General features: G+C 44.8%; 2 protein-coding genes across 7 annotated transcripts; both read right to left on the bottom strand.

Moving 5' to 3' along the window:
- Positions 1-456: 456 nt before the first annotated feature.
- ZBTB34 (zinc finger and BTB domain containing 34) lies at positions 457-20418 on the bottom strand. Of its 4 annotated transcripts, XM_087822922.1 has the most exons (3): positions 20361-20378; positions 2561-2628; positions 457-2454 (listed from the first exon to the last, which is right to left on the bottom strand). In XM_087822922.1, exon 3 carries the CDS (start codon positions 2442-2444, stop codon positions 930-932), a length of 1515 nt encoding a protein of 504 aa, XP_087679048.1. In that variant the 5' UTR covers positions 2445-2454; positions 2561-2628; positions 20361-20378; the 3' UTR covers positions 457-929. The 4 variants fall into 4 exon arrangements, with proteins under 4 accessions (XP_087679048.1, XP_087679047.1, XP_087679049.1 ...); XM_087822921.1 differs by having other exon boundaries at positions 457-2628; positions 20361-20418; XM_087822923.1 differs by lacking the exon at positions 2561-2628 and having other exon boundaries at positions 20361-20405.
- A 17462-nt stretch (positions 20419-37880) lies between these two features.
- ZBTB43 (zinc finger and BTB domain containing 43) lies at positions 37881-56459 on the bottom strand. 3 transcript variants are annotated; one of them, XM_087822919.1, is made up of 3 exons: positions 56392-56434; positions 52866-52989; positions 37881-43225 (listed from the first exon to the last, which is right to left on the bottom strand). In XM_087822919.1, exon 3 carries the CDS (start codon positions 43200-43202, stop codon positions 41799-41801), a length of 1404 nt encoding a protein of 467 aa, XP_087679045.1. In that variant the 5' UTR covers positions 43203-43225; positions 52866-52989; positions 56392-56434; the 3' UTR covers positions 37881-41798. The 3 variants fall into 3 exon arrangements, with proteins under 3 accessions (XP_087679045.1, XP_087679046.1, XP_016066469.1); XM_087822920.1 differs by lacking the exon at positions 52866-52989 and having other exon boundaries at positions 56392-56459; XM_016210983.2 differs by lacking the exons at positions 52866-52989; positions 56392-56434 and adding an exon at positions 56069-56156.
- Positions 56460-66419: the final 9960 nt, after the last annotated feature.

Here is a 66419-nt window from a genome sequence, read left to right as displayed (position 1 = left end):
TTTCTACAGTACGGAATGAAGGTAGATTCGGAGGCCAGTAAAAACACTGAAAACCACTGCTCCTTTGGGGTTGGCTAATAAAACACTACAATATGTAAAAAGGTCAGCACCACGGGTCATCCAGCTTACACACTGGACAACTAACAAAAATTCCAAATGGTTTCCAACTAGAGTTGAATACATCTTATGGCATTTGGTTTATGTATTTGTTATGAAGCAGAGCTATGAACACTGTGATTTGCTTTGCTTGCTTTTGGACACAATGATTAATATATATGAAAACCTATTAACATTCTTTTGTAAGGGAAATAAAGGGGAAAAACCATAACATATTAGGTAGGGACGAGACAGAGTCAAAAGCCCTGTTCACATTGTATTAAATTATATATTCCTCTTACATTCACCTCAACCAGAATAAAACCAAATTTGAGAATGTATATATACTATATATATAATAATCACTTTATTATATATATATATAAATTGTCTAACTACTCCGTAAAAGTAATTTTAAATTAGAAAAGGTTACCCATTTGTATCAGCTGACGGCACCCCCGTCTCTTTCCACAGAGATGCACTGGGACCAGTGCAGGACAGCCCAGCAAGAGCACGTCCTTGGCAGAGAATACAGGGTCAACTAGTTGGCATAGCTAAATCGCTGGCAGATTCTGGACTAAGAATTCAGCCAAAGAGGAATACTGTCAGCCTGTATTTTCCCTGGATATGATGCCCTTCATGCTTTGAGCTCCTGGGGGAAGGGAGGTCGGGGAAAGGATAAACATAATGAAGCGTTCCTTCCAGAAACCTTAGAAAAACTGCCAAGAGACCAAGAGGTTTCCAGATGGTTAGGAAAACTAAAGATTACAACAAAGCAAATCACAAATATGCATTGATTAATGTGCTTTGTTTGGGTGCACTCCTTTACCATCTTAATCAGGAGCATCAGACACTGTGTGCATTTCCATCCGGGAATCTAGGGCCATCTCGGAGGCCGATGCGTCATTTTCTAGTTTCTGTTCCATGTACACATCTGTTCTCTCAGGGGACTCAATGCGACTCCTGACTTCAGCTACACCCGGGTGGTTTTTCCGCAGGTGCTGGTTGAGGGTACCTTGGAATGGAAAGCACTTCCCGCAGATCTCACAGCGGAATGGTTTGTCATCAGTGTGGCCCCTGATGTGGTACTCCAGTTGGTCCTTCCGTGTGTACTTCTTCCCGCAGAACTTGCACACAAAGGGGGTGATTCCCATGTGGAGTCGCATATGCCTGTCAAGGCTTCCTTTCTGGTTGAAGGACTTTCCACAGTAAATACAGATCAGCCTCTCGTTATACGGGTACCAGTGACCTCTTGTGCTCCTCTCGCGGGGGCTGCTCTCATACCCAGGGTTATTCATCACAGCTTCACTGTCTGAACCCTGCACCAAGCTCTGCAGATCACTGTGCAGATGGACAGACAAACCCCGCTTTTGGCGGGCACGCCCTCCTCGGAAACAGCTCAGCATGGACCTGGATGGGCTGGAGTTACTCAAACTTCCAAAAGCTTCTGACACGCTGGTTGGCTGTGAGGCTGCCTGGGAATAGGAATACGCGTGCTGGAGCACAGAGCCATAGGAACCCACACTCACCGCCATGACTTGCTCCCCGTCAACCATCTCAGTGTGGTAGCCATCGTCTCCCAGGGAGGAGCTGTCCGAGCAGCTGGGCCGGTCGGACTTCTCCATCTTCACCTTCACCTCAGCGATCTGGCTCTCCCTCACCAGCAGGTCCCCTTGATCATGGTCCCCCTCTATCTGAATCTCATACTCAGAAACGCTCCCGCTGCTCCCTCGGTCCGAGTGGCCCTCTTCCTGTAGGCGGCTGCGCAAAGCTTTGCTGGGCGTCGTTTCCATTCGAAGATCACTGCTTGTGGTGGGCTGCCGTACCTGAGAGCAATACGGGGGAGAGATCTCAACAGGGTTGGCAAAGAAGCTGCCGTCTTTAACTCCATTCCGACTCTCTGGAGTCTCTTCAGCACCAACGGTAACAGAGTCAACATCTCCAACACTGATTTTTGAATGGATGCTCTCTAGGATCTGTGTGCACTTGTCGATGACACACTGCATCTGAAGAAAGCTAGCTGCCGTCAGAAAACTGACAACATCCTTCAGCTGCAAGGACATTCTTCCAGTGTAACAAAATGAAAGCAACTGTTCAAACACATTGGGATTTTTAATCACTGATATTGACAAGCCACTCATGGTACTTAATGCTGAATGGTCCCGGAAATATGGGGAGCTGGCAGCAAGGACTGCTTTGTGGGCTCGAAATGGCTGACCCTGAATGTGGACAATGATGTCACATAGTTTCCCTTGTAGGCGGAGTTCATTTAGCTGGCTCAGAACGGTGCTGCTGTACTCGGGCACATCAAACTGAATAAAACTGCTGCTGTCCATTTCTACTGACATGAGGCGTAATCTGCAGAAAAAGAGAGTTTCATAATTCACCAATGACCCCTCACCAAGTACAAGCAGCAGAAGCACAAGCTGGCAAAATACCACCACCACCACTGTAGCTACTGTACCTTCTAGGGTCTGCCGGAGCATTCCTCCTCTTACTTATTTTCAGTCTTTCATGTCTTGGTTAATTCACCTAAAGTCAAATAACCAAATGATCAATTAGCCTAGTGTCCTAAATGCCTAACTTTCATCTTGATCAAAATTAAAACACGTTATACATAGTAAGGCCATTTCAGCTCTGATTGAGAATTTGGTATTATTTTAGGAAAAATATTTCCCTGTCTCACCTAGTTTTGAGGATCTTTACTTTGTAACAATAAGGAAATTCATCTAAAGAATGTTCTACCTAATTTGTGTATTTTCAATTGGTATTTTTCAATATACAGCATTACTGCATACTATGAATAGAGCTGAACCCTTTTTAGTTTAGAATCTGAGATGCTGTCTTGATGTGCATTTCCCTTCAGCTCTGCACACCTTTATATCTTTTGGAGTTGCTCACCCATGCAGCAATACTCAGTCCCCTTCAGTGACGAGTTTTTAAGATTAGCGGACATTTGGTCCTAACACATCCATGGAGACATTTGGTCCTTGACCATTTGGCACGGACTAAATATACTCATGGACATTTTTAAAGCAAAATGAGCGCCAGACCTCACAAGTGTATGGTCCTCCACGGGTGCTCACAGCACTGGCACACCTAGCACAGCCTGGCGCCCCTTGCCTAGAATCCGCAGCAGCGAATCATCCACACCACGGAAGGGGATACAGCCCAGGCTACATTCTCTGGCCAAATACAACAAAATTAGACCTAACTATTTTAGTTTTTAAAACCCAACCAATAGAAATATAAACACCTCCTGGACAAGTACTGAATCAAAAACAGAATAAAAAATGAATAAAACTATTTAGAAAATTTAAAATATCACATCAAATCTGTAGTAAGAAGGGCTTATGAGACTGACACACTGCCTGCTGAGCTAAGGAGGCAACTTCAGGAGTGAAGTTTACTATGTCTTCAACTTACTTGAGAACGCATCCAGAAAAAGAGATGACTAGATAAGTGATAAAGCAAACAGAGTGAAATGTTAACAAGCCTACACTTGTCTAGGTGGTGGATATATAGGTGTTTACTATAAAATCCAACTTTTCTGTATGTTTGAAATTTTTCATAATGAAGTGTTGAGGGTCTTGAAACAACAACAAAATTTAACAGGGAGAGTCAGTGCCTTAAAATGTTTTATCATTAAACAATAAAGTGCCACTAAATCTAAGACTCTTGCAGAGAAGGATCAATTGGTTAGTGTGACTAGATCACATCAGAATTGTTTTTATCATGTCAGAATTTGAGTTGAAACATTTCAGTTAATACTGCGTCCTTATTTATTTTAGATTTATGATTGAAATCAATGTGAAATCTGTACGAATGAACATATTTTTAGAATAAATAGGCAAAATTAAATACAAAGGAAACAGAAGTACCAAAGCACAAACAATCTTCAGGCCATTCACACTCTTCTAGATGCATGTTAAAACATTTAAAGTGTTTCGATTCATATGGCATGAATCTGATACTACAAGACGGCAAACAGCACAAAGAAGAAAACTGTTGACTTTACTAAGTAAGCAGATTTGAAAGTCCTAAAGGAAATACTAGCAAATATAACCCATTAAAAGAATTACATAGTACGACCAAATGTAAAGATGGTTGTATGTTAGGAAATATACCAATATGATTTGCAGCATCAGTAAATCAAAGGAGAAAAACCATATGGCCAAATCAATACAATGCCAAAATGCATTTCAGAAAGCTAAATGCCCTTTTAAATACGGACGAAATACTCAATAAGCTAGGAATAGAACGATATTTTCTTAATATATTAACAGTATCTACTGCAAACTAATAGCAACATCATCCTTAAAAAGGAACATATCTGCACTTCCCACAGTGCATTTAGTAGAGCACGTCCATGAGTTAGCCTCAGTATCCCTACCTCCCAGGGCTTAAAAACATATTAGCAGAATAACCCATCTGAAAAGTCCTGGAGACAAGAATTCCATTTAACTCAGTAGTCTGCAAATGCATTTAAGCGTGAAACTCTTCTCTCAAGGTACAGATATTAATATTCCAAAGAATTAGTGTTCCCTGGTGTACACTCTGGTAAACACTTTTGCGAAGGCATTCCCATTAGTGCCAGGGAGGATACAAGGCTGTCTGCCCATCACTTCCCGTACTTAATACTGCTCTGGAAGTTCCAGCCAAAGCAACAAGACAAAGAGAAAATTAAGGCATATAGCCATTAAAAAAGAGGAAGCAAAATTACTATTCAAGGCAGATATTATTTATATAGAAAACATAAGATGATCAACTTGAAAAATCTGTTAGAATCAAGATCTAATAAGTAAAGGGTTTCAAAAAGGTACATAAAAAGCCAGTTAGGTAAGATAATGACAAGTTACAACCAACAATAGTATCAGAAATTATACAACACCTAGGGGAAAAACAAAAAATAGTCGGGATCTCCAACAAGAAAACTGTAAGACGTTGATAAGAACTAAAACATGTTTAAATGAAGACACATATGCTCCTGGAAAGAAAATTCAACACTATAAAGATGGATACTTTCCCTAAAAAATTAATCTATAAATATAATGCAGTGCAATGGAATATTTTCTTAGAAACTTGACAAAATGATTTGAAAATTATTCTCAAACACTGCTGTCCAATAAATATGTGTAATTACACATATGCAAGCTATACATGTAATGTGTTCTAGCAGTTACAATGTTCAAAATATAAAAATTTAATACATTTTATTTTACCCAATACAGTATATCTAAAATATTATCATTTCAACATGTAATCAATATTAGGAAGTTATTTACATGTTTGAACAACCACATTTCAAATGCTCAAGAGCCACATGTGGCTAGTGGCTACCATACTAGACAGTGTAGATCTAGGAGAATAAATACCAAAGATGTGTGTTCGTTTTTAAATCCTCACCCAAGGACATATTTTTATTGATTTTTAGGGGGGAAGGGAGAGAGACACAGAGAGAGAGAGGACAGGGAGGGAGAAGGAGAAGAAGAGGGAGGGAGAGAGAAAGAAAAACACATCATAATGAGAGAGAGAAACATCGATTAGTTGCTTCTTGTACATGCCCCAACCAGGGATTGAACCCACACAACCTGGTATGTGCCCTGACCATGGATCAAACCTGCAACCTTTTGGTGCACGGGAAGACGCTCCGACCAACTGAGCCACCTGGCTAGGGCAATACCAAAGACATTTTACTATTTATTTATTTATTTATTTTTAAATATATCTTTATTGATTTCAGAGAGAGGAAGGGAGAGGGAGAGAGAGAGACAGAAATATCAATGATGAGAGAGTCATTGATGGCTGCAGCCCACAACCCGGGCATGTGCCCTGACCGGGAATCGAACCCCGATCTCCTGGATCCTAGGTCAACACTCAACTGCTGAGCCATGCCCGGCTGGGCCCAAAGACATTTTAGAAAAAGAAAAACAGTCCTGGCCTGGTAGCTCAGTGGGTTACAGCGTTATTTGGAAAGGTCAAGGTTGCAGGTTCAATGTGTGGTCAAGGCACATACAAGAAGCAATCAATGAATACATGAGTTAGTGGAACAACAAACCAATGTTTCTCTCTCTCTCTCTCTCTCATCAATAAATTTAAAAAAGAAAAGAAAAAGAAAATACAGCCAAATATAGATGTCAAAATATACAAGTAGGCTATAATTTATTTGGTAAGTATGTACTGAGTGTCTTCGATGTGCCAGGGCAGCTACAACTCTCGTTATAAACTGTGAGGAAAGCTATGAGATCTTTCATAATGGGGAGTGGTCAGAGAAGGCCACTCAAATACATGATATTTCATCTGAGACCTATCTAAAGGGGGAAGGGATGCTGCTGGGAAACATTCAGTTTTCCAGACAGAAGGAATCGCACGTACAGAGATGAAAGCCTGAGCAGCGAAAGGAGGAAATGTCATCGCACAGCTGGGACGAGGAACATGGGGGAGAGCGAGGCCACATGGGAATCAGACAAGAATGGGCCTCGTGGGTCATTTCCAACTGTGAAAAAGGAAGAATTCTTGCCCTGGCCAGTACTGCTCAGTGGTTAGTGTCAGCCCACACAATGAAGGGTTGTAGGTTCAATTCCTGGTCAAAGGCACATACCTGGGCTGTGGGAGAGGCAGCCAATCGACGTGTCTCTCACATCGATGTCTCTCCCCCCCCCCCTCTGTCTCTCTCACCCCCTTCCACTCTCTCTAAAAATCAATGGAAAAAATACCCTCGGGTGAGGAAGAATTCTTAAAATAGATGCTGTTTGAATAAACAAATAAATAATAATAAAATCAGATCCCTTCACCACATATCCAAAAATAACTTCTAGAGAAAGTATTTTTAAGCACACGAAGACAGATACCAGAAGAAGAAACAGAGATTTAACTATGAGTAAAAACTTAGAAATAAAAATTACCGAGGGAGACAATTGTTCTTTCTCAACTTGGCAAGACTTAAAAACACAACCCAGCTGGTGCTCTCATACACTTCTGGGAGGCAAATATAACAGAAACCTTAAAATGGGCATTTCTCTCTTTAAAACAATTCTTTTTTAAAATTTTTCAATTACAGTTGACATACAATATTATATTAGTTTCAGGTGTACAACATAGTGATTAGGCATTTATAGAAAAATGGGCATTTCTCTTGACATAGCCCTTGGTACCATAAAAAAATCATGGATATAGGCACAAGAATTTATCCATAAGTATATTCAATTACAAAGCAAAACAACTGAAACAACCTAACTGCCCAACAATAGGGAATTATTAAAGTATAGTGCACCTGCACCTGTATGCCGAATACTATTATTAAAACGATTTTTAAAGAAGAATATAAAGTTAGCTCCACAAAATGTAAGCCCCACGAGGACAGGGATTTTTATCTGTTTTATTAGTTATCTGCCAGCTTATTGCCTGGCATATAGTAGACACTCACTAAATACTTGCTGAATAAATACTTAATACAGCAAAATATCAGGTAACAGATCAACTGCAAATGAGCATGAGGGATCTTATTGGGTAAAGGATATGGTCTAAAACCAGATTATGGTGACAGTTGTACAACTTTATAAATTATTAAAAATCACTGAATTATACACATAAAACGGGTAAATTTTATTATGTGTAAATTATATTCCAATAAAGCTGTTAAAAAATCAGGTAGTAATAAAAGTAGGATATTTCTAAAAGTATGTATGCATATACAGACATTAAATATACATAGAAATAATACTGAAAGAATGTAAAATGGTACAAATACTTTGGAGGACAATTTTAGTAATATCCACCAAATTACAAATGCACATCCCCTATGGCTGGGCAATTTCATAGGAATTTGCTACAGCACTGTTCATAACAACAAAAGAATCAAAACAAACTAAATGCCTAGCGAGAGGAGCCCAGTTAATAAATTATGGTATATCCATACTAAAGACAATTATACAGCCACAAAAAATAAATGAGGAAGCTCTTTAGTGCTGACATGCAACAATCACCATAATATATCACTGAATGAAAAGGGTGAGGTGCAGAATAGTATAGTATATATGCTATTTGTACAAAGCGATATGAAAATATACACACCACTGTGTCAATATATACGTAGTATATGGACATGCTCAGAATATTTCAGGAGTGATGTAATAAAACCTTAACTGCCTCTTATAAGGGGAACAGGGTAGATGGAAGGTCTATTAGCTTTCAGTGAATCCTGTTAGATTCTTAAAATTTCTAAACTATGTGAATGTATCACTTATTAAAAATAAGAAACATTAAAAAATTTTTAAAACATCTCATCCAGTTTTTAAAAGATAGAAAAATATCATAATAAAACCATTAGGAACATAAATTTGGAGTCAGATCTGTGTTCAAATGATACCTGCTTTCCACTTGTAAAACCTTGGGCAAGGTACTTTATAACCTTTCTGAGTCTCAGTTTTCTTATCTGTAAAACAGGAATACTAGTCCTTATCTCATGGGTTGTTATGAGGCCTTTATGTAGGAAGCTGGAAGCTTTAGCACAATGGCTGCTTGGCACATGGTAATCTAGGTTAGCTATTATAGACTCTTTAGGGAGACAGGGTGGTGTAATAAAGAAAATGCTCTGAAGTTAGACTTGGATGTGAATCCTGGCTCTACCACTTCCTGATAAAAATAACAACAATGAAAATTTAAATAGCTATGTGGCCTTGGAGAAGTCAGTTAACTGATTTCCTTATCTAAAAAGGTCTTGGAAGAACTACTTCCCAACACGACTGCTTCATAATTAAATGAGGGAAATTCATGCAATGAATGCGCATAATAGTTGACATATAATGAGTCCTTACCTTGCGCTAAACAGCTTTTCTATATATTAATTGATTTGATCCTCCTATGAACTCTGTGACGGAAATACTACAATTATTCCCATTTTATAGATGAAGAAAAAGGACAAGCAGTTAAGACAATTGCCAAAGGTCCCATTGCTAATAGATGAACTCAGTCTGGCTCCAGAGGTTGTGCTCATGTCTATACCAGACTGCCTTCTAGAAACACAGATGCGGCCTGGCACTTACCAAGTGTCCAAACACAAGGGTGTGTCAACAGTGACTTTGGGAATTAAAGGTCAAAAAGAAGGTGAGTTTATTTTAAAGGTACAGAGTCTTGGGGGAAAACCAGCAGAAAAAGGAAAGTAATGGAGTATTTACAAGTCTGTAAAACTGCAAACAGTTTTACTGGGAGGCTTCCACCTCCTCTGTGTGGCTTTTACCTTCTCGGAAGAAAAGCAGAGAGCTACACCTGGAAAAAGAAAACCACTGCAGAGAAAAACGAAAGACCATGATTAACACCTAGGGGGGGGATTCCACTTTCCTGCAAGGGGAGAAAGGAAGTGCTTCCCTCTCCTCTCCTTCACATTAACGCGTCCTTGGCAGTGACACCGAGATTCCAGCTCCTGCTAGAGCTGTTAACAAGCATCGCTCTAGAGTAAGAGGCTGGCACCCGGGGAATTTGCAGGGAATTTAAGTCCTAGGTACATTACCAGACTAAAGGGAGAAAAAGACATTAAAAATTACAAGTTTTACACCCAATGACCTGATTTATGGAGTTCAGCCTCTTACAGAGACATCAAGTTCGAATACAATCCTCCACTGCTTTGTACCAGCAATTTCCAAGCATAGACTACTCACTGGTTTCTTACAGGTCTTGTTATCTCCTCTGCATGGAATGCCAGCAGGCCTACACCTAAGGTACATCAATGTCTAATTACTTTACCTTTAAAATAAAATACATGCATATGGCCAAACTTCAAGTTCCAGTAGAGGGAAATAGAAAATGAGCAGCAGAGCTCTTCCCTGTCCCTCTTCCCAAAGATAACCACTGTTAAGAGTTGTGGGTGTTCTTTCAGAGAAAACTGTAAACATCTTATCTACATAACTGTTCTATTCTCTGCTTTTAAAATGTATTTAATACACCTTAAAAGCCTTCCACAGCGACACAAACTTGAGTACCTACTTTTATCCTTTCCAGCTTCAAAGGATCCCATGAGTGGCTGTGTGACCATGTACTTCAGCAGTCCCCAATGGATACCAAGGCAGGGAACAGTTTAAACAGTCATAGCAGTTCCTCCTAGTTTTTTTAAAAAAATATGTCTTTATTGATTTCAGAGAGAGGAAGGGAGAGGGAGAGAGATAGAAACATCAATGATGAGAGAGTCACTGATGGGCTGTCTCCTGCACGGCCCCCACTGGGGAACCAGCCCGCAACCCAGGTTTGTGCCCTGATCAGGAATCGAACCATGATCTCCTGGATCACGGGTTGATGCTCAACCGCTGAGCCACGTGGGCAGGGCAAGTTTTTCATTTTGATCAATAATGCCAAATCACCTCTCAAAAGGGCAGCAACTATCCTTTTACCAATGGGCACATGGAAGTGTGCCTATTCCCCCCATAACTGCCAATAATGGGTATTAAACGTTTCACTTTGCCAAACTGATAGGTTAAAAACAGTGTCATTGTTTTGATGTATATTTGCTTATAAATGAAGTTGATCACCTTTTCTCATGTTTAATGGCAATTTGTCTAAGTCTGTCTTTAATTGCCTATTCATATCCTTAGCTCATATTTTTTATTGAATTGTCAAAACTCTTTGCAAATTAAGGAAATTAGCCTTGTGTCATATGTGCTGCAAGTACGTATTAGATTTAATTGCAATCACTAAATGGCATACTGACTGGGAATTTAAATTATTTTTCTACATTTATAAGAAATATTCACTCCGTTTCAATCTTCTGCCTGCACAAAACCAAAGGGGATTCAAAGATGAGAAAGAGTCCCTGTCTTGCAGTTTGGTACACGCTTCATGCAGCTGCCTCCCAACTCAGACATACGGGAATGGGGTGAACTTCCGATGATGCAGAGAAATGATTTATATTAGTTTTTCATTTAGACTAAGTTTGCAGCTGCTTCAGAAAACAATAATGAACCTGATTATTCCACCCACGAACTACATCAGAATCAGGAGTTTTTAATTCAGCAGATTAATCACTGGTCGCCTTTCTGTCACATTACATTAAGCAAAAAACTGCCCCAAACTAGACATTTACATTGCTATATTTTAATTTTAAAAAATAAGCATATATAAGCTATTTTCTTCAATACCATTAGTACTTAGACACACACTTCCTGCTCTTCCAATTTCTTTAATTGAGAATGCTTTTGCACACCAGGAAGCAGCTTTCAACACACACAGCTTTTGCCATGGTCTGACTCTGCGGCCACTGGTCTCAACAGTGTGGATCCTGGGAAGGGCCACCTCTAATATGGGCACTTCAAACATCTGTCCACTTCCACATGTCCAGCCACCACCACACTAGCCTCAGCAATTGTAAACGGGGATCACTGCCACCTCCTACCACACTCCTTAGCCTTCTCCCCTGACTTGGGATAGCCCGTCATCATCATCAGTCACCAACATTTACTGAATATTTGATACATGCTAAGCATGCCATGAAGGTTTATATGCACTATTTCACTGAATCCTATGGACCTTCTTCTCCCAGAAGGCAGGTATTATTACCCTCACTTTAGAGATGAGGAAACTGAGGCTCCAAGAGGCTAACTTTCTCGGGACTGTTTCAGGGTCTGCCCATCTAGAACCCCTGTGCAGTAAGTCTTGTGTAATTTGCCCAGTGGGAATGGGAGGACCAGCAGGAGGCAGGAAGAGCTGAGGAAAGACAGGATGAAAAGAAACTTGCCCTAGGTTACATTCCTGCAAGAGTGAAAGGGATAGGGACAGGTGGCAAAAGTCCTATTGCTTCCCAGCGCTCCTATTCTTTCCTCTGTGAGTACATTTTAGTAATATCCATCAAAATTACAAATGCACAGCCCCAGTGACCATGCAACTTCAGCTCTAGAAATCTACAACACCCTCTTTCCAGATCAAAAATCACCAGCAGAGGTAAGGGCTATGATCAGAAAAAAAGTCCTAGGTGACCCTCCAGCTGAAGTGTATTACATCTTCCATCTTCACAGCTTTTATCCCCCTTTCCCCCTCAGAGCCGCTACCCCTGGCTGATTTTACCTGCTTTAAGTAAACAGCTATTTTTATATGCAAAGCCGTAACTAATTAGAAACCACTGATCTAGGGCTCAAGTAACTGGTCGTTTCACTGTTTGAAGGTGAAAGTCAGACAGTAGATGCTGCCAAGACACAGGTTCAGCCCAAGTTCAACAGAATTCCAAGCAGCACTGAGACTGGTGTTCAAAAAGCAAGAGCAGACCTGAGGGCTCTCCAGGACTGACCAAGCACCGAGAGCAGCAGCAAGAGCAGCAAGGCCAGTGCGGGCCAGGTGCAAGACAGGACCACAAGGAGTGGAGAGTGAGCAGGTTCTGGAAGAAAATGGACACATGCTGGGGAGTGAAAGCAGAATGGGCAATGAGAGGAGGAAGGCCATTTACGCAGTGAGGACTGTGGGCACAAGCCACGGGGGAAAGTGGTGCTGTCCTATAAATTACCATACAAGCCAGCCTGGGACAGACCTCCCACAGTCCTCAAGTAAAACATGGAGAGGGATCCTAGAAATAAACATGCACACATGCTCTGAAAATAAAACTAAGATCTGATGCAAGACCATATGTCAACAAGGCTTAGTAAAGCAGAGCTACTTGAAATCTTTGCAAGATCCCACCCAAAAAGCTGCAGAACATACCATCATATCTAGAAGAAATGCTGTTCTGCAATGTAACAAACAAGAGAATGATACCCCTAATCCAGGTTCCAAAATCTCCAAGAATAAACACATTTTAACTGAAGGAGCTTTAGAATAAAAAAGCCACCTGGCAATGACAGGGAAACCAGCTGACCATAATTTTTAAGACACGCTGATCTTCAGAGGGTTAACAGGTACCAGTTAATTGATAACTCTGCTCTTCCTTTCACCCAGCTCCTCCCACTGAGTTTTGAGCAAAAGAGGCAACAAGGCAATGACTGCCCTTAAATATGATAACACTATAGGGTCCCATAAAATAAAACCCAATTAACAGAAAATACAGCTCCCCGAGTTTTCAAATGTGGCACATGTTTACCAATTTCTTATAAAGCACCAGGAATGTAAGGAGGGTTCTATTATTTTCCACACAATGCCATTTTATTCTTATGACAGTATTTTAAAAACTTATCACCAAAAAATACCTGAAAAAAATACATGAATTTTTTATAATAATGATACAAAGGTCTTTCCAAGCAAGACATAAGTCCTAGCAGCCACAAAGGCAAAGACAAATACATCTGACAACACAGAAGTTTATGACACACAAAAATCCCCTTAAAAGGTAAATGACACAGTGAGGAAAAATACATGCATGTTTGACAGACTGCTACTTTCCTTAAATTATATTATATTATATTACAAATCAAACAGACTTGGGTGACAGAAAATCCTATGGAAGTTGGGGCAAAGGATATTAACAGTTCAAAAAAAAAAAAAAAGACATAACCAAAAAACATATGAAAAAATGTTTGGCTTTATTCATGACTAAATGCATGTGAATTACAAAATTAAAAAATGAGATGCCATTTGTAACGTATCAGATTTGCACACATTTTAAAAGGACTGGCAAATGTAATCCTGAGGGGTAATCTGGTCAGAGTGACCAAAATGTAAAAGGCATTTACCATTTGGTCCACAATTAACTGCTGGGAATTGAGCCTACAATATACAGTGCTTACAAAAGTTTGTTAGGATATTGTACTGAGCACTTGTATTTACTATAGCAAAAAAACACACAAAACAGAAATAAAGAGAGGGGAACAACCTCAAGAGACTGATTCAAAGAAACCTACCAACAATGAAACACCTAGAGCAATTAAAAATAATAGATACATCTGTATGCTTTGACAAGAGCTCTAATATTTAGTCCAAACCAGCAAGATATAGAACAAGATGTACATATATATGTGATCCCCTGCATGTACTTTTCTTAAAAGAATAAATATATGCTACTGTAGCCACTCAGGAAGCAGTCCCATGAAACTATTAATGCTGGTGACTCTGGGGAATGAGGATTAATGACTGGAGAGAGGGAAAGGAAACAGATTTTATTTTATACTTTTAAAAAATATATATATTTTATTGATTTTTTTAAAGAGAGAGAGAGAGGGAGAGAGAGAGAAAGAAACATTTATGTGAGAGTGAAACATCGGTCAGGTCCCTCCTGCACACCCGGGCCAGGGATCAAGCCAGCAACCTGGGCATGTACCCTAACCAGGAATTCAACCTGCAAGCTTTTCAGTACCTGGGGTGACGCCCAAACAATTGAGCAACACCAGCCAGGGCTGTATTACTCTTGCCAAAAGTTTTTTTTCTAAGATATGTCATAGGACTTAACCTAAAAATATACAAGTTTTTAAACCAAAGAATCTAGAGAAAAACAGGCTGCAATGAATTACTGGATCAAGCAATTATAGGGACAGAAACAAAGAATTATGAGGAACAATGATTAACACTGATTATTTCTGACCAAAAAGAGAGTTTTAAAAATCAAAATGAACAAAGAAAAACATTATGGTGGAAGTAATATTTGAACAGGATTTTGTATTTAAATGGAACACAAAAAAACACTCCAGAGGGAAGGAGTGTCAAGGGCAGAGAACAGTGGAGTGAAAATATCTGGAGTTGTGGCCAGGGTCCAAGTACAAGGGGTGACACGGGAAAGAGGAGCACCACAGCTGGAATGTGGAGAGCCTTCAATGCTAGATTAGAAAACTCAGACCAAATCTGGCAGTAGCCAATTTGAACATTGGTTTAGAGAAGGACTCACCAGGGTTTGGAGACTGAGGGATGCTATCCATTCGGTAGGCAAGTCAGTTCAGCCTCAGACAAGCTGAGTTTAGGGTACCCACTGGGCATCTGAGAAGAGTTGTCTAATAAGCAGCAGGAAATATGGGGCTGGAACTGCAGAGAAACAAGACCTAGAGATACCAATTTGGGAGTAACCAAAAACTGTACTGAGGATGGATGTAGTAAGAAGAGGTTACTCAAAAGACAGAAAAAAGATAGCTGAGAACAGAAAAGTTGTTTGCTCCTACAGAAGTACTGTAACATGATATCCCATGAAAGAGGAAACATCCACAGCTAGCCCACTCCTTAACACATCATTTCTGCATCAGGCGTTAAGTTGTAAGGAAACTGTATCATGAAAACCAAAACCAGCGACATCTCACACTTTTGACCTATTTTGAAGAGAATCTAAAGATGAGCAAGGACACCTAAATGTCATCTGGGCAAAACACCCACATGGGCCTTGAAATCCCCTCTACAACATCCCTGGGTAAAGCCCTGTGACCATTTCTCCATGGCAACCAGAATGAAAGTGTACAAGCAGTTACCGATGGGCTGATTTTTTGAGCCTCCTGTGCTGCTGAGCTCTCACTCTCAGTGCTAAGCACTCTGAGGGCAGGGTCTGTGTGCCCAGAGCCGAACAGTATGTCCAGCAGAGAGAGGCTCTCAGCATATGTCAGCTGACACAACCTAAACCAAGTTGGTGGCTCAAAATCCACGACTGTCACCATAGCTGCACCCTCAGCTTTCAACATTCTCTGCTGAAGACCCAAGAGATGTGGGACCATTTCTGCCAACAGGCAAAAATCTAGCAAGAGGGCTCATTCCCCTCTAGCCCATCAACACTCTAATGTGCTCCACTTCATTTAAAAACAGCCAGTGACACTTCCAAGAAAGGAAAGCAAGGCTGCAAATTTGGAAGTTGTTTAAGGCACCCAGAGGTACCCATGATTCTCAATCAAGATGCTCCTGACTCCCAACCGAGTCATGCACCTGCTGGCTTCAGTCACTTGCTGATACTAGAGACACAACTCAAACAAGGCTTTCCCTCAAGACCTGAAGATAGCGAACTGTCTTTCTCATACAGAAAGTTATTTAAAAAGACCACAGACGGATGCACAGCGGATGACTGGCATGAGAGCAGCAATAAAAACTATATAAAAATAACTTTTCTAGGTATTTCTGCCTGGGTCTAGATCAAAACTAAAACTCAACTGTCATGAATTACGATATAGTCCCTTAGAAAGCAGCAGCTGAATGAGAAGAAGCGGTCCGGTGCTGCTGAAACCCCAGGCAAGGAAAAGTAAATAACATGGCATTCTGCAATGGATATTCATGAAGCACTCGTCCTAGTTTAAAAGAAACAAATCTAGAGTTCTTACTGCATTAATTCATGTGAGCCTGAAAGAACATTTTTATCCAAACTGTTAGATTTCCCACCAAGGCGTTAACTTTCTCCAAGGTTGCTCAGATACACTAATTCTGAGAGTGGGTTTGGTTTCACAGTGGGGTTTGTCTTGCAAAACATCAGAAGCTTCTTCTGAGCTTTCCTAGCATGGTAGGAAAGGCCTCTTTAACCTTACTGGCAGTGTTACAAACCAACAGTTACTGAGCTCCTACTGTGTACTATATGCTAAGTAAGCCCTTTACCTGCTCACTAAATCTGCACACTATGAGATAGTCCCTATTCTAGAGATCCAGAAACAAACTCAGAGACTAAGGGCCCTTCCCAAAGTCACTAAGACTGGCTGAGGCAGGATTTAAACCTAGATTTATCCGTCTCCAGAGTTAGAATTCTTAAATCCAGTAAGAGTAAGATTTTAATCCAGGCACACTGGTGATATGCTGGGTTTTTATTGGTGCTGGACTCTTACTGATCAACTCTGAGTGAAAGAATTCTCACCTAGGAATGTATCATTACACCGATACAGTGATAATTAAGGGGTTATAATTTGCTGTGGTATGAGTAGTTTGTACCCATTTCTCTGTATAATGTCTATTCTGTTTACTTCTGTCTATGTAGTGGGCAAAGGGGTGTTTCAAATTCCAATCATGAATTAGAAAGCTTTGTTTCAGGTTAAAAGAATGAATAAGCTTTCTTACAGCAAAGAACTGAAAAATGTCAAGGAGCAGCATCCTGTATCTGCACACTGCTGGGATTTCAGGGGGCACTGGACCTCGAAAATACATTAAGTCCTATCTTTTATGACAAAAGGATCAGAAAAGCTCACCTTGAATTGCTTTCTTCCAAGAGGTTTTTCATGCCATCAATATCAACCAGAAAATAACCATTAGAAATTAAGCTGCATTTAGTTGATGACCTTCACTAAGCTAAATTCAACAGTTAGTCAGCTACAAAACATTAAATGAACACAATTAAGAAGTCTGAAAAACATTTAGCAGAACTTAAACAAAAATAACATGAAAATTAATGGGAATAAGACATACTGATGGCATTCTAGATTCACAACTGCCATTTGTAACAAGTGCTTGAGCTGGAAGGTTTAGGAGGAGGATCCAGGGACATGCAGAAACCCATACTCAATGGATAGACTGAGGTTCGGCAGCCTATCATTTCCCTACCATGATACATTTACACCTAATATTAATGAGGATTAAAAATGTACTAAGTAGTTACGAGGTGCTGCCAAGTTTTGCCAGCTCTTCGTATACTTTTTCATTTTAAAAGTCATAGCAACCCTATGAAGTGGATTTTATCCCCATACTACAGGTGAGAAAACAGGCTCAGAGACATTATATAAATTGCCCAAGTTCACATAGCTGGTAAGTAGCTTTGCTGGTATTCAAACCCAGGCCTGTCTGATTCCAATGCTGATGGTCTTTCTTTTCCCACAGCCTCCAAACAAAGAATTACGTGATTTTTTTTTCTCTCTTTTCCCACAATTAAGAGTAAAGACCTTAATGTTTCAAAAATTTGTTTCACGTTATCAGCTCCCTAAGAATGAAACCTGAAAACATCCACCTTGAATGGCAGCATTACACATAAGTGACATATGACAGAAAAAGCTGGTAACAGAAAGTCCTTAAAAAAAGTTGTTTATCTACAAAAATCAAGAAGTATTTGAGTGCCTATTACAAGAGTCCAGCTATAGTATTAGATACTATAAGGGCTCAGAGAGATGTATTAGGACCCAATGCCCCCCCAAAACTCCCAGTCCACTCAGGACAAGAAGTTTAATAAGCAAGACCAAGTGCGGAGCTCTGCACTTCAGATGCTGAGTGCCACAGCGGGGGAGGGCACGGGGACACCCTCGGGAGGAAGCACATCTTCAGCAGGGGCCTAAAGGAAGCGAAATGGAGAATTTACACAGTGAAGAAAAGGGAGGCGCGCTTCAGGAGGGGAAACAACAGGAGCAAAGTTGCAGAGAAGAGAGTTTCAACCTTTTTCAGCTCATGGCACATAAACTAATTACTAAAATTCCGAGGCACACCAAAAAATACATTATACTTTTTGCTGATCTAACAATAAAACATATAATTTTGATTTACTCACTTACACCAGGCAGCTATTGTTGCATTGGCCATTGTCATTGTTTTATGTGACACTCTAAGGGAAAAGAGTTCAGTGCCCCTGACTAGTCACGTACCGCATGTTTTAAAAATTCCTGCAGCACACCGGTTGAAAATCGCTGCTCTAGGGACAGTCATAAACTTGCTCCCAAAGGGAACTGGCTGGGAGAGGGAGAAGCGGGGAATAAGACTCAGGTAGGTGAGGAGGGCCAGCCAAGGAAAGCCCTGAAAAGACAGGCTGGACAATGGCTGGACACCATGTGGCAGGCGAGAGGCCACGACTCATCTTGGAAGAGTGACCTCTTGGCTGATCACCTGGCCCCTAAGCGCTCTCTTCCTCTCCAGCAAATGATCGGGAACCACCCCAGTCTCCTGCGCTCACCACGGCCTTTAGAAGAGTTTCAACTTTGGCCTAGTGTTCAAGTTCTTTCAGGAACTAGCCCAACCAATCCTTCCTCCCACCCCCTCCTACACGAACCCTTCTCTACCAGGAGGCTGGTCTAGTGACTAACTCCGCAAGATCAGGGACCTGACTCCTCCTTTCCTAACCGATTCCTGCTCACCCTTGAACAGCCGGCTCCAACCCCACTCCCTCTTGGAGCCTTCCCTGACCACTTGGCCTATAATGACCTCCATCTCTCCTTCCTCTCAATTCTACAGCACACAGCCTTGTCTAATAAATTACCTTTCCACAGGTAAATCCTCAGCACCCAGTGTAAAGCTGCTCTGGGGCTGTGAGTGGGCCTTCTACTACTTTCCCCACCACACGGAACAGCATCTTGACATTTAATAAGCAAGCACACACTCAACTCTTTTCCACTTCCTATATTAGGTTTGGCATTAGCATAAAGGAAGGATAGAGGAGGTGGGGGAGGGGGCTTCTAAAGTCAGAGACCAGCTAAGAAGCTGTTGCAATAATCCAGATGTAAAGCAAAGAGGGCCTGGACTGGGGAACAAAGAGAAAATGGGCAAATATAAACAAATTCTGCATGCAAAAACTCAGAGGGGTGTCACTGACTACCCTAGGAACAAAAGCAAGGGCTGGGTTCTGATTAGGAAAGGCTTAGAAACGCTCCTTGGAATCATTTTAAAGCCTGTCTGAAACCTAGTGTATTCAGTGGCCAAAAAGTCCCTATTTGCAAGAAGTCTTCAGTAAAGCTGTCCGATATCTTGAACCAGGGGCAGCCCTTCCGATTTCTGACATACGCAGAATGGTAGAGTTGGAAGGGTCTTCAAAGAGCTAATCACTCACCAGATGGGGAAACTGAGGCCCGGCACGGAAGAGGTTTGCTGAAAGCCTCAGGACTGAGGCTCCCAGACTAGTGCCGCCCAGAAGGGCACTGTTTACACCCCCAGCCCAGCCCCCGGTAAAGGCAGGACCGGCGCAGGGCGAGAGTGACCGTGGAGGCATCTGGGGCCAAGCGCGACGTGCCGCCTGGAGAAAGGCGGTGGCTCGGGGCAAGGGCTCCGTTGCAGCCACCAGCAGGGCCAACCCCGCGGCCCGGCCCGGTTACCCAGGGGTTTCAACCATCCGGCCTCCTCGTACAAAGGGATAGGGCCCCGAGGGCAAAGGGCCCGGAAGCAGGGGATCCCCAGACGCCCGGGCGGCGGCTGGAGAGCCCCGGGGCAGCTGGCCGAGCGCGACCCTCCGGCCCGCCAGCGGTGCCTGGACTCCGGGTCGTGCACTGTCGGCCCCTCGGCGGCGCGCGCCTGGCCCGAGCAGGTGCCCGGGCCTCCCGACCCCGCCCGGCCTCGGCTCCAGCCCGCGCCGCCCGCCCACCCGCCGGCCCGCCGGTCTGACCAGGCGCGGACGCTCCCGCCCCGCCGCGCCCACAGGGAGCCCGACAGCGGCCGGGGACTGTCCCCGGCCCCGCCAGCTCTGCCCGAGCTTCGCCCGCCGCCCGCCGTCCCCGGCCGGCGCGCCTCACCTGCTGAGAGCGCCGCGCTCACATCGCCCGCCCGCGGCGCTCCCTCCGCCGCCGCCGGCGCCAGGCCCTTCCCCGCCGCTCCGGCAGCCGCCCCAGCCCGCGCCCCCCGCCCCCGGAAGCGCTTCCCGGCCCCGCCCCCTCGGCGCCAGCGCTTCCGGGCAGGCGCGGGCCGGGGAAGCGGCGGGGCCGTTGGGTCTGTCGCCGGGGCGCCGGGGCTCCAGGTTCCGGATTGCGCCCCGCGCACGTCCCGGAGCCCCGCTGCGGGCGACCGGGAGGGCGGCAGCCTGGGCCCCGACTCCGCAGGGGAGCGGCGGCGGCTCTGCTCTCCCAGCCTCCCGCCCGCGGGCTCCTCGGCGCCCCCTGCTGGTGGCAGGAGGGCTCCGCGGCGGGACGCGCTCCGGGGCTCCGGGAGCGGACGGGTGCGAGGGCGGCGAGGACCCTGGACACGCCATCGCCCAGGGCCGGTGCCCACCCCCCGCTCAGCCCTCCCCTCCCGAGCCCCGGCCGCACGGCCTTTCGGGCGCCTGCGGCTCCGCCGAGCTGCGCCTGGCGGGGCGCTGGGGCAGCTGGAGGCAGTAAGTGCGGTGGTTCGGAGCACGGGCCTGGGGACCTGCCATACCCGGTTACTTAATGTAGGACCTTGGGCAGAATTCCTCCTTCAAAACGGAGATAAAAATCAAGAAGTTGAGGTTATAAAGTCCGTGTCACAGCAGGTCCCAAAAAATACGTATTGCCAGATTTTTGGAGACACTCCAATCTTGACACTGGGGTGGGAGTAGGAGCCTTGCCCAACGTTTTACATTCCGCTTCGGGCGAATTTAACACCCTTTAAAGAACTTCCTGCGTTTTGGTGGACTCCTCAGCGGTTCTCTGACTTTGTAATAAAAGTAAACAAAGATACTAGCTGCTCTTCAAGATATAAAGCTGAGACTACCTGACGCTACTTCATCCCTTGCAAGCAGGAGCTCTCCAGACTCCATCCAGTAGCCATCTCACCACAGCTACCTTTTGTTAAACACTTTGTGCAGGGCACTGTGTAGACACTTTATAGACATGACCTCCTTTAATACACAACCCCAGGAGGTAGCCGTCGGTGATAACTCCTGTTTTATCCAGAAGGGAACTAAGGTTCAGAGAGGGTAAGTGGCATAGTTAAAGTCACGCAGCAAAATGTCAGACTGGAGATGAGCTCCCTTGTCTCTGACTCTCGACACGAACTTCTTATGGCAACAGGATATTCTGGACATAGAATTTTTAAGTAACCGGTTTCTAACTGCAGGCACCTGGACAGTCTCACTCTAATTACTATTCCTCTTGAGCTGTCTCTTTGAGATTTGTCCCCAAGAGGAAGATCAGTGAACCCAACTAAGAGTTGGGGTGGTCTCGGCTGTAGTACAGTATTTGCGCGTTGTTAAGGACTATGCAGACTAAAATGTACCTAAGTAATTAAGCTTTGTGCCAAGTGCCTCAAAGTTATTGGCCATCTGTCCATTTGGACACTTACTATTTCCCTCCTAGATTTATATTTATTCCCCCACCAAATTGGGCTGTTAAACTCATATATTTTCCGGTTCCCCTGCTTTGCTGTTACTGAGCTGATCATAATCCGTATCAACTTACTTTAGTTAGAAAATTGTCACTCCTTCACAATTGGGATACATGTGTTTCTGTTTTCCCATAATCTTTGTGGCATTTTAAATGATTTAGCTTTTAGCCTATTTGAAAACAAGAGTCTGGAGGGTGATGTATGGGCCTCATTTTAATTTATTCCACAGGTACCCAGTTTCCACCGCAGTATTTATGAAATGATTAAGTTCACATCTCCTCAAAGTCTGGGGTTAGCCTTCAATCCAGTCAGGAAGGGGTTTTGCCATAATGGGGGGTCAGTATTTGTGACAGTGACACCTGGTGTTTGCCAAAATCTGTGTTCTGCTTTCTCTTCTTCCAAGGCTCATGGTTAAAATACATCTGCCAGCCTCCCCTCCATGTCACATGTTAATTGAGATAGTGTGTGAAGTGCTTGTAAAAGTGAATTCCCTTCCCCTTCTTTCCTCTTCTCCCTTCCTAGGACAGATACGGCCAGAATCTCCACTCCTCATCTACTCCAGATTCCTGAGCACTTGGAGAGTCAAGATAACCAAGTTATCTGATCCCAGCATCACCTTCTCCACAGGAGGCTCGGTCTGCCGGAAGTCAGGCTACACTACATGGCTCTGGCCCACTTTGAAAAATCACTAGAGTTTGGCAAAACTTATTGTCTGTGTTGGCACCTGTTTGAGTCTTTACAGGACACATGTAAGTCATGAGTATGCCTTAAACAAAACAATGATAAGAATTATTTGGAGCTTCCTCACTTGTGTGCCCCTTCCACCTGCTTCATTACCTGTGTAGTTCTGGGCCAGCATGGGGAGTCTGTCTCTCCAAACAGTCCCAAGCTGTTACTGACTTCTAGAACATCCCAGTGGGTCAGGGTCCCTTCCACCTGGTTGCCTCTGCAGCGAGGGTAACTTACTGTCTCCCTTCGCACAGCCAAGACTCAGCAGTAGAGAGCTGTGGCTAACTAGATCTGGGTCCCAGGCCCCACTCAGCTACACAAGAGCTCAGGGATCTGATCTGGGGCAAGGCACCCACCCCGTTGAGCACTGGCTTTTTATCTGTGTAAGGAGGGTGATGGCCTTTACCTCAGTGAGTAATACCTGCTTCAAGCATGGCACACTCCATAATTATTCTTGGTCAGCAAGAAAGCAAGGGAGAAAGGATGCCTTCGAGAGCCCCCTCCCATTTCCGTGAGGCCTTTTCTCATTTCCTGGAGAGAGAGCTTGCTCCCTCCTCTCCCAGTGTCTCACCTGTCCAGCTTCCGGGTGGGCCTGAGCCCTGACTGGAGCCCTGCTGACACCCACTGGGTCCAGACACTGCCTCTGGAGTCCTTCCCCGCCTTCATTTTCTTCCCAGTCTGCTCTCTCCTGGTTCCCTGCTGATCCTCTAACACAGGCTCCTTGTAATTGACTGCTGGCACTCCCTACTTCTCCTTTGTATTAGCCACAGTGGTAATTAATTACTTGCACAGTTATGAGTTTAATATCTGTGTCCCCCACCACTAGCTTGTAAACTCTGTGAGGATGAGCTCTTGTCTGACTTCTGTCCTGCTGTTTCTCCAGTGCTTGGCACCCCATAAAAATTTGTTGAATAGATAATGAGTGGTTACTTGTTTTTGCTTCTAAGTCTAAGTTCCTTGAGGGCAGGGACTGTTTAATTGACCATTTCCTCTGCACCCTGCAGAGAAACTGGTACTGAATGGGCAGCAATAAGTATTTGCTGAGTGAAACAAAGAATGAATAAATGAATGATTGAACTGAATGAACCCCCATTTGTCTTCCCCTTTTTCCTTCACCATGCAAAATGGTCTCCTGGTCTTGCCCAGCCCCTATCTTGCAGCTTCCCTTGACCCATGAGGGTGACAGGTGAGAAGAGATAGGCCTTCCACATTTGTAAGGAATTCTCCTTGGAAAATAAGGTTTTCAGGACATTTACATGAGTCCACTCTACCCAAGTTCCAGCAGAGGACACACCTACCAGTCAGAAGGGCGGCTACACTCAGGAGAGGGTACACGAACACATGCAGGACCACTGTATTCATCAAAGCCATTAACTGCAAAGTTTCATACGTGCGCCCATATATACTGTGGTAGGCCGCGGTCAGCAAGAAAGCAAGTGGGAGAGGATGGCTTCGAGGGCCTCCACCCATTTCCGGGTTAAGAGAATGAAGAAGTCCTTAGGGTTGCTTTGGGTGAGTACTTAATCTTTTTATTTTTTCTTACTCATCTGAAAATGGGGCCTAATGTTACTGAATTTCCTTTTTAAATAAAGGATGTATTCCTGTTCACATTTAAACATTCCTGGGATCAGAACATCTTAAAATCAATGAGTATATTTAATCTGGTTGTGATTTTTGCTCCAAACACAGTCGATAAGTCCAGAGTGTATCAGAATCAATGGCATTCTTGAAAGCTGTGTCTTAAGCTGAACTGTTGTAACTCATGTTTTCTCGCAAGCATGTCTGACTAAAGTCGGTAAAGCGAAGACATCTGCAAAGATCTAGCCTGGTTTAAAAAGATGACTTTGTGCTCTAAGTGTTATAAACCAGGCAGAAGCCTGCGGGGCATGGCATGGATTTCAACGGAGAGAGCAACCTGCATGTGAAAAGCATTCACGCCGCCATGTGTGTTTAATGTAAAGCCAACATCCTGTCCGTCAAACATCGGACCAGAAACATTGCTCACCTTCGCTCGAAGTCAGAGGACTTTGCAGGATGACTCTGATGACCAAGGCTCTTTAAAAAAGATGTCTGGGGAGATGGAACCTTTTCCCCCTAAGTACATTTTTCTAGAGCAAATAGTTCTATTGACCTTAGACATGACTTCAGCTCTTTCTTGAGTTGAGAGCTGTTTAAAATCAAGTCATGGCATCTGATTGAGAGCCTCACTAAAGATTTAGAATGTAAGGATCTGGAGAGGAGGTGTCTCTTTAATCTCTAATTTTCCTTCAGCTAGTCCTATAGTTCTTTCCTCCTCACAACAGAATGAGAAGGGAGGGGAGTCCTTTGGGAACAGAGTCCCCAGGGAGCTGTGGGATGGTCCCAGGTGTTGTGGAGGAGGGAGGAGAGTCCATCTTTGTTTCTTTTCCTTTTACACAGTTTTATGTAATGAGGTATAATGAGTTTTGACCAGAGAAAACATTTGGTAACTGCCAGCATGGCCTTTGCTTTTTTGACCACTGCTGAGCATGAAGAAGGTGCCTGGCAGCTGGCTTTTGACCCTGCTTCCTGGAATCCCTGTGACCTCACCTTGCTGTTCACGGGGTAGGAATCAGTGACAGGGGGTCCCAACAGCATAGGTGACGTCACCAGGCTCAGAGCAGATCTGCCGGGCAGGAGGCACACAGCGCCTGAGAGGCACACAGTTGCATATTTATTCATTCAACACGCATTTACTGAGAGCTAATTACCCGCCACGCATTGCTCTGGGTGCTGGGAATATAGAAGCGGCCAGGAAAAACCCCGCGCCCTCTGGACCATTCATGCTGTGAGGGAAAGAGGCATGAAATCACAGGCAGCGTGTTAGATGGGGAGAGGGGCTATGGGAAACTAAGCAGGGGAGGGGAAAGGGGGGAGGACAGTGTCTCCCGGGACAGGGCTCTGAGCCCCTGACCTTCCCATCCAGCCAGGATGCGCCCGCACGGGGCGGGGCGGGCCCACGGCACCTGCCTGCGGACGGGGCTGGGGCTGCCAGGGCTGGGGCTGCCTGAGCCCTGCGCCCTGCCCCACTCCCACAGGCCTCTCCTGCCGAGCTCCTGGGGGGGGGGACCAGCTCCTCCCTAGCTCCTGAGTCCCCTCTCTCCCTGGTCTCAGCTCTGTCGTCCTGGCCACCATCTCTGGCCCAGAGGTGGGCTGGCTTTGTCTTCAGGTTCAGGGCTTCCACCATTACTAGACATTCTTTCACCACATTTCCAAGATTGGGCCACATGGTAAAAACCATGAGACCCTGGGCAAGTTCATCAGACTCTGAACCTTGGTTTTCTGATCTGTAAAATGGGCATGGTAAGAGTGCCTGTCCTGGATGGTGGTTATGAGAATCCTACAGGATGACGGGTAAAGTGGTTTCCAGAGCCTGGAATGGGGGGGGGGCTGAATCATAGCAGCTATTAACACATGAGGCACTGAGCTAATGGAACAATGCGGGGGGGGGGGGGGGGAGGAGGGGGCAGCGCAGTGTGCACCCTGGCTTTGTCTCCCCCTCCCCTCCCCCACCCGACGCTGTCATTCTGGCTCCCCTTTCATCAGGGAACTTAACTCCATGGAATCTTTGCCTCTGGCCACTTAGTGAGAACACTCTTCACTGGTCTGCTCCCTCCCTCTGTCGCCCCCACTCTCGTTGCCTGAAGAACAGTCTCTGTTCAAAGGCGATGGCGCCTTTCTTGTCAGTCAAGACTCAGAAGACTGAGATCTGGGCCCTTTATTTCTAGTGCCCTGTTTTGTAAGACACCACTTCTCTCCTCTCAGAAAACAAATAGCCTTTCAGAACACCCGGAAACCAAGGTTAACCTTGTCTAGGGCACCCCTCTGCACGAAGAGTCTCAGCATCTCCGCCGTGCCGCACCTCGCTGCAAGCAGAGCACCTTCCCAGCCCCAAGCCTGGCTTAGCGGTCAGCTGCCACCGGAACGCTTCCTGCCGCCAGTGCTCACAAGACGTTCGGACCAAGGAGCAACCTCTCCCGTCTGCCGCTCCTGCTTGCTGCTTTTCCCTTGAGCGCCCGGGGTTTTCACAGTTGGACATGCTCCTCTGCTTTGGCTTCCTAGGCAGACCTTTCAGTCCTGAGGTCTGGTTAGGGGGGGCTCAACTTCTGGTCAAGCGATAAACTGAGACCAGTTTCTGTGGTCAAACTCACGGAAGAGTTCAGACGCCTAACCTCTCTGCACTTCTGTTTCCTCATCTGTAAAATGGAGATAAGTGTTCTGATCCCAAAGGGTTGCGGGGAGCAGCACAGTGAGATAATGATTGTAAAGTACTTTACAAAGTGCCTCACGTATGATAAACACACAAAACCCAGTAGCTCCTGTGTTCACGTTGGGATTTTTCAGATGAGATGTATACTTTCCTGCTGAGGTTTCTCTACCTGGGAGCTGTCACACCGAACCCTGGCATCTGCTGACTTGTCTGTCTGTGTAAGCAGCTTAACACAGGGACCTTGTCTAGCTCTCTCACAATTTTTAGAAGTTACCAGCATTTCCTGTTGTCAGGGCTTCCTGTGACTTGCGAGTCTTGTTTCTCGCTGTGATCCCTGTGCCCAGCACGAAGCTGGGCACAAGGCAAGTGCTCAATAAATGTTTTAAAACAAGGAACAAAAGAAGGACAGGAAGCAGTCAGGCTCCAGCTGGCTACCACTAGCACGAGATGGCTCAGAACTAAGGAAGACAGATTCACAAAGCCCTCCTGAGTGGGCAGCATTCCAGCTGCCCTGCCTGTAGGAAGACATCCCCTACCATGCCAGCCCTCTTCAGTCCTCACTCCAGCCTCCTCTCGAAACTGCTGCTCATCCTGCCTTTCCACAGAGGTGAAAAACAGGCAGAGTGTGCCTCTAAGAAATGGGCAACAACAATGTCCCAGGTACTAAGGGCAGTGTGTAACTGGCATTATTCTTACTCCCAGTGGGAGAGTGTACAGTCACCTGAAACAACCTCTCTTCCATCGACACATCAACAGGTGTTCCAGAAACCCACCAATGGGACAGCCATTCCTTTCAATAAAACGGGTGGAGCGCTTCCTTAAGTTTTGCTGCTACTTCAGCCTCTAGATCTCTCTCTAGTTAAACTCCATCAGCAGAAAGGCCACCTTGAATTCTAAAGCACAGTACAAAGACAGTTTCAGGAGATCCAGAAACTCAGAAGAAAGAATTGGAGGCAAACGTGTAAGCATGGACCTTTCGTTACTCAACAGAATTCAAGCTGCATTGTTGGCCCAGGAATCTCTCCCAATACCCAATGCTTCCCTTGCTGTGCCTCATCCTGTAGGTGGTAATGCTGTTGCTAGCAGGGCGAGGATACGTATGACAAGCTCGTTCAGAACTGCACCAGCCTGCTGTGGAACATGGTACTTTCATGGAGCTTGAGCTGCAGTTTTGGAGTCCATCCCATTTAAAGAGCAAGTGAGTTAAAAATGAGAATGGGGAACTACAGTCACACACAACAACATGGATAAAGCCTAGAAACCGTAACACTGAGCAAAAGAACACAGACACAAGGGTATGCACTGTACGATTACATTTAAATAAAGTTCAAAGACGGGCAAAACCAATCTATGGCACTACTAGTCAGGATAGGTTACCCTTGGAAAGAGGAATGGGGGGAATTTTGAGCCCTGTGTTTTTTGATCTGGGTACTGGTGACACAGGTATGTTCATTTTATGAAAATTCATTGAGCTACACATTTATGATCTGCGCTCTTTTATGCCTGATCACACTTCATTTACAAAAAAGAAAGTGCATGTGGCCAGCAGGAAATCCTGAGGTCCAGGACTGAATCGCACAATGATGACGCGAGCTTTTCTGTAAATTTCTTTAGTTCAAACCAACTCTCAGAGTGACAGAAGAACAGTGTACCTGCCCAGCTTTCTCATGTCCATAGGGGTCATTCACCTCTACCAAGAGAAAACTTTCCTTTTCTAATGAACAGGGAGGGACTCTCCTCCAGGGTCTTTTCCTTGATTACTGTATGTACAAGTTCTGTACCATGACCTCTGACGGAGGCCGGGGGTCAGTGGCTGCTGGAAAGTATAGCTGCTCATGGGAGAAAATCTTTAAGAACATATAACGATTTCCCCTGGAGCAGATAAGAGTCATATCTGGGGAGGGGCTTCCAACAACAGTTTCCCAGCTGCCCTTCCATCTTGCAGAATTCCCTCCGCAAGTGCTACTCTGATCACAGGACAAGCTGCCTCCCAGGCATTCTGCAGAATACCAAGTTGACTTTGATCCTGCCCAAGACAGGGGGCATCCTTTGGGGTCTGGATTTCTGAAAGGAGCAGTTTGTGACTGATAAGATTACAAGAAGAAGACATTTTTTAAAGTCAGCCACGCTAGTCATTCCAAGTTCAAAAATTAAATACAGCTGAATTATCATCGGCCTCCATTTGTAAAGAGGGGGAGAGAATGGGAGAAGCAGAAGCAACTCGGCCCGGGGTGTGACTGTCATATATGATATGGTTTGAGACCAGCTCTCAGTTCCTGATCCCAGACGCAAGGCCATGACAGCTGCTCACAGGCCGTGGGGGTGCAGCAGGGTCCTTCCAGTGAGTCAGCACATTTGAGTCCCGAACCGGGGAGCAACTTGAGTGTGACAAAGCAGACTTTCAATACCCAGTAATTCTGAAGCAGCTTGGAGGTGGCTTTTTATAAAATAAATCTACATTCACTGAGTGACTTAATTTACAAGAGGGGCTACAACCAATAATGTACAGTTTCATACATTTTTTGCTCTCGCCGAGTGAGAATCTGATGTCTCCCGCTCTCACCTTACCACTGGCATACCCAAGCCTTCCTAAACACTGCAGGAGCCTGTTCTGACTTCCACTGGTCAGACCTGTTGGGTGCCAGGCCCTGTGCTGCAAGGAACATGGAAGTACTAATAAACACACACACAACAGGTCTTTTCACCCTTCTGGTCCTCGCAGAGCTTAGCGATGTGCATACAAATGATCCGGCACGACTGACACCACCTCAGCGTTATGGGGGCTCTAAGGAAGGACAGCTGATGCTGAGATGGGAAGAACAGTGGAAGCTTCTTAGAGGAGGTGGCATTAGAGATGGACTTTATTTGGGGCTGGATTCTGGCAAAAGGGGGACAAAGTGGGCATCTTGCGCAGAGGGAGCATCGGGGATGCTCATGGGTATAGGGAAGTTGAGGGCAAGTTCAAGGAATATGGGGTTGGGTTGGAGAGTATGAGTGATAGGATGGAGAAATAGTGAAAATGAACCAGAAAGGAAGTCCAAGCCCACAGTCTGGAGAGTTTGGGCCTACTTTGGTAGGAGTCAGGGACCCCGTGGCGGTTTTGAAGCAGCTTGATGACATGATGAAAGACTGAGGCTGACACGTGTGTGTAGGATGGAGTGGAGTTGGGAGACCAGGCTGGCTCAGCAATCTAGGTGAGAGATAATGAGGGTGGGGTGGCGAAAGCCACCTTCCAAGTCTTTAAAGAACTGCACTTAGGCCCGGCCGGCGTGGCTCAGCAGTTGAGCTTTAACCTAGGATCCAGGAGATCGCAGTTCAATTCTGGATCAGGGCACATGCCCGGGTTGCGGGCTCGATCCCTGGCAGGGAGTGTGCAGGAAGCAGTCGATCAATGACTCTCTTATCATTGATGTTTCTCTCTCTCTCTCCCTCCCTCTCCCTTGCTCTCTCTAAAATCAATAAAAATATATTAAAAAAAAAAGAAAAAAGATCTGCACTTTGTTGAGTGTGTGTGGATGGGGTTCTTGAGGTTCCCTGCCAGCTACCCTCCTGTCATGACCTTCGTGGAGAGAAGGGGGTGAGCATTACCCTTTTTGAGAACATTAGTGGAACAACTTTTGGCTTACATTAAAGGAATTGCTCATTGGAATTTGGCTGGCATGCATGACTGGAGGATCCATGACCAGTGCCAGAGGCAAAAATCCCATGGAAGAAAACCAAGTTTAGAAGGAGCGTCTGAAATTCTGGTTCTCAGACTACGGTACTTAGGTTAACATCAACCCCTCCGCCTCCATGAGGCTACCAGGAGTCCAGTAACACTGCCCTGCTCCATCACAGACTTTGAACTTGGCCTACCTGGGCTTGTGGTGGCTCCTCCCTCCAGGCATGTTCCACACCCAGGGAACCACACTGGCAAGCCTGGTGTTTGTCACGCAGCCCACGTAGGGAATGCAGCACAAACAGCATATCTTGGGTCATATTATTCCATCGGGTTAGTCTTCCTGACAGTTCTTATTATCACCTCTGAAATCAAATCCACAATCTTCAGTCTGGGATCTGCGGCCCTTCATGACCTTGGGCACCAAGACAGTGTAACTGTCACGCACTTGGGCTTCAGAGTCAGATGACCTACTTTGGAATTCTGGCTCTGCCACTTAACCTCTCTGAGCCTCAGTTTTCGCTTGCCTTTCCAGCTGGGTCACAGTAAAGATCTAGAGATATCAGATGCAAAGAATGTAGCACAGAGTCCGGCACACAGTAAACGCTCAGGAGTTGACATCCATTACCACAGTAACGACTGGGCCCCCAAGCTGTGTACACTTTCCTACTGTACTTGCTCACCTCCATACCTTTCCTAATACTTTTCCTTCTGGGTAAGGTTGGCCTCCTCTTCATTTAATCCACTCTGTAGGTCAGAATGCCACCCTCCCTTCCGGCCCTGCTCGGAAGCTGACAGCACTAGGAAGGCATCCCACATGCCCCAGTGAGTCTGTGGACTTCTCATTAGCATCCGAGAGGCCCCAGCCTTATCTGCTCTAGCACGTGACCTTCAGGAGAGCAGGATCTGGGTGTTACTCATTGCCATGTTCTCCGCATGCAGAACAGCACATAGCATTGGGCTCTTACTTTTTTTTAAACCCTTGCCCAAGGATATGCTTTTATTGATTCTATTGATTTCAGAGAGAGGAAAGGAAGCAGAGAGATAAAAAGAGAGAGAGAGAGAGAAAGAGAAACATCGATCGGTTGCCTCCTGTATGCACTCCAGCTAGGAGTCAAACCTGCAACCTTTCTGGTGCATGGGACAACGCTCCAACTGACTGAACCACCTGGATAGGGCTTACATTTAATTTTTACTTTTATTTATTTATTTTAGAGAGAGAGGGAGAGAGAAACATCAATTTGTTGCTCCACTTATTTACGCATTCATTGGTTGATTCCTGCATGTGCCCTGACTGGGGATTGAACCCGCAATCTTGGCACATCGAGATGATGCTCTAACCAACTGAGCTACCTGGCCAGGGTTCCTAGCATTTTTTTTTGAAAGCATGACTCTTCTTACTAGATAGTAAGTTCCTTGAGGGCCTGTTACTGATTTGTTCTATAGCTTCCATACCGTCCTTGTGAATTCAATGTCCTGGACTATGGCGGATGAATTACAAGAAGAGAGTTCTGCTCAAAAAAGGGGAATGGGGAAATCCTGGGAGGCAGAAATTGGAACCATTGATGGGGAAGTTTTGCCCCCTTATACACTAAGAGTGACAGTGATGCATTAGCTGAAAGCCCAGGAAGGCAGGTGAGATTTAGGGGAGCTATACGGCTACTACAGGAAATGGCTGTAACTTGGGTCTTGGCCTACAGATGAATTAAGCTCAGTGGTTGAGACCACATCCACGGCTAAGAGTGTCCTGGTTACCAACCACAGTTAGGTTTTGCTTGAGAAGTGTCCTCTTAAAGTTGATGGTTAAATCTTATTTACAGGTCTCATAAGGTTCTCTTATTTACTGGATTCATAAGGTTTAGCCATTTATTATGACATAGACGGCAAAGGACCTACCCTGAAATGACCATTTCTTAGTCTCCCGAAGTGTTTCTCACAACTTCTGAAGACAGCCAATCACCAGCCCAGGGCCCAAGCTGGTGGTCAATAAATATTTGGTAAATAAATGAGAGAATGGACGGACCAAGGGATATAAAGCTACCTTTTTAGATTCCCCCACATGTGTGCGCTAATACTTTTCAACTATATGCTTTTTGAAGAATAAATATAAATGAATTCAAGCATTACTGAGTTCACAATAGTGTTCTGTGATTTTGAATTTTTCTTGATTGACTATTATTGTATTTGGGGGGGTGGGGTTCTGTAAAAGTTTCAAATACTCAAAAATGACCCTTCTACTTGAAAAGTAGCCCCAAGATGCTTCTGAAACCTCTCAGTAGAACTGCCTAACACCTTCTCGGCAGAATTCCCTGAGTCACAAGCTCGCACTGCCCTTCCTACTTTCAAAGCCAATTCGCAATAAACAAACTGTTTTTATTGCACGCAATCCCCTCAGTCGTCTGGCCCAGATTCTGTTTCCCAACTACAAGATTCTGTTACCTAAGGCTTAGGTCAATCACATTTGAATGTTGTCCAAAGCAACTTTTGGTCCTTAATCAATTGCCACAAATTTTAGTATTAGATGAAGCACCAAATAACATGCAACCATCTGTTTTAGATGGTGCCAAAATCTCACTGAAAATATACCCTCTTTCAGAACAGGCTTTTAGAAGAAATTAACGACAAGAGTCGCTTTTCTTCACTGTAGGGCTGATGTATTTCACAAGGAGTGTAGCAATTCAGTTTATTCTGCTTCCAAGGCAAGCTGTCAACTGTAAGTTATTCTACTGACATTTTGGCTGAGCCAGACACTGACTTTTCTCTACCAGATATCACTACTTGATAAGCCCCATTGCCCTCTTCTGCCTGACTCTACCTAAATCCAGTATTACAGCTAAGCGCCTACTCAGATATAAAATCTGTCATTTGGGTTAGGAAAGAAGACCCATACTTATCTTAGAATTCTCAGCTAACGGGCAATTTCAGCCATGCTTAGGCTGACATTCAGTCGGAAGAGGGCACTTCCTAAGAAAGGCCTGTGACGAAGCAAAAGGTCCATGGCTGTAATTGGTGGGTAAGGATTGAACAGTAAAATTTGCATTTATAATTTCTTAAATCAGCAGTAGCTATTGACTGTGGATCAGGACTGTGCCAGGAACGACCACTTAAATACAATTAAGACACATTTCCTGTTTCTGAGGAGCTCGCTAACAGGGGATGTGGATCTGTGTGGAGAATGCACTGAGTATATAAAATGACAATACAGTGACAAATGCTACAGCAGAACCAAGTTGAAAATGAAATGGCATCACTGAGAGGGGTGCTCAGGGAAGGCACTGAGATTATTTTTGCAGATTTTCATGAGGACGAAGGTCAGGAGGGGTGGGTGAAAGAGAAGGTGAGTACTCAGTACTCAAGGCAGGGAAATCATCCATGAGAGGATAGCGTGAAGCCCAAGGAGAGCAGCCAGGGCCCAAGTGGGGATCGGCAAACAAAGTGAACAAGTAGGCGAATGTCAGGTTGGGGCCTGGGTGCCAAGTTAAGGAGTTAAGGTTCTGTTGGGTGGACCACAGGAGGTGACAGGGTTAGATCTGCTTAGGAAGGAGGAGGGCTTAGAGCAGTCAAGAGGTAGGAGACCACACTGGGAGTGGGGGCTATTGTGAGGGAGTGGCTGCCCCAGAGGCTGATAAGAACTGGGTGGGCCAGCTTGGGGTCCACCAACCCAGAGATAAGTAGGTGCTGCTGGTGCCAAGACCCTGGAGATAAACTGACCAGAGTAGTGGTCAGGGGAACAGATAAGCCTTTGGAACCCCTCTCTAGATTATTTACGTTCAAAATGTAACACCCAGGGCACCAGCAGACAGCATTCCTTGGGGTAGGCCTTGATGGAATTTTCTATCTCCATTCCTGGGTTTAACTTCTACATGTATTTCCTGAACCCAAGGAGTTCAAGTAGGACCAGCTGCTGATCCAGGCCTGGAACAGAACTGGATGGAACAGTATTTCTCATAAGAGAGCAAAGGGCAACAACCAGAGGGCTGTTGGTGAGTCACCCATCACAAAAGGCACCAGCGGCCAGTCCAGCCCAGGTCCTCGCTTCCCAGCACCAGAAGCCGTGCTCAGTGCCCTGCATGCGGAGAGGGACAACTGTGCAAACTTCACGCTCAGACACAGGCATCCCTGATGGCCCAGGCGGGGGACAAAACTCCACGTCTCTCCAACAGAATAGAAGCTGTCATCCCTTCCTGCTCTGTGACATGGCCTGGAATAAGACTCCCCCTCATGGGACTGTTATGAGGAATAAATGAGACGATGCAAGTTAAGAACTCAGCACACATTAAACATGCAATGAAACCTTCGCTTGTATCTATTACTTTTCAGACCATAATCCCAATTCTTACACTTATTAAAGTGGGGATGGGCCCTGGCCAGTGTGGTTCATTGGATAGAGTGTCAGCCCACTCACCAAAGGGTCAAGGGTTCGATTCCTGGGTTGCAGGTTCAATCCCCAGCCTGAGTCAGGGCACATGTGAGGCAACCAATTGATGTGTCCCTCTCACATCAGTGTTTCTCCCTCTCTCTCTTCCTCCTGCTTTCCTCCCTCCCTTACACTCTCTCTTTAAAAAAAAAATATATATATATATATATATATTCTCAGGTAAGGATTAACAGAAAGAAAGAAAGAGAGAGAGAGAGAGAGAGAGAGAAAGAAGAAAGAAAAAGAAAGAAAGAAAGAAAGAAAGAAAGAAAGAAAGAAAGAAAGAAAGAAAGAAAGAAAGAAAGAAAGAAAGAAAGAAAGAAAGAAAGAAAGAAAGAAAGAAAGAAAGAAAGAAAGAAAGAAAGAAAGAAAGAAAGAAAGAAAGAAAGAAAGAAAGAAAGAAAGAAAGAAAGAAAGAAAGAAAGAAAGGAAGGAAGGAAAGAAAAAAGAGAAAGAAAGAGTGGGTATGGTGCTCAGTGGGTTGAGTGGGTGTTCAGAGCCCATAAGTATAGAGAACTGCAGTAAAAGAATAAAATTCTCTGTATTGTGAGTAGACAAAAGATATTGCATACTATATAAATGAAGCAAAAATTAACCCTTTCTAGTTCGGTTCAAGGTCACTGCTGTTGTTTAAAATCCTACCATTTCTGCTAAGCCAGACCCTGCAGGACTTTTGGCAGCTTTTAGGGATTTGGCCTCCACCATCACAAGTGAACTGTGTGCAGTTGGGGATCTTCTCAGCAAACCCTAAACGTGAGACTTTATCACAGCCTACAGCCTCCAAAGTATCAAGACAGGCAGTTCCAGAAGCAGCCTTTAGCTCCCATTAATAAAGGTTAGCGGTTACATTAGGCAGACCAGCAGACTCTGGGACTAACTAGTCTCTTATTAAGTTATAAATACATTTAATGGCTGTAGTATTGGTTTCTTATTTTGGAATATGAGGGAGGAACATCAGAACTCGTAATCACGAGAGTTTAAAAGCCGCTGTTTTTTATAATGTATATTTACCTACAGTATTGCTTATAAATTACCGTTTTTGTAAAGCCCACATACTCCCTCAAAGGACACCTATGATTTGCCTGTCATGGCATTGAGCTATTTGCAGTGGTAGAAGATTATAAAACCCACTGAGCACCATACCCACTGTCTGGTTTTGATTCAAACTAGTCAAACCAGTTCAGAAAAAGACTCTGAAATTTCCCTCCCCATCTTCCCTTCTGGCTTCTCATTAAGGGGAAAATATGCCTCTCCTGTCCATCTTCACTTACTGAACTCTAAACACAGAACACTATCCAAGTTTTCTTAAAAAGAACACAAGATAGAGTTGAAAGGACGCAGAGTTCTCCTCTTTCACTTTCTGCACTGAGAAAGAATATACTTAAAATCATTTACCCAATAATGAATCAAGTTCAAGCTTACCTCATCTCCTGTTGCTGACATGCTAACTGATCCATTGACTGTGGGCAAATTCGAGAGCTGTGCACCCTCCACGATGCCCAGGCATGGAGACGGTCTCCAGTGATGCTCCGATGGTGTGGTGGGAAGCCGTCCCTGAATTGCTATGAGATCTAAATAAACTGCACAGGTGTTACATGCTCACATCCCACCCCACTGCTGTTCCCGAATACAAATGAGCCACTTGTCTTTTCCTTCCTCCTAATAAGCAGCACAGTGCCTCTCATCTCTCCGCCCCATAGGTCCCATGTGAGAAACCTGTTTCCTAGGTGGGCTGGGCTGCTGGTAACCAATGGCCTCAGCAGGGTTCCCCCAGGGGGAAAAGTAGGGGTGGGAGGGGTCACACGCCCCAGGGACTGAGCTGTTTGCCCTTGGTCAGGATGGACAGGCCCCACCTATTTAAAAAAAAGGCTAGAAACGGTTCTTCCGGATTTCACACACGGAGAACGGCTGAGCTGGCTGCGCAGTCTGTAGTTGGCTTCAGAATCAGCAATGGGAAGGGGAGAAAACCTCACAACAAAGAGTGGTAACAGAAGGTTTGTGTGGGAAGATGGTTAAGTTTGGTCTAAAACAAGCAGTGTCTCCGGTAATGAGCTGTTGTGAGGAAATATGTGGGGCCCTCGGTGCCTGCTGCTGCTCCACAAGGGTTTTCTTTTGGGGGGTGATTGGGGAAGAGCAGAGACCCCCTAAATAGCATGGAGGACTACAGAGCAGAGGAAAAAGCCACCTCCATGTGCTGTAGCCATGAAGCCCTGCATTTGGCCCAAGCTCCACTCCTCGGGCACTGTATCGCCTTTGGCAACACCCAGCCTTCTCGGAATCAGAGCAGCCTCATGTGTAGATGAGTAGACCTGGGGCATCAGCCAGGGTCCTAGCATGAAACATACAGCACACTCAGCTGAGGTGACCTCGGAGAGTTTCATAAAGGGACTATTTACAAAGGGTGTGGGAGGGGACTCCTGCGAGGGCAGTGAAGCCTCTGAGGCTTGGCAAAACCGAAGTCAGGACCAATCCACTGCTTGAAATGACAAGGGCAGGGTGTGGTTACCAAACTCTGAAGTTGCCTGACAGGAGCTGCAGCCCTTGGCAGAGGAGCCCAGCCATGGTCAATCCACAGAGAGTGACTTCCCCAACCTGTCTCTACTCTCAAATGCCAAGCTCCTTCAGCACGTCTGGTAGATCCTGACCAGAGGCCAAAAGGACAAGTTCACAGAGGCCAGACTCCAGGACGAAGCACAGGGTGGGGAGAGGACCTAAAGCAGCAAACAGAGCACACCCAGCACACCTAACACATGTCGGGGCTGGCAGGGTTTTAACGAGATCACTCTAAGTGCCTGGCACTACAGGTGGTCACTCAACACCTATTTGATCCAACTGTCTATTTGGCATTTATTGTCAAAAGGCCACAATATAACTTTTATTCTCAGGTGGCAAAAGCCAGAAGGAAAACAAAGACATGTTTCATTTACTCAGAGTGAAAAAACTTTTACAAAGTTGACAGATAACATTTATTAAAACATGTCATACAAAAGGGCATGGTCTCTTCTATAAGAAGAAAATATTAAACAGTAACATTCAATTAAGTAAAACCATGCTGTACACTGAGGACAGCAATATATAAAGACAAAACTATTCAACTTTTGCAACACAGGCATAACAGTTCACAAAATATCAATAAGATATGCACCTAGTGATAATCTGTTTATCATCAAATTGTTTCGTGGTCTAAGAGTCACCTGACTTGCATAAATAATTTTCTGGAAGAAACATTGGGAACCTCATAAAAGGAAAGAAGGCAGCAGCAACTGACATTGTGACACAGGCTTCAAGCAAAACTAAAAACAAAGTCACATTTGCAAAATGTGTTCCAGCATCTTCCCATAGAGTGCTATCAGTAGAGATCTAAAATAAGAAACATGTACCTTTAAATACATAAGTAGTTAAGAAAAAACTCAAACCAACCAACCCTGGTTTCACTGAACAATGTCAGTCACCCATGAAAGCAACATAAATCACAAAATTAAGTGTGGCATGGATGGGGGCTGAGGGAGCAGATAATATGTTGCGTGGTTTCCAGCATTCCTACATGATGAGAGACCTTTTACAAGCAAACACCTGGATTGGGTGTGATGGAGTCTTCGCCACCCTTGGTAACCAGGGGACTGCAGTGAATCCCGCTCCCCAGGGGAAGCAGCTTGGGAACATGAGTGCCTCTGAGGGAAGGAGCCACTGAGAACTGGCAGCCTTCCCAAATAGCTAGAAGTCATCTTAGGGCCAATTCAGCTCAGCACAAGCCCACTAGAATGGAGGAGACCCTCTGGGCAGACTCTCCGAAAGTTGTGGCCAAAAGAAGAGAGTGGGGGAAGGTGAGATCTAGAAATCGAATCAACAGGCTGGCCCAGGAGTGCCTGAGGGTGACCCTCAGCACTTGAGGAAAGGCTGTCGCAGTCCTTCTGTAGACAGTGACACCTACTTTCCACACGGATTACTATGATGTGTACATCTACGATTAAAGGCATTGTATCAGTACTCATATTAAATACCACTGGTGGTGCCTTGAAGCCCTTTCCCACTGGGAGAGAGGAAACCACAGTTAACACTCAAAGTAGAGGACAGATACCTTGGTTGTAGGCCACTGACACAATCCCTGAAAGGCTGTTTGGAAAATGTTACCCATGGCCAACCAAACTTTGGAAGGATAAAGATTTCTAAAGCTGTACGGAGGCTGAGACAGACTATCCAACCCAGGGTTGGCAGGAAAAACAGGTAGTAGCACAGTATGACCTCCTACTCCTAAAAAGCTGAGTTTATAAAAATTCACTTTTACTATCCAAACTAAGGCAATCCCTTCTCCCACCTCTCCGAACATGCTAGCATTTCAGATGCCCAACCATCTCCCGGGGTCTGGCTGACCGGATTAGCAATCCTAATTTTTACGGAAACCCCAACGATCATAAAAAAACAACACAGCAGAGGTGAGGAACTTAAGACTTTAAATTCTACATTTAGTAGCTGATGTGCATATAAGGATTTCAACCAAAGACACACCTGTCTTCACAGCACATGAAGTTAAGTCCCAGTACAACTGACTGCTTCTAGAACGACCACTCAAGGCTGCCCACCACTCCCAGTGAGCCCGAGGCTTCGTCATTACTCATGCCAAGGGTGCTAGCTGACTTCAGCATACCTGAAGGACCATGATTTTCCCCAATATTTTATTTTTACCGCTGGGACTTCTCCTCAAATGTCCAGTGCTCATCTGAGTATAATCTTTAACAGGAAACAGGATGTCACATCTTCTAAACAGAGAGACAATGGTTTGCTGAGACCATGGAAGAGGGCAATCAGCTGCTGGCAGAATAAAACGGCTTTACTGCCTTGAAACTGGAATTAGCAGGAGTAATAAGACAATTGCTCCTCGCACAGAATGGCTGGGATCAGACCTAGAGCCCACTGGCTTCTAACACGAGAGAAAGGAAACGAGCTGCTGAGCTTGATTGTACAGTCACTTCTGTCAGGTTCACAGAGAAAGGACTGGTAATGGGGGAAGTTTCAACACTAGGAGGCTATTAATGTGGCAAACAACCAAGAGGTAATATCTAGTTTCTAGGTTAAAAAATCAATATATATATATGTATATTTATCATAAAGTTTTAAATACAAAGTGCTTTTACATATCGAGAATGATACAGTGTTAACGAATAGATCCCTGTTTTTTCATCTTGCTTACAAGAGTTAACTGGTAAGTAAGTACTTGCTTTCCCCTTTCCAGACAACATTCAACAAGTGAACACCTGCTGGTAGGAGCTTAAGGACCAGAGGCCATTGCCAGCAATGTCTGTCACATTAGAGCAAAACCAAACTTTTAAAACAAAATTCCATCCCAAAGCCAAGAAAAGTTATTTTTATTTTCAGGAAAAAAAGTTTCCACTTGGAAGTAATAGATCAGTAAGCTTATGGAAAAGTTGACATAGAGTAGCACCCTGTCCTACCCTGGTGGTAACCGAAGGTATATTACACAGCTAAAAGCATCCTGAATATATGCCTGCTTTTCACCCTGAAACATCTGACTGATCGGCAGAAAAGGTCTCAGAATAGCTGCTCATCTTGTTGTTTTTGGTAGGTAGGGCTAGCTATGTGGACTTGTAAATTTATGCAGCTTTATCTATAATTTGGGAGCATGAATCTGTAGACTAGTTTCTAAAATTAGGATTTCTTCTTTCCCCTTTTAAAACACATTCCAGCACTCCTAAGAGAACTGGCGGCATTAGCTCAGTGTGGCCCTCTGAATGAATGTCTCCCCCACCGATGTATGTCCAGGACCCCTCTTTTCTTTGTGCAGTTTCTCCCCCTCCATTATTACCTGCCACTCACAATCCTGCTATTCGGCAACTCTCATTCTGCCAGTTGGGAGTGTCACTGTAGCCTCCTATTAACTCCTGAAGTTCACAGGTCATTCTTGCCGTGATTCTGGCTCCTTCCCACTAACTGCGGTCACTGACTGACCTCTTTGGGAAGCACCATAATTTAAGACAGCGCAAAACGGCTACAGCAGCCAATGGTACCGTGGTCAGTCACAGCAAGCTAGACGGCTGCTAGCCATAGAGCAGATCCCACTGTGTGGATGCTACAGTTAAACAAAAAGGATTTGGGACAGCAAACCAGTTAGAAAGGCCTATCTCTGGCACACTAAAGAATGATGATTAGATACAATTGTTCAAACTGTTAGTATTACAATACAGAACTCTGCCTTTTCAAGAGTCTGAAACATACTGTGACAGTGGCATCTCACAGAAATTGAAGCTTGTACCATAAGTTGTTTCATACTTGGACTGTCACCCTCTTATTATCTCCGTAGTTTTAGAAAGAAGAAAACTGGACAAGAGAGTTGTTAATCAACTTCGCATCCTAGGAATCACATTATTTGCAGCTTTTACATAAGTAGCATTTCATTCAGTAAAGCAGCTACCAAAACAAATCCACGTTACCTAAGTATCTATAGTAAGAGCAAGATAAGCTTCCAACATGACCTTGTAATAATAAGTGATCAAAAACTGCTACCACCTGAAATGGAACTGGTGGGCTAGAGTCCAGTTCCAAGTGCAGGGATCTCTATCCCCAAGTCCACCTGCCCCAGTCACAACGGGCCTAAAGATGTACCTGGCCAGCTGGAGGTGGGTTAACTTACCCCCATTATCTACTCCAGGCCTGGACTGGAACATACAAATCTGAGGAATTAGATTTTTTTTCATTGGCCTACTCAGAACCGGTCTTTCAGAAATATCTTCCATTTTTTTTAAGCTTCTCTCATAATAGCAAGTAGCACACATCATCTGTGCCCAGATTTGCATAATTACCATCGTTTATTTTTGTGCCTGCCACTCAAGGGCCAGATACTATTTCTAGTTAGCCTCAGTCGTATTCTGCTCAGCTTTCGCAGCTTCATAAGACTTGGTACAAGAAGTCACATGCCTGTGGAAACTGTCCCTCCACATAAATCTCTTTGCACAGATATTACACTCATATGGCTTTATGCCTGTGTGAATTTTCATGTGGCCCACGAGGTGATGCTTCATCTTGAATTTCTTACCACAGACACCACAGCCGTAAGGCCGAAGCCCAAGATGCATACTCATGTGTCGATCTCTCTGACTCTTGTGAGTGAAACTTTTCCCACACTGACAAGGATACAGCTTGTCGGTGGCCGAGAATCCCAAGTGTGAAGCTTCTTCTTTAATCCCTGTTACCATTTCAATATTCTCGCTGTAGCCTGTTGCCAGGGCAGCCTCCTGTCTGTGCCCGATTAGACTGCCCTCTGACCTCTCTCCTGAAAACTCTTCCATGGAAGAGCCATAGAAATCTACCTGCTCGTCATAATTGCTTTCATCAGCCTGCTCGTCAAACTCGGCCTCCACTTTTTTTTCCACGATGTGAAAGTCTTCCTCTACCCCCGAAGGCTGGACCGTGTGCTCGGTCTGCATGGTGTTGATGGACTCAGTGACCTGGTGCTCGTCGTAGGGCGCGTGCACGTCCATGCCCTCGCACGCCGGCTCGAAGCGCTCGGGCTTCACGTGGATCCAGCGTTTGTGTGCCATGATGCTGGGCTTGCTGTACAGAGGCCGGGTGTAGTGGAACTCGGCACTGTCGCTGGCCCCCTCCTCCCCGTCCTGGCTCGCCATTTCAGTGCTCAGCCGGTCATGCTCTGTGGATGAGTTGCTGGGAAGGTACTCGTGCTCCGTGAGCTGAGATGACAGCTCGTCTTTGGTGCTCTCCTCCTCGTTCTCTCCATCCCTCAGTTCTTGGGATTTGGGGAAATCAGTGTGGCTCCCAGAGCCCAGCTCAAAGCTCTCCACCAAGCCATTATAACTACTGCTGCTTGGAGACTGGTGGTCACTGCTATGATTTAGCTTTTGACAAAGGACTGTTGGGTTTCCCTCTAAAACCTCAGTGCATTTGTCTACCACATGCCACATCTGGAGGAAGCTCGCTGCTGTTAAGTAACTGACAATTTCTGGAGCGGGCATTACTAGACGTCCCGTGTAACTAGACAGGAGAATGTTCTCAAACACTCTTGGATTCATCACATCAGGCAAAACGATCCTCCTGCTGTTTTTCAGGAGCACCTGGTCACAAAAGTAGGGCGAACTGGCAGCAAGGACAGCTTTGTGTGCCCGGAAAATGTGGCCTTGTACAACAATGGAGACATCGCACAATTGTCCTTGCTGGCGCTGCTGGTTCAGTTTCTGCAGAATGGTGCTGGAAAAATCAGGAAATTCTACTCGAAAAGAGTTTGTTCCAGGCTCCATTTCATCACAAATCTTGTTCAGTGCTACAAAAGAAAGAAAAATGAGTGTTAATGCCAGCCCAAAGAGAAACTTACTTATCACTAAGGAAACCAGGACAGGTTCCACAGTCCATGTCCCCTTGCCTATGGGCACTGCGGGTGGAGCATTCATTCCCCAGAGCAAGGCTCACAGGGATGAGTGTGCCAACAGCAGGAGCCACCCACCACCCTTCACGGTGTTAACTCTTGATTTTGCCTGGGTCTGTGATGAGAGAATAGAATCCACAGAGATTAGATTTGCAAACTATACAAATCCCATAAGTAAAAGAAATTATTTTTAGTCAAAACAAACATGGTATGTATCTAAATGATAGAATTTTTAAGAGGCTTCAGATTCAACCCAAATTTCCATGTTGGAGTGAGGATGGAATTGTGGGCAGAAGGAAGGGCGTATATAAAGGCTCTGAGGCAGGAATGAACTTGGCAACTGCAAGGAACTGCAAGGAGACCACTAGGCTAGAATCCAGTGAGGGAGCGAGGGGGAGGGGCCAGGTCAGGACAACCATGAGTCTAGTCCCTCAGCACCACAGGGTGAAGAGGCTAAGGCCCCCCACAGTGTGAGTTTCTCTAGTTGCTGTCAGAATTTCTGCCCTCTGGGAACTTTCTGATAATGTGAAACAAGTGAAATGGCAAGGCAAGGTATTCCTTCTATCCGCTGGTCTTCCAGTTGCTTAAAAAGTTACAGCCCAAAGATAAAATTACAACAGAGAATAGGGATTACCTGTGTTGTTACTGTAAATGTACTTTGTGGGTTAAGTCAAGCACTAGGGACGATTTCTAACAGCAATAAACAAGATGAACTCTGATGGAGATCCTGCTCATGCCCCATAATTCCACAGTAAATTGAAACCAACCAGAAAACCCAACAGATTTATCAGTGCTATTTGTCATCTGACTCTATATCTAAGTATTGCTAAATACCAGATAAGAGATAAAAGCATAAGATAAAAGAACCAGACAACCAAAACAAAGATTGCAAGTCATCTTTGAGAGATAGGGAAAGATGCCAAGAGAAGAAATGAATGTTTCTGGAGTATATTATGTCCCCGGTATATAATTACTATATATAAACACACCTTTTTTTCACTTAATCTCTACAATGACTCTGCAAATACAGGGATGGGGATTCTCAAGTTCCGTGATTTCAAGCAACTTTGCCAAGGTTAAAATTAAAGCTAGTTTTTATTAAGATGGGACCTGAATCTAGATTTCTATGACTCCAAAGCCTATGCTAATCTTCCTATCACATCATTCTGCCTCTTCTAAGAAGATGCCAAAATACCAGAATAGTCATTAATAATTTTAAGAGGTAAGATAGTGTTTTTAGAATAAGTATTAGTTTGTGGTTTATACCTCTTAAAATATTTCATCATAATTTAAAACAAAAATAGACCAGGAAACAAACTATTTAGATACTTGCAGTTTCAAAAAGGAAAGAAAACTACATAAATGTATAGACTAGAGGTATGCCAATTTTGAGAACTACGTCTGGGTAACCAGATTCTTTGGCTTGATCTCATCGCTGCAGAATTTTGTTTTTAGATAACTGAAAAAAAAGGAGAGAGGGACTAATACACACATGGATGGGATTAGTACCCTTATAAAAGAGACACCACAGAATTATAGGTGAGGACAGGGAACCAAGGAGCGGTGCCCTGACTAGACACTGAATCTTCTGGCCCCTTGACCTTGGACTTCCCAGCCTCCAGAACTCTGAGGAATAAGTTTCTTTTTATAAGCCACCCAGTCTGTGATATTTTGCTACAGTAGCCCAAATGGACTAAGATACCACCTTAGCACAAAAAGAGCTAACTCATTCTGTTCAAATGGCTATATAGTTTCCTGCTATATGGATTTATTGTAATTTAAGCAGTCCTCTTCTTACAGAATTTTAATTGTCCAGGTTTTTGAAATTATGAACGATGCTATAATGGACATCTGTGCATCACTATCTTGGCATATCTTTGGAAATATCTATAGGTTACTGTAATCTCTACCAGTGGGATTGCTGGGTCAAAGGGCTACGCATTTGATATTCTGACATATATTACCAAACTGCTTTCCAGAAAGGTTGCAGCAAGTCACACGTCTACACCAAGACTAATGATGGTATCTACTCTCCCACACTCTTACCAACACTGGACGTTATCGAATAAGGAAAAAAAGTTGGCAAACCACCAAAGTGACTCATCCATGACTCACTGTTGTTCTCACCAACATTTCTTTAATTATGAATGAGATACTCTTTACTCATGTTTACTGGTCATTTATTCTTCCTATAAATTATCAGTCATACTCTTTGCTCAAATAAATTGGGCAATTCATCTTATATATTAATTTGTAGTTTCTTGGTAAATTCAGGAAATTAACTTTGAAATTTATGTAAATTACCCACCTTTGCTTTTATGGCTCTAGGGCTTTGTGTTAGACATAGAAAGGCATTCCCAACTCCAAGGTTATTTTTAAAAAGTAAAAAAAATTATTTAGGTTTTTTTCCTGGTACATTTTTTAAAAGCACTTAAACCTTTAATATACAAAGAGTTTATTTTGGTATAAGAGTAATATTGGGATCTAGCCCTTTCCCCTCCAAAATGGTTAGCCTACTCTTCCAAAACTATTATTGAATATCCACCTTTTCTTCAAGTTCCATGTGTTGTAGAATTTTAAATGACTGGCAATAGACTTTTAAAAACACTTCTACAAAAATAAATGGCATCATGATATTATAGAAAATGGTGGAGTAGGAAGCTCTAGAGGGCAGCCTCTCCAAAAAAAAACAACCAATAAGCTGCTGAAATGATCAGAATCAACTATCTCAGAACCCTGGAATCCGATCAGACGCTTATAGCAACAGAGATAATGACTGATGAAGGGAGAGGCTGCTGTACCTTGCTAAAAAAGCAGTGTGCCCAAACCAGCTACAATCCCCATTCCTCAGCCCTGCCATAGCCTGGAGGATATTGGCCACCATTCCTAAAGTGGCTGGCTGATGCCTGGGTGGACGACAAGGACCATGCCCTCCAAAAACTGGGGAGTTTTGCATCCTGGCCAGTCTGGTGGACCCACACAGCTTTGTTCTGATCCCTCTGGTTGCAGTGGCTTTCCCAGCAGCATCGTATGATTTTAAAAAACAAACACACTTTCACCCCCTTTCCTCTGGGTCAAAGCATTTAAGGAAAAAATTTTGGGGGGTTAATTGTCATCAGAGGATATTTTCCCCACTGATTTTTTAGAGTGGAAGGGAGGGGGGAGAGAGACACACACTGATTGGTTGCCTCCTGCACATTCCCTGACTGGGGCTGGGGATCGAGCCTGCAACCGAGGTACATGCCCTTGACTGGAATAGAACCTACGACCCTTTAGTTTGCAGGCTGATGCTCTAACCACTGAGCCAAACTGGCCAGGGAATTTAAGGAAATCTTTGTCAAGTCACAGGCTGACCACAGAAACTTCAGTGACTACATGCAATAAGGAATACTACAGACTGAAAAATAGTTTGGAAAGATCACCATACAAACAGATCACCACACAAACAAGTAACAAAGGAAATCACCTAGGAGGCAAAGAATCCTATTTCAAGAGTTACCACCTCAGAATACTCAAATTGTTCCAGTTCTCAACCAAAACTACAAAGTATACAAAGAAGAAGGAAAATATGGAGCATTCACAGGGAAGAAAGAACTAGGCAGAAACTCTTCCTCAGGAATTCTAGACACTGGAATCACTAGTCAAAGATGTTAAATCAACCATCTTGTATACGCTCAAATTGCTAAAAACAAAACAAAACAAAAACCAAAAAGCAAAACAAACCCCTCTGTGCTAATGAACTAAAGGAAAACAGGAGAACATGTCAATGAAGATTTAGAAATTATAAAAAGGAACCAAACAGAAATTCTGGAGCTAAAAAGAGTAATAGCTGTGTTATGGGCTGAACTGTATCCCTTCTCCCCATTCATATGTTGAAGCCCTATAACCCCCAATGTGACTGTATTTGAATATAAGGCCTTTGAGCCCTAATCCAATCTGACTGGCCTTTTCGTAAGAAATGAAATTTACACACAGAGACATTGGGGGGATGCACAATGTGAAGACAGTGAAAAAGTGGCCATCTTCAAGCTAAGGAGAGGTGCTCAGGACACCAAAACCAAATTTCCCAACATCACAATCTCAGACTTCTAGCCTCTTGAATTGTGGGGGGGGGGGGGGGGGGATCTGTTACTTAAGTCACCTAGTCTGTGATACTTTGTTATGGCAGACCTAGGAAATCAATACAAGTTGAAATTAAAATTTTGCAAAAGGAGTTCAATGGCAGATTTAAGCAGGCAGAAGAAAAAAATCAGCAAATTCAAAGTAAAGCAAATTATATTATCCAGCCTAAGGAGTAGAAAGAAAACTAAACACAATCTGAGGTACCTGCAGGACACCATCAAATTTACCAACACCAACATGTACACCTTGGGAGTCTCAGAAAAAGAAAGGGTAGAAAAGGCATGAAAAGAATCAATGGTTAAAAACTCCCCAAATTTGATAAAAGACATACCTACACATCCTAGCAGCTCAACAAACTCCAAGTGAGATAAAGTTAAAGAGATCCACAGGAGACACATTGTAAATCAAGTAGTAGAATGCCAAAGACAAGGGATAATCTTGAAAGCACAAGAAAGAAGCAATTCATCTTCTAAAATGGCTTCTCAGTAAGATTAACAGCTAATTTCTCATCAGAAACTATGGAGGCCAGAAGGCAGTGGTATGATACTTAAAGTGCAAGAAGAAAAACCTGTAAATCAAGAATTCTATACCTGGCAAAACTATCCTTTCAAGGATGAAGGAGAGGCCCTGGCTGGGTAGCTCAGTTGGTTAGAGTGTCATCCCAACACACCAAGGTTGTGGATTCGATCCCCAGTCAGGGTACATACAAGAATCAACCAATGAATGCATAGATAAGTGAAACAACAAATTGATGTTTCTCTCTCTGTCTCCCTTCCTCTTTCTCTAAAATCAATCAATCAATAAAAATTATAAAAGAATGAAGGAGAAATTAAGACATTTCCAGATATACAAAATTTAAGGGTGTTGTTACCAGTAGATCTCCTCTACAAGAAATGATAAAGGGGAGGTCCTTGAGGATGAGAAAAAAGAACACTAGACAGTAATTCAAAGCTATATGAAGGAATAAAGACTACTGAAAAAGGTAACAACATGGGTAAATATAGAAACTGATATTATTATGCTTTTGATTTATAACTCCTTTCCCCCCCTATATGACTTATAAGGCAAATGAATAAAACAATAACTGTGAATCTATGTTAATAGGCACACAATGCATTAAGATGTAATCTGTGACAATGACAATATGAAGGGGGAGGGATGACGATGTACAGGAGCAGAGTGTTGACTCAGAATCAGTCAAACTAGGCTGCTATAAGTTTAAGATGTTGAGTGTAAACCTCAGTGTAACTACCAGGAAGATAACTAAAATACACATGAAAAGAAAAGAAGGGTGTCAACATGGAACACAAAAAATAAATTCAAAAAACAAGTATTTTTAAAAGACAGTGATAGAGGAACTGAGGCACAAAAAGCATACATGATATTCAGAAAACAAACAGCTAAATGGCAGAAGTAAATCCTTCCTCTAATTAAAAGGCAGAGATAGGCAGAATGGATTAAAAAACTTAATTTGCTTACATGTTGTCTATAAGAGACTCACTTCAGATATAAAGTGACAGAGGTTGAAAGTAAAACAATGAAAAAAATATCCCATGCAAAGAGTAACCAAAGAGAGCTGGGGTGGCTACATATGGGTGGGCACAAACAGTAGATTTACAGTTGTGAGTACACAAGACACAGAGTGTATTCTTGTATTATCTATTACTTATTGTATTATTTTCCATACAAACTGTAAACCTGCCTTTGCCCATCCCTGTATTACCATCAGACAAAACAGATTTTAAGTCACAAAGGTTATAAGAACAAAAAAGGACACTATACATTGATGAAAGGTTCAATCTATCAAGAAGATATAACAATTATAAACACACACATATACATATACACCTAACAAGAGAAATATAATAAAGCAAAATATAATGAAGCAAAAATGGACAGAATTGAAAAGAGAAACAGATAGATCTATAATAATGGATGGAAACGTCAACACCTCACTTTCAATACTTAATAGAAAAACCAGACAGAAGGTCTCTAAGTAAAGTTATTGAACAATATTATAAATCAATTATATCTACAAGACATATATAGAATACAAAAATGAAGTTCTAATAAACGCTACAACATGGATGAACATTGAAAATATGCTAAAAATGAAACATCGTACTAAACATTAACTTAAATAAGCCAGACACAAAAGTACAAATGTTGTATAATTCCGCTTATGTGAAATATCTAGAATAGGCAAACTCATAGAGACAGAAAGAGATTAGAGGTTACCATGACTCGGGAGAGTTATTGCTTGAAGGGTAGCTTCTGTTTGGGGTGAGAAAAAGTTTCGGAAATAGAAAGTGGTGCTGGTTGTACAAGTATAATTAATTCCACTGAACTGTACACTTGAAAATGGTCAAAATGGCAAACTGAACGATTATATATATATATATATATGTATACACCCCCCCACACACACACACACATTAAAACAACTGGAAAAAAGTCATATAACTTTAACTGTGTCAACTGCAGTTTAATAAGTATCTGATCTTGGTCCGTTATTTTGGGTGTGTGGCATTTCTATATATTCCTGATCTTAGTAACATGCAAAGCCTGAACTTCTAAAGGTTTTTCTGCTATATAAGCAATAATTACAAAGTTACAGGCAACTGTGATCTATACTAATAGTATAGTTCCTGTTTCAGTTAAAATACTTTAATAGAAGTAATGAATTAACTCACTGAAAATAACAACATAAAATACTGTATGCAAGGGATTTCAATACTGTACTGTGAGGGATTTCTACAAGCTCCCATCTCACGGTCCAGAGTTTATAATCTGTAAGGGTGGTTAAAAACACATGCGTACAACCCCGGTATTCAAGGCAAAGCCTGAAAAAAAAGCACCACAGGAGAATTACAAACTCAGGAGAAAGTCAGGGGAGGGAACCTAGTATAATCTACACTTACATATTTTGTCACCGTAAATTTGGGCATCACCAAGGTAAGAGGAAGACTTGAGGGCAGCCTACAATTCTTCCCTTTTACCACATCCTAACCAAAATAATCCAAGAAATACGGAAACACTGGCTTGAGTCCTAGAACTAGAGACTAGAGTTATCTATATGCCACAAACTTTAATTAAGGGTATAGTGAAGATGGGGCCAGACTGAAGGGAAGACATTGCCCCTGCAACTCCGCCTGCTATACCAGGCAATCCTGTTACATTAGCAGCAACTGTGCCCGAGGGCCACTAGTATCTGTTCATTTGGAAGGTCTGTGACTAAAAAGCAAGGGTGGGCCATGGGACAAGCCCTGCAGATTGGCAGCATTCCGAAGTGGCTGCACTGGGATTCCAAAGGTTGCCTCACTAGAGATTTCTTTTTATAAAAACCTGATATGAGATGATGGGGCTCAGTAGTAGCCCAGCAAGAAAGCAAAGGCAGAGCCCATCATTTGCTAGGTGGGCCAAAGACAGTAAAGTAGGCCCCTGGTATAATTATTTCACCAAACACAGAAGGAAGTGCACAGAGCTCAAGCTCTCCTGAAAGCCCCTAAGACTCAGCCTCTGGGCCCAGCCACTCCCTTAAGCTAAGCTCTGGTGTCAATAAGGTTCAGAGGCTGTTCACCAGCAAGAGAGCGAAGAATTTATTCTGACAGCATCCAAGTATACGGTGAAGGACCAAAACCAATCCACCCAAAGGGGAGAAAATTCCAGACCTGAGCAGAATGTTTCCCTCTAAAAAATTAATGAACAGAATACAATCAACATGGTTTTATTCTGTTAAGTAAATGGGATCTGTAAATAGATTCTACAATAACAAAAAAGAAGAAAATAGCAAGGGATAAATAAAGGGTACAGTTTAGATAGCATTTTTAAATTGTAATTTTCCAACTGACGAAAATATGGTCTCTATGAATGAAGTATAAGGCCGCTGAGAAAAAATGGCACTGATATAAAAAAAAAAAAGCTTGCTGAATTAAAGAAAAGACGTAAGGAAACCAATAGAGCGGAAATTTAAACGGGCGATAAGAAGCAGAACTTCAACTACAGAAAATAGCATCAATGATGTGGAAGGTGCTTTGGGGAACTTCTATCAGAATTCAAGAGAAAAATATGAAACCTGCCAGAGAGAAGATACTAGAATAGGAGGACGAGGCGAGAGATAAAAGCACCACAGCATATGGCTAATTACTGACTTTGAGAGAAAGAGCAAAGTGAATGAGTAGAAGGAATAAGCAGATAAAATACTTGATAGAAGAAAACGTCCCTGAGTGGAAAACCTTCAGTATTCAGAAGAGTCTTACAGTGGGGACAAATGAGCCCCAGACAAAACGCAGTCCTGATCTCGGCAAACAAAGCTTAAAAACAAGCCCCCAAAGGACAAAACTATTTCCAAGTAACTTAATTCTGTTCCAGAACAAAGCTTGAGAATATTTACATCACAGAAAAATATCCAGAACCCAACAAGTAAAATTCATGTCTGGCACCCATTAAAAAAAATCACCATCCATGCAAACACAGCAGAAAAATGTACCTATAATGAGAGAGAAAAAATTGATCAATAGAAACAGACCTAGAATGACAGATCTATGCAATTAGTAGAAAATTCTATATGCCACATGTTCAAGAAAATAGAGGAAAATTAAGCATCTTAGGTAGACGGGAAAAAAGACCCAACTTGAACTTCTACAAATTAAAACATCACAAAACAAAACCAACAAACAGTGGATGGGAGTAACACCAGAATTAACACGGTAGAATAAAAGATTAGTGAGCTTGAAAGCACAGCAGTAGATACAACTGAAAGCAGAGAGAGAGAGAAAAAAGAGAAGGCGGAAAAGAGGAGCCGTGAACGGTGGACAACTTTAAGGTGCCTAACTGGAGTCCCTGACGGAGGGCATAGGGGCTGAAGTTTATAGTAATTTGCATGCTTACTATACAGAGCACATTTAAACACAGTAAATATTACTTCAGTAAATCTACAGACTGGCACAAATGTACAAAAATACCAACACACTATGCCTACCATTTAGTCAAATGCTTTACAGTGTACAAAGCAGACGATGGAAACTTAGGTCTCACAACACCCAGGTATCATCATACTCACTTTAAAGATGAGTAAACTGAAGCTCAGCAAGGTTAAAAGACCTGCCCAAGGTCGCTTGTTTAGGAAGTGGTATGTCAGGATTCAAATAGAAGTGTAATTCCAAATCTAATATTTTTCTAAGTTAAAAAAAAAAGGCACTTAGCAGAAACATTTCTCTAAAGTTAGATGCTCCATCAGAACATGTATGGCAGTGACTGGCCTTCTATGCACAGTATCGCCTCCTCAGAAGAGAAGTACAAGAAAATTCTGGCCCAAGGCAATTAAATATAAATACATTATATTTTTGCTGAAAAAGAAACCACTCTAGTAAATAATTTTTAAAATTGTATTTTTACAAGTTTATATATAGCTTACCTAATGCAAAGTCGTATTCCTGGGATAAAGTTCCTTATACCATGGCCATCAAAAAGTAGTATAAATGAATGAGGAAAAGGAACCCATTTCTCAGTTCTGCTTCAAATTAAAATCACATTGACTTCTGAAAGGAAAAATCGTGTTGAAAACGTAAAAGATGCTGGCGCTACTCACTGCGTATATGTGCCTTGCTAATAAATACTACACAGGTAGGTGAGCAGCAGAAGAGACTAATCAAGGTTGGTATTTTTGGTTATATTAACATCTATTCTGTACCTTCTTAGCTTTTGTCTTTGTTATTTTTAAATAAACTTTTAATTTTGGGATAATTTCTGCTTTATAGAAAAGTTGTAAAGAATGTTGCAAGTTCCCAAATGCCCCTCATCCAATTTCCTTTAATGTTAACATCTTACGATACCATGGCACATCTGTCAAACATAGAAAACCAACAGTGGTCAGTGCCTATGTAATTCTGCAGAATTAAAACATCCTTTGGAAAATGTTTTCGGTCTCCAGACCACGGTCAATCAGCACCCCTATATTTTTTCCTAACTGGAATATTCTAGCCAAAGAACTTAGCAAAATCTATTTTAGGGTTTCTAAAAAACAAGCTACCTACTTTATTAAGTTTGACTCATATCTCCCTTTAAGCCACAGCTGACTATTTTAACACTTCAGGGCAAACATTCCATTGTGGTAAACAATTTGAGATTAAAAAAAAAAAGGTATTATGCACCCTTATGCTTATTGCAGTATTATTTACAATAGCTAAGCTACGGAAGCAACCTAGGTGTCCGGTAATAGATGAATAGATAAAGAGGAGGTATACGCACACAATGGAATATTACTCGGAAATAAAAAAGAATGAAATCTTGTGATTGTGACAACATGGACGCACTTCGAGGGTATTATGCTAAGTGATGTCTGACAGAGAAAGACAAATACTGTATGATTCCACTTACATGTGGAATCTAAACCAAAACAAATGAACAAACAAAACAAAACAAAAACAGACTCACAGAAGCAGAGAACTGAGAGTTGCCGGGTTAAAATAAATCAGCCATAAAGATGTGATACACAGCACAGTCAAAATATTGTAATAACTTTGCATGGTGACAGGTAGTCATTAGACTTAGGTGGTGATCACATCATAAGGTCTATAAATGTCGAGTCACTGTTGTACACCTGAAACTAATACAATACTGTATGCCAACTATACTTCAATAGTTTTTTGTTTTTTTTTTAAAAAAAGAAAGTATTGCCCTGGTCGGTGTGCTCAGTTGGTTGGAGTGTCATCGCGTGCAATGAAGGGTCACAGGTTTGATTCTGGTCAGGGCACATAGGGGAGGCTCTCTCTCCCCCTCTCACTTCCTCTCTCTGAAATCAATAAAGATATATATATATTTTTAAATGTCTAAATAAGCCTAAAAATGTTTCCAATAAGAATTTTTAAAAGCCTAAGTGATAAGAAAGCATATGTCATAGCTTAATTAGCAGCGTTTTCTCTTCCTTTGTTGGTACATAAAATAACTGATCATATCTAGGATTCAACACGGTAGTAATTCAGCTGCTACATCTTGTAAGAAAGTTTGAACTATCTTACAGGCAAACTGATAGCTTAAATAAGAGAGCATAAAAAAAGGCCTCCTCCATCAGAATATACATAAGAAATAACACATACTTTTGCATTATTATAAGAACTATTTTTCCTACCCTATGAGTTTTCTTCATGTTAAAAGCAAAATCTTCCTCAAATTTCCTATTTATGCAGCAGATTCCTGCATTGAATCCAAGGAATACAGAGGGGAGAGCCAGGGCGGGAACCTACTATAAGTAGAAAACTTGAGGAAGATTCTAACCAAATTCTTTTAACCAAACACCCAAGGACCTTGGCTATGAGGAGAGAAGGTACCAATAAGTGTAGGTTCAACTAAATACTATTCCTAAAAGCTACAGAGTGAATTTTTAAAATTACATTTTCAAAGAGTTTGTTAATTCCGGATGTCTCCAATGAGCAATTTTTTAGCATTGTGGTAAAACATACTTAACATAAAAGTTACCATTTTAAAGTACACAATTCCTTGCATTTAGTACATTCACAATGTTGTACAACCATCACCACTACCCATTTCCAGAATGTATCATCCCAAACTAAAACTGTGTATCCAATTAAACAATAACTCTCCTTCATGCCCTCCTCCCCCACTCCCTGGTAAACTACATTGTACCTTCTTTCTCTATGAATTTGCCTATTTTAGATATCTCATATAAGCAGACTCATACAATATTTGTTCTTTTGTATCTGGCTTATTTCTCCAGTGAGTACTTCTGTAAAGCAAAGACTGAACCCCAAATTATTAGCTTTCTCATAATTTAACTGTACATACTGACAATCTCTGAATAAAGGATACAGCTCTCCCAGAAATCCTGCTACTGTTCTCTGAGCCTCAAGGGCAGAGGACCTCAGACTGACCCTTTGTTAGGCTGTAGCCAGGCCTGGTTAAGCAGCTGTTGAGAGCCCTGGAGGCCATTCTGGAGTAAGTGGATGGAGCAAAGGAAAGTAGAAATCTGTGCAGGCCTGAAAATCCATGGGTAAGAAAAGTCAAGGGTTCATTATGTTACTTGGGCTCTGAGATGGCTGCTGTCTGCCCGCGAGGGCTCCTGTACCCTCACACTTAGCTCGGGCAGACACCTGTCAGAGCTGAGGCCAGCCTGCGGTCTAGTCGCTGAGAGTGTCACCAGCGCAGGAAGCTTCAAGGGGTCATGAGTCACCTTTCATGGCTCAGAGGTCTGGGCGGGCAGGCCTGCCAACCCCGCCCAGACAAACCCAGTTAGGGGAGGCAAAAACCACAGAGACAGACAGAACCGGCAGAGTCACAGAAACACGGGTGGCCAAAGAGCTGGACCTACAGGCAGGCCATGAATGAGAATAAGGACGACGAGGGAAACACAGGGTCAAGAGACACAGGAGCTAGGCTGAGGCAGAAATAAAAACAGGGTTCAGCCACGCAGAGGTGGGCTCGAGGGTGACAAAGTGGAGAGAAACACAAAGTTGACAGGGGCGGAGTTGAGAGGCAAAAAGGGCAGGTGACAACAGGTGACAGAGACAGCGCACAGACGTAAACAGGCAGCTGTCAGCGGAGTCCGGGCGCAGCCTTCCTCCCCGCCGGGGCTCGCCCCGGAGGCCGCCATGCCGCGCCCACCTGGAGGTCGCGACGGGCCGGCGGGCGGACGGGGGCTGGATCTCTAAGCGCTGCGGTCCGCCGAGGTCCGCCGCCGCAGGGTCACCTTGGGCCAGACGCTCCGTCGGGGGCCGCGGGGTCGCGGTGCGCGCGCCGGGACGGCCGGAGACCGCAGAAGTGGGAGCCGGCGCCCCGGGACTCCCACCACCAGCGCGGCTGAAGCATCCGGGCGGCGGAACAGGCCCGGCGGGGCGGGGCGGCGCGCGGGGACCTGCAGGTGAGCCCCAGGCCTCGCCGCCCTCCCTCCCGGCCCCTCCCCGCCCGCGGTCCCGGCCCCGCCGTACCTGCCAAGGGCTCGGCGCTCACATAGCGGACCCGCCACACTTTCCGCCGCCGGAACCAGGCCCGTTCAAGCCGTCGCCGCCGCCGCGACCGCCTCAGCCCGCACCTCCCGCCCCCGGAAACGCTTCCCGGTGCCGCCCCCTGAAACTGACAGTGCTTCCGAGGGTGCGTCAGCGAGAGAGCGCTGTGCGCATGCGCGACTCGCGTCCCAGCCGGACGGCGGGAGCGCGCCCCGGGGCATCCGGCGCCTGCGCAGTACAGCTTGGCGCGGGTGCATCGGCCTTAGGGACTTGGCATAAACGGCGCCCTGGGTCGCTCAGCCTGCCTAGCAGACGTGGCGCCAGGTCCGTTTCTGTCTTCACAGCACCTTTGACGCGCGGTGGATGCTTAGTAAATGTTCAGCGAAAGGGCCAATGTGTGGCAGGTGCTGTGCTGGGCCCCCCGAGGAAAAAGCTCATTTTGCTCAGATGCTGGAGGAGCCCCTTTATCTCAGGGGAGGCGGACCCTCACCCCGGCTGCATCCACCGCAATCTCATTATCTTTAGCCCAGTGTTCGGGTGGCTGGACTAGGCATAGTCATGGACCAACTTCTAGCCCATAAGAGTCATTGAGTGAGAAAGTGTTTCTTTGTTTCTTTGTTTGTTTGTTTGTTTCTACAAATCCACTAGGACTTCTAGGTGAGTATACTCCGTAAGTGCTTTGCCACTGTTGTTTTCTTCCTGCCTGCAAGCAGACCTGAGGGTTGGACATTGGGTCACCACGATGTGCTTTTGACGTGACAAGCAAGCCTAAGGCCAGCAGAGCAGAAGGTGTGACAGATCCTGTCTCATGTGTCATCAAGCTCCGGCTCCGGGTTCCCACTGCTTGCCCCTGGACATTTTGTTGCACGAGTGGAATAGACTTCTTACTTGGACTATATTTGTAGCAATGTTAGAGACTACATATCCGCAAATATAACAGCCACAAACTGCATACAATTGCTAGGGGAGATATTGAAAACACCCGTTTAAGTGCGTGGATAAACGTGTGAAAAAGTGAGAAAAATCATCCGAGGCCAGGGAGAAAGCGGAAACACGGGCCTAGGAGGTTAGACAGAGTTGATATTCAGAAGTTATGCACAGGTACATTCTGCATTTGTTCCAGTTGGTTGGTGCATGTGCTACACCGAAAAATATTTTGAAAATCACCTCTGGAGTTAGGTAAACAATGATACTACCACCAACTGCAGGGGCATCGGCTTGCATCCAGGCAAGATAAGAGCCAAATTGGAACATCAGGTTGGGACCCAAGAAGGAATGTATCTTCACAGGAAGGATAAACTAGACAAAACAAATAAACAAACTTTCCTGTAGAGGCAGGCAGCAAGGGAAGTTGTCTCTCTCTGCCTCAGCTCTGGGTGGAAGGGTAGAACATTTTCCTAGTAGATACATAGTCAAAGTCTGGCCACACTGTTTGCATGGGCCAAGACCCCACAAGCTGAACATTTCAATCTAAAACGGACCTGGGTAGATAATACCTATGCTTTCGCCTATGGTACTTGGTGAAAGCAAACCCAGGTCCTCTCTGGAAGAGCTCACCGTCAGCGCAGGTCTCAAAGAATTCCCGCAGATAAGCTTCCAAATGAATATGAACTCACAGTGAAAAACCACAAAACTCATGAGGAAATAAGCAGAGAAGACAGACAGCAGAGGCAGATCCATTTTAAATGTATAGCTCATTGGAAGGGTTAAATACCAAAAATTAGATACAACTGAAGAGAAATTAGTAAGTTAAAAGATAAATTTGAAGAAAATAACACAGAAGGCACCCCAGAGAGACAAGGAAATGGATGAGAGGGAGAAGGTTCATCATATGCTTATCAGTTATATTAGAAGGAGATAATAAAGTAAATGCAAGCAAGGCAATTGTCAAATAACGATGGCTGAGAATTTCCCAGAACTGATGAAAGATAAGAATCCTCAGGAGACGCAACGAATTCCAAGTAGGCTAAGGGAAAAGAAAACCTAGACCCAGCCTAGATCCAGGGCACAAGAGATGATTTTAAAAACAGATAATCTGCAATGAAACAACAGTGACATCGACTCCTGACTGTTCAATGTCAAGAATGGGAGCAACGATAACAATAACAGTATGAAATAATATCATTAATGAAATAATAGCCTTAATACTATGAGAGAAAATAACCTAGATTTGTATACTTCGCAAACAATGTTTCAAGAATGAAAACTTGTCAGATCAACAAAACTAAAGAGTTACTACCAACAATTTAACGGATCTTCTAGAAGATACATGTCAAAAAGAAATAAAATGATTCCAAGAGGAAGATCCGAGGAACAATGAGGATTGGTGGGCAAATAAAATAGCAAATGTGAGTAAGTATAAACAAACAGCAAGGGCCAAAAACAAGAACAGTTTATAAGTTGTGGGATTATAAAACCCAAATAATGGAATGATAGTATGTAAAGTATAAGAGGATTATTGAAGCTAAAGCATTATAAAGTATGCATCAGTTATATATTGCATAACAAATAGCCACAAAACCTCAGAGGCACGCAATTATATTTGTTTATTGCTCATATACCTGGCGTCCGCTTGGGGTGGGTTAGGAAGCTCTGCTGAGGTTGGCTGGGCTTGCTGACAAGTCCGGGATCAGGTGACCTATAATGGCCTTGGCTTCGGGCCTTGACTCTCCTCCATGGGTCTCTTACTCACCAGCCAGGTAGTCTAGACAAGTTCTCATGGCAATGGTAAGGACACAGAAGAGTAAATGGAAATGCACAAGCGCATTCCCAAGACTCGTCTTACAGGTCATTGGCCACAGCAAGTCTCCCAGCTGAGTCCAGGGTCATGGTAGGAGGGGCTCTGAAGGATTATGGCAAAGCGTTTGCATACAGGGAAAGTGAAGAGTTGGAGTCATCAGCTCAATCAATCTAACGTCTTGGCGCCATCCGTAAAAATATTGACCAGCGTTAGGCTATTAATTAAATACGACTGTTAAAATTTTCAGGTTTACCGCTGAAATAATAATTATTGACCAAACCCGAAGAAGAAAAAAACATTTTTTTTAAAAAGAAAGAAAGGAAGAAGCAAGGAAGGAAATAAAGGCAGAAACAAAGAGCGTAACAGCTGGAAAAAATACAAAGCACAGAATAAAGCAGAAAAATGAATTCAAGTGTATCAGTAATCACAGTAAATACAGGGTGTCCCCAAAATATATACACACTTTAACAGCTGATTCTATTACATTTTGAAAATGAAATGTGTCTTAATAAACACTCCCTTTATAATTATTCAAAGTGTGTATACAATTTGGGGGGACACTTTGTATATATTTTTTAAAACCTGAAACTTTCTAGTTAAAAGATACATTGTAACATCAGATTTTTTAAAAAATCAAACTATACACTGTTTAAAACACAAAGATCACTTAAAGTAAAAGAATGGTGAGAGGTTCTGCCGGGTCTGTTAGCTGTTAACGTCGGGGAAATAGACTTTAAGGCGGAAAACGCGCTTCCCCGCAACTCGGTGCCCGTCCTGTAGGAGGCCTGCACTGCCCGGCGGGCGGGCTTCGTGCTCCGGCGCCGACATGTGAATGGAAGTTTCGCACACAGTCCTGAGCTGAGCTTTGAGAACCATTGTTCTCGCCTGGCCGGCGTGGCCCAGCGGTTGAGCAGCGACCTAGGGTCCAGGAGATCGCGGTTGGATTCCCCGTCAGGGCACAGGCCCGGGTTGCGGGCTCGACCCCAGCAGGGGGCGTGCAGGAGGCAGCCGATCAATGACTAAATCATTAATGCTTCTCTCTCTCCCTCCCCCTCTCTCTGAAATCAATAAAAATATATTAAAAAAGAAGCAGCATTGTTCTTTCTGCCGCATGATCACGTTCCGGGCAGGGATACGCCTTCTGCCTGGATCCTTGAACGAAGAGAACTCAGAATGAAGACTGGGCCGTGCTACAGATGATCCCCAGAGGCTGAGCGGAAAGTGAACCCTGACTGCTGCCCACCACTGAGATTTTGAAGTGAGGTGTGGCCACGCGGCTTTCTTTGGCTTGGACAATGGGGAACGTGCCACTTGCAGGTGGTGCTTTGAGAGCGAGCGCAGGTTTCCTGCTCTCCCGCGGTGACCGCAGCCTGACTTAGCAACGGATGACCGATACGAACAGGCTCTGAGACGGAGAAAGGTTCAACTCCCCAGAAGCACAGAGTAATTCTGAGTTGTGGTCACATAACATTATGGCTTCAAACTACGGTCCAGAGTAGAAACCGATGGAACTATAAAAAAGGCATGAACAAAGTCACCGTCACAGGGGAGACTGCTTTTGTTTTGTTCTTTTTTACAATCGGGATAGTCTAAACCGACACAGTTGCTGGGGGAGTGGTTGGGGGGCCAGTCACCGTCTCCTCCCTCCAGGGTTCTGGCTCTTGGGGTATGTGTGCACCCGTATCACTAGGAGTTCGTGGGACAGAGTCTATCTGCTTTCAGCAGCAGAAGAATTCACTGAAAGGGTCATAAAGCGGGGAATTCCTTTATAGACCCACAGGATGAGAGTCTATGCGGGGCAGTCAAAAAATAAGTCAAAGGTTCAATATAGGGCATAAGGACCCGAGATCAAGTGGGGACCATATCTTCAGCTATACTGATGGCAAATCTGAACTGGAGAAGCAGCTTGAACCTGGGGCTGTGGCGAGGCTCCCGGCTCCTCCCTCCCTGAGTTTCTCTCCCAGCGGCCGGGAGCCATCAGGCCAGGCAGCCCCCCGCGGGCAGGTGCTCTGCCTTGCTGAGCCACCCTGGGATGAGCTGTTCCTGAGGGCAGGTCCAGGGGGAGGGCCGTGTCCGAGCTGTGACCTGTCCCCCACCTTACCACACAGGCGAGAGGATGGGAAGGGTCTTATTTCTGATGCTGTTTCCTCTTTAGGGGATGGGAGGGAATCGCCTTTCCCAAATGGAAACAGAAAAGAGAGTGTGGTGGGGTGGGAGGGCCAGCGGGGAAGGGCATAACTCCCAGGGTCACCGATACAGACTCAGACGACCACAGGGACCAGGAAGGTGATGCCGATGAGAGAAATGGACAGGCATTTGCACATTAAATGTATAAGAACACGTATTCTTAACTTCCACATGCATACGTACACTCTCTTACTTCTTTCTTGAACACTTGGTCCCCTCTGTGTATTTTTTGTTGTGCCACTTCGATGGACACTTGGCATGCGGCTCTCTCCCATACGGTGCTTCCCCGAGATCCTCGCTTTGCCTCCCGCTCCCCAACTCCGTGTTCTGGGAGGTGAGCCCATACGGACTCCTTAGCGCCTGGCTTCCAGGCGGTGTGGCCCGTGGGGAGCATCCGAGGAGACTGGAGGGAGGGGGAGAGGGCACTTGGAGGATTCTTTTCCAGGCTCTGTTCAGGCGCGGTCCCCAGAGCTGCAGCCCTGATCCAGCCTCAGCTCCACCAGCAGCGCCTGCTCTCCGGGCCCCGCCCCGCACCCCTTCACACCGAGGCTGGTAACAGCTCCGGGTGCCAGCAGCTCTGGGGCACCACCACTCCCTGCTGCTTTTCCAAAACGATGTCCATACCTTCGTAAGTAACCCCGTCACTAGCACTCCTCCGTGACCCAGTTTTGAGTGTGCTGTCCCCTGCTGGTACACTGAATGGCATGCATGGAGTTGGGGAACATTCCTCTGCCCAAAGAAAAGCAACAGCTCGCATGCACCAAGAAACAGGACCGGAGTGAGTCTCCAACTCCCGGACATGAGGGAGACAGTAGGGAATGGCAGGGACTGTGACAAACTGGAAGCATGTGACCTTTCCAGCCTTCCTTTTTCCCATGATAACAACAGTCCAGGGTTGCCAGTTCTTCCCAGTTTTCAAAAGTAGCAACACATCCAGATTTTTAAGCGAGATCTCTTCCCAAAAGGCTGAGCGGTGGAGCCCACAAGCCCGTGTCCCCGCAATGCTGCTCTTGAGCCCGTAGCCTTGCAGGGCCTGCCTGGCCCATCACGTCTAATATGGGTGTCAGCAGAAAGTAAATTAAATCCGCCAGGCTGTAATTTGCAAACAAAACATTCTGTGGCAGTAACTAAACAAAGCATTATGCTTTAATCGGCTTTTTAAAATGTTGTTTTAAAAATCATTTTATTGTGCAGAAGCGAGTATCCGAAGAGCTATAATTCCTTACCGACAGTATGCTAATGCAATACCCTCTGGTCTCGATACTCTTACCAGCTGAGGCATCTGTCTTGACGCTCTTAAACCCATACATTTTCAGAGTAAAAGTGCCGCACTGCCTTCTAGCCTCTCAGATGGGGAGCCCCAGCAGCTGCTTCTCTAGAGGGACTGTCTTTTGCTCTGGCTTAGAGAGAGAAACAAAACAATTCATCTTTCTTTTCTTTTCTCTATCTATCTAGATCCACTGGGTCTCTAATTCTGATCCCAAGTCCTCCTGGGGGGACCTGGTGGCATTTCTGATCTTCACTGTTTGAAACATGGGATTCCTACTTTGGGGTCATTAGCAGTTCAAGTAGGTTTCTGTTTTTTCTTTTTAGAACCAGAACATTCTAACTAATACGGCTAGCCTGCCCCCTGGTTCCCTCTCCTGATGGGGCATCCAGCAAGGCCAGATTTGGATAGGCCCTGGGTGGGGAAGTTGTAACTGGGTCACCTCTAAGGCCTAAGAAGTGAGGATTGGGGCTGGAAGGGAGCCGCCTGTGTCTGAAAGTTCCTCTCAAGACTGCTGGCCCCGGGGTCCTGAGTGGCGAGTGGGGGAATTGGCTTCAAAGGAGCAAACGTGACTCCCTGGCTTCCCCACACTCCTGGAGAAGGGGCGGCTCCTGGGGTGGCACTCCAGGCTCTCCGTAGCCTGCTTCTGCCCGCCTTGCCAGGCCTACCTCCCGCCCCTGCCATTCACCCTACAGCCTCGGGTCCCATGCCCCCCCATGGAGACCCGATTGTCTCAAAAGCACGTATTGAAAACTCTCCTTTCCCCACTGCTCTGCATTTATCACGTTTCCGTGTGTGCGAGGATCTGCCTCTGGGCTCTCCCTGTGCTCCATTGGTCTTCGTGTCTGTCCCTGTGCTGACACCACACCATCTTAATACTGCAGCTTTGCAATAAGTCCTGACACCTGATACCTATTGTTCTTAAGAGTGTCCCAGGTGGGGGCCTCTCTCAGCCTATTTTCATCTGTAAAATGGGCATGTAGCATGATAACAGCGGCACAATGAGATAACCCATGTAAATCGTGTAGTCCAGTGCTCAGCACACACTTCCCCAAGCGACAGGCCACCGTGGTGACCATGCGCATCCTGGTTATCATGCCAAGTTGGGTCCCCAGAGACCCAAGTCTAAATCGTATTTATTTCTTGACCCTGGAGAGTAACAGAATGAACAATTCACAAACCTAAGTTGTGTTTTGCAGAGCACTGGGTCTGATTTTCCTTAATTCCCTCTCCCCCCAAGCCCAGAGCTCAAGTTTGGCCTCTCGGAGGCCTCTCGGAGAGCTGCAGTTCAGCACACGGTCAGCAGATGGCGCGAGAAGCTAAGGGAAGGCTCCCCTCCCCCTGGCCCTCCCTCCAGTCGGCGGGTGAGCTCCTCCCTCTTGGTATTTCCAGAGCCAGCTGTTCCCAGGGGTGACCCGCCTGAGGCCCAGCCTTCTGCAGGCTCCTGGGAACACAGATCCATTCTGGAGAAGTAGAAAGCCTGGGACCCCGCTGGGAGCTCTGAATGACCCCATACCCTGGACACCTCCCGACCTCCACTCCCTGCCCGCCCAGGAAATCAATTCATAAATAGGGCAGCGTGGGTCCCACGTGGGAGGGAAGCTTTCCTCGGGAGAGCCACTTCATCTGTGAACAAGGAAGCTATGGAACCTCTTAGAGCAGCCCCGTGACCTCCCTGTCCATCCCATGTAAAATATGAAATAAGAGTTTTAATTATCAAGCTTGGAAGCCAGCCGGCACGTTGAATATTTAATGTCTCCTGTGCTTGTGCCCTAGGCACACCGGCACTGAAAGAATCAGGGTTCCCTTGGGTTGGCTCTGAATGTGCTTGGAGACAGGCCAGGCTGCCACCTTCCCCGGCACCTGAGAGCCTCCTACAGCCCCACCTGGGTCTGGGCCTGCCCCAGGCCTTCCCCTCCCTGAGGGACTCCTGCCAAGATGGCCCAGGGGGCCTGTCGCCCACCCTGGGGAGAACTCTAGGGCCTGGAGCCCCAACATCTAGGGCTGGACTCAGCCCAACGTTCTGGGTGAGGATGGGAGTCCATGAAGTCAGGCAGCCTGGGAAGATGGAAACAGTCAGACAGACTTGAGCTTGGATTCTGCTTTCCTGCCCGTGGCTCAGCCTCTCCGAGAGTCACGTTTATAATTTGTAAAGTGGAGAATGTATTTCCTATATTATGGATAGTTACTGTTAATAGATGGCCATTTGGGGGCCTAGCCTATGCCTGGAGCCCTGCTAAGCACTTCTTTGCTCTGCGTCTTTGTCATCTACAGCAGTCCTGCGAGGCAGCTACGTGGGATTTGAACCCAGGACATCCTGACTCCAGAGCCTGGGACTCTGGAAACCTACGTGCAGAAGCATTTCAGAGATTTGGAGAAATGTGAGTCTGAAAGGGACACTCAGTCTCATACCCGAGTTTGTCCTACGCCACAGTGGCCCCTCATGCCTCGAGACAACCAAGAAAATCGCTAACAGGGATCAGGACAGCAGCCCAAACAAAACCACCCACATCGCTGTGTTTGCCACACGTTTCAGTCCCCTTCTTGACCAAGCTGCATCCGATGGGTTAATTTGGCATCTCGGGACAGACGGGTTTCCTAGAGCCATCTTGGGCCTGGCCACACCCCTTGGTGTGTCTTCAGGCTCAGGCACCATCCCTTGTCCAGGCTGCCGAGACCGAGTTGGCGCTCTGTGCATGGGAGATAGCAAGTGATAAGGTGCGGGGTCATCTAGCAGCTGGAGCCACTTGTCTTAGAAGGTAATGAAGTACATGGCACAGAGGAGACCTCGTCACTCCCTTCTGCAGCCACCCAGGGGGCAGCCAGGTAGAAAAGGAGAGGGAGGTGACAGTGAGCTTCCACTTCATGACCATCGGACGGGCACATCGTGGTGAAGGTGGGGGGCCCGGGAACCCTGGCCTTAGTGGGAATGTGAGCCGGTGGGGCCATGGTGGAGAGCGTGTACCCCACACTCCAGCAAGCCCGCTCCCGGGCACCTCTCACACAGGGAGACTAGGAGCCTGCCCAAGGACACTCCTCGAAGCATTTCCTAGCATGTCCTGGTAGCAGCCAGGGGATGGGAACGACCGAGATGCCTCGTCATAAAGGAGAGATCACAGGCGCATATGCAAATGATGAACGGCACGCAGCGACCCGGCATGAATTAGAGCGATGTGTTAACACGGGCAGGTCGTAAAAATGTAACACCAAACAAGATGTCTGGCAAATACCACTTAATATGCTGCAATCTATATTTTCATGGCTACACACATGTTCCCACATTGACAACATAAGCATGTTTGCCTGTGGGTGGGAGGGAGGAGGGGGGGTAAGAAGTGGGGTGGAGGACACAAAACCGAGCGAAGGAAACGCCCGAGGACTCCGGCGTGGCGGTGACGACGGGGCGCTGGGCCCACGGCCGCAAGCAAGCGCGCTCTGTGCCCCCGAGGACCAAGGCGAACTCAGCAAGGAACGAAAGATACAAGCCTCACAAATTGTTGGTTATTTGGGGATTTTTCAAACCCGGCAAACAAGCATGTCGTCCAGCCTTGGAGCTGGTCCTGGGCCTTCGCTAGGGACCAGGCTCTCCAGGTGTGCGGTGTGATTAGCTCTCTCTCCCTCACAGCCACCCCTGGAGGACTCGCCACATGCACTGTACATCAGGGCTCAGAGGCGTGACACGAGTTGCCCAATAACATCTGCTGGCCATTGTAAACCCTCCCCCGCCACCCCTGCCACCCCCGCCGCAAGGCCTCCCAGCCTGAAAGACTAATCCAGGCACCCTGCAGGGTTCAGAAGACACATTTCTCCGCAATG

The sequence above is a fragment of the Miniopterus natalensis genome, chromosome 12 (genome assembly GCF_054644295.1).
Source record: "Miniopterus natalensis isolate mMinNat1 chromosome 12, mMinNat1.hap1, whole genome shotgun sequence".
Classification (NCBI taxonomy): Eukaryota; Metazoa; Chordata; class Mammalia; order Chiroptera; family Miniopteridae; genus Miniopterus; species Miniopterus natalensis.
The sequence above is the reverse complement of the archived record's forward strand: the minus strand, read 5'-3'. Positions and strand labels throughout refer to the sequence as shown.

Bases quoted from the DNA above. Each gene is read 5' to 3' on its own strand.
- ZBTB34 (XM_087822921.1), bottom strand. From the start codon at position 2,582: ATGCTCCGGCAGACCCTAGAAGGTACAGTAGCTACAGTGGTGGTGGTG.
- ZBTB43 (XM_087822920.1), bottom strand. From the start codon at position 43,202: ATGGAGCCTGGAACAAACTCTTTTCGAGTAGAATTTCCTGATTTTTCC.